The 55,594-nt window shown below is 39.8% G+C and overlaps 1 protein-coding gene across 1 annotated transcript; it reads right to left on the reverse strand.

The window, feature by feature from the left end:
• Positions 1-9,829: 9,829 nt before the first annotated feature.
• Positions 9,830-22,426, reverse strand: LOC149594067 (uncharacterized). Its single transcript, XM_089861609.1, has 4 exons — positions 22,109-22,426; positions 21,667-21,960; positions 16,976-21,568; positions 9,830-10,288 (listed from the first exon to the last, which is right to left on the reverse strand). Exons 1-4 carry the CDS (start codon positions 22,424-22,426, stop codon positions 9,830-9,832), a joined length of 5,664 nt encoding a protein of 1,887 aa, XP_089717735.1.
• Positions 22,427-55,594: the final 33,168 nt, after the last annotated feature.

Genomic DNA, 55,594 nt, shown 5'->3' on the forward strand with positions numbered 1-55,594 from the left:
TATGGTTTTTGGAAAAAATAGACGGTGGGACCAGTTTATTAATTCGGGGTTCCTTATTAGAATTCTTCTAGTTCAACACATTTTCTACCAATTCTACTCATAGGTAGTTAGTACTCCTTGGCTACAACTTCCCTACAAAAGTTTTGTAGTCTATTGACTATTGATCTTGTCTAGCGTCTATACTCTAGAATGAGTCTCTTGTAGTCGACAGTCTAGACCATGGGCCAGTACTAGTTGTCAGTAGTCGTATTAGGTAGTAGTGTACGGTCACATTACTGGATTTTGTTTCTGGCTTACTGATAGCGAGAGAAAATATTGCCACCTAATTTATGTAAAATGCAATATGGAATAAGGATAATTCAGAAAAGGATTAAGAACTTCTAATATCATTAGACATGTTGATTGATGTTTAGTGGCAACTAGTTGAAAAATTGTGATAAGAAATAAAAGTTAACTGTTATGGATTGGTATATGCTACTTTTTCCTACAGTAAAATATTCAAAATCAATTAGAATTTTCAGCTTCTTTACTTTTGTGTCTTTACGTGCTTTTAATTCTCACCAGTTTAGAAATTTAATTTATAGTGGGACCGGTAAAATAATAATTAATGCGAGGGTCACTGGTCCCACGGACCAGTTTAATAATTCTAACATGAGGGGTCGCTGGTCTCGAGGACCACTTCCAAAATTCACCTTATTTCCAACCCTCATGGACCAGTTTATTTATTCCAAGCCAGTTTAAAAAATCCTTATTTCCCACCCTGATGAAAACATAGTTTAGGAAAAATCGTCTGCTATATAGTATGCTACCTCTTGTAGCAGTCTGTGGATGTGGATTTGGTAAGTTAATTTTTTTTACTTTTACTTCTGATTTTACTCTAATAATAAAAAACCAAATAGGCTTAGATGATTTATTATTATGTGAATTATTATTAGGTTTAAAATGAATGACAGTTGTAGCTTAGATGTTTCATCTGAAGAATTCAAATCCATTTCTCTCTTCGGAAAGAGAATGGAAATTTTCTCTAGTCTCAATGAGAATGGGGGCATTGATGAAATTGTTAAAATTATGCAAAAGAAATATAAAATTATAAAAGTAGCAGCGAAACCACTAGACTCGGAACCGAAAGCTGGTGGCTATGGTTTTTTTTTCAAAATCAGTGGGAGCAAGACTTGACATTTCTAAGTGCAAAAGCAATGGATTTAAAGTGTGGAGAAACGTTAGATGAAAAAGGAGATAAAAGAATAGTGGAGTTATTGAAACCATTTTCAAAAATAAAGTCTGATGGACTAGTCCACGATTTTGTTATAATAGTTCACTGTATTGGATCAGAAATACTAAGCAATCACAGTAAAAGAGAATTAGAATAAAGAACCCGACGCTGATCAACTGCGGGAACTATCATTAAGACATGAAGAAACTGACGAGATATATGCGGCCTATAGGTAGGGAGGAGGAACGCTTGGTGAAATTAAATGTGCGGAAAAGTGAATAGACGATCCGCTTTTGACTTCATCTCAACGTAAAAATTCTACTCTTGTGCTCAAACTAGCTTTGCTTCTCAGATATCCAACCAAATATAGCTCCTTTATACCTGAGGCATTGCATAAAAGAGATAAACGAGGGATGCACATATTGAACGTAAAAATTGTTGCCATATACACAGAAAGTAAGAAGAAAAGTTTCCAGTTCTTCTAAAAACGTCTGTGAAACAGTGCAACTGATTACCCCGGGAAAAGCTAGAGGCCGGTCGCGAAAAGGGAATCGTTACAAGCCGCGGAAAAACAGAAATAGGCCAATTTGTTCCGAGCGGAAGAATTGTAATATCAATAAAACACATACCTTCTATGCATATCGATGAAGTTTCTTTATTCAGTAAGCAAAATTATTCGACAAAACTCGAGAATAGTTCCAAATGGATGACGCGATATTAAACAACAATTTTACTGGAAACAACGGACCCGAGCCTGGTCCTAACATCCAGTCGGTGCTTACCGATTATTATCTTAACTAAAGAGCGACTAACGAGCGACTGCCTTATCTTTTGTAATTGACGTTACTTTTCGCCTCGGTATAAACAAAAGGAGAGGGGAAAGGAGGGTCGCCATAGACGGGGCTGAATATAAGTCACTTATTGTGTCAACCGTCGTCTGCAACGAGTTCTGCACCGTTGCATCCCCCCCCCAAAGAGAAAATGAAATGGACAGAAGGAGACCAAGCTCGGGAGCGATCAAAAATATATAAGTACATGTTAGAGATTAGAAAGAAAAAATTTTTTTGACGTATGGCGCGACGCTTTCACTGTTCCGAAAAGTCTATGTAGGAGGTCTTAATGCCGCAGTTACGGTCTTTTTGAATAAATTTCATTGGGCAGACCTTTGCGCGATGAAGGCCGACTGCCGTGCAGACCGGACATATGTAGGTGGCTGCGGGGCGAGTGATGTGCGGAAACCAATTCGGGGTCATCGGATATAGGCGGGCACGATCGGACTCAAGCATGCCTTCCAATGCTATTGGAAACATCTCTCTGGTGCGTGGAGGGGTCCGAAGATAGGGCATGTCCGGAACGAACAGGCGGTCGTAATCAGACACCTCGTACAATTTGTCCTGGGAGATGGGTATCGGTCCATAGTCCTGATGGAGACGTTCGAGTTGGGTGTATAGCGGTAAGGTGTCGCGAAAGGGGACCGTGTGATGATGAGGTGATTCTGGTCGTAAGGCGTCCTCTACGTTATCGGCAGCCTCTGCGCCCAGTAGTGGCCGGTCATCGTCGGTCGCATCGGTATTGGTTATCGGCGGCGCGTCGTCGTGTGCTTCCATATTAGATAACTGTGGGGTGTCGTCCACAGGAGCAGGGATCGCGATGGCGGAGTCGGAAGGGTGCGGAAGTCGAATGACAACTGTCGATGTCTGCAGAGACGGAACGGGAGCAGGGAGAAAGGCTCTACGGTAGCAGGAGCGGCTTCGGCGGCAGCAATGTGAACCGTTGGAACCGTCCATTCCGGCGGAGGGTAGAGACGGGCTATTTCCTCCATGCATTCTTGTAAGGTTTGAGCAGGGTAGATGGGAAGGGGTACCTGTTGGTGCGGTGGGATTGGATCCGCCCCTTCCATAGGAATATTACCTCTCCGAGTCAAGAGGTCTACTACTACAAAGTTATTTACCTAGATATGGAATTATTTCTCTTTTTTGAAGTAAACATTTACGAAATATTTAAGCAGTATTCCAAGCATAGCGATTATACAGTAAAGCAGACGACATTTTACTTCCAATAAGGATAAATCTTGGACACATGGAAATCAGTTAATGGCAAAAAGAACAGGAAATGAAGTCTACGCTTCAGCTGTTTACCCTATATTCTGATAGCTACATTCACAACTGGTTAGCAGTGTAAACACTATCGTCTCGTCTCACCTCAACAATATTCTTAGTTTGCCAACACGAGTGTTAACGTTAAATAATACCAAAGCTAAATTGTAGCTAGACGCACTGATAGTCAATGCGCACCATAAAGAGAATAAAAACGCTGTAGCTTAGCCCTACTAATCTAATTGCCACCATGATCTTTTCTTCTATTATAAAATCTTAACCTGATTATTTAAGAGTGTATTTAACTTTCAGCTCACTCTGAACCGTTGATGCCTCTTCATTTCAGACACGAAAATCAAAACCAGAAGTTTACTTCACCTCAGGCCTCAATTATTTACTCTATATTTCACTAAGCTTATTGCAAGTAATAGTAGATATACCCGCCGGAGTCTAGATCTTAGCTTTCTTCATGAAATTACTAAACCAAGGATTATTCTATATACAGATGTAGTATAGCTTAAATAATATATAAACAGCCATTTCAAATAGTAATATTAAAAAATCTTTGGAATATCAAAATGAAACAGAGCTTTAAAGCTACAAAAGCGCTAAATGCATCATAATTACGAAAAATATTTCATCATATTCACTTTATATTAAGGATAAAGGGAATATTATGGTTCTGTAGGATTTCTTTACACATCAAAACAAAACGAACTTCTAACGCAGCGCACTGCGGCACTAGTGTAATAACGGACGGACACACACAGACAATAACATAGACTGCTTTTTAACTCTTTCCGTATTAATTTTGAATTGAGAAACAAGATTATCTTAAATATTAAAATAAATATAATTAATATTTAATATTTTCTTCGTTAGTTATTCGCCTTATTGAACGTTACATCGCTTTAAAAAAAATTTAAACATTCTTGAGAGACTTGACTAATATTGGCGTTTGAAATGAAGCATAGGCCGGTTGCTTCGCCTTACTAAAATAGGTAGTATATAAGGGTTTCGAATCGCAGCTATGGATAAGAACAGCGCAATTGAGTGAACCTTTGGTGGAAGCCCCACCTTAGGGAGGTCGGACGATTCTCGTAACCCTGGCCGATCGCCCCGTCTGTCTTATTAACCTTAAGGATGATGATGGAGTAGAAGCCAGGTGTGCAGACTGGTGTCCATGTGGGATGGACAAAAACAATGACCAGAAGATGGTGATGTGTAGAAACCAGTGTGTACAGACTGGTGTCCATGTGGGATGGACAAAGACTAGAAGATGGTGGGGATTAGAAGCCTGTGTGTACAGACTGGTGTCCAAGTGGGATGGACAAAGACCAGAAAATGGTGGTGTGTAGAAGCCAGTGTGTACAGACTGGTGTCCATGTCGCATGGAAAAAGAGGCAAAATGATGGTGGACTATAGAAGCCAGTGGGTAAAGACTGGTGCCATATGAGATGGACAAATGGCCAGAGGATGGTGGTGTTAGACAGGTAATGGATAATAGCTATGGTAAGTGGAATACAATTTTGCAAATTTCCGGGAACTGTAAATGCGGTCCGGAATTTGGGAAAACGTTTGCTCCGATTTGAAAACTGCGAAGTCAATAACAACAGAAAGACACGTCGAAATTAGAACCTCTCCGTGACATACGTCACTCGGAGAGATAAAAATTGTGGATAAATGTAATAAACAATCAAATATCTGAACTACGCCTCAGAATATTCTAGAACGGGAGGGTCCAAGATGGCGGCTTTATCGCTCAAACCAAAACGAAGCCGAAGCGGGCCCGACCACCCCGTCGAAAAAAAATGGCGACGGCGAAACAAGAAAAGCAATAACCGAGGGTTCGAAAATCATGGGCACGGGCAGCATTTGCAACGGATTACCCCGGGAAAAGCTAGTGGCCGGTCGCGAAAAGGGGAATCGTTACAAGCCGCGGAAAAATAGAAATAGGCCTATTTGTTCCGAGCGGAAGAATTGTAATATCAATAAAACACATACTTTCTATGCATATCGATGAAGTTTCTTTATTCAATAAGCAAAATTATTCGACAAAACTCGAAAATAGTTCCAAATGGATGACGCGATATTAAACAACAATTTTACTCGAAACAACGGACCCGAGCCTGGTCCTAACTTCCAGTCGGTGATTACCGATTACTATCTTAACTAAAGAGCGACTAACGAGCGACTGCCTTATCTTTTGTAATTGACGTTACTTTTCGCCTCGGTATAAACAAAAGGAGAGGGGTAAGGAGGGTCGCCATAGACGGGGCTGAATATAAGTCACTTATTATGTGAACCGTCGTCTGCAACGAGTTCTGCACCGTTGCATCACCGTTGCAACAGATAAACGGAACGTTATAAGTAAGCCTAACATGAAGAGTTGTACATAAGAAAGAATTGGTTCATTAATTTGCAAATTGTAATCTTACCCTGCAGAAAAAAAACAATGGACTTGTTGTCGGAAGATGATGACCTAGAAAAGGAATTTTACTCGAGTCTAGCATTAATGGAAGAAATAGAAAAAGAAGATTTTCGACAAGAAATTTGGGATAAATTTCGTAATATTTACTTAAGAAAAATGAGCCACGCTCTGTTAAATGATTTCATTAATGCTAAGACAGATAAAAGAAGAGAGCTGCTTAGAGACCAAATATACCAATCTGGTACTGAAAAAATAAGCGAATTAGTTCCAAGACCAAGATGGATAAAAGTGTGGCGAAATTAAGTTCATATCGCCGGTCCCTGGTTCTGCCGAAGTTATTTTTGTGTGGGAAACGATGGTAGCGGACTGAAGCATTACCAACGCCAGCTCTTTTTTGAAGTGTATGTTTAGGTTAAATAAAGCACACTTTCGCTCTGCACATAATTACTTTTATTAATCTCGGTTCTTATTTAATTGTTATTTTGCACTAATTCGCTCTCTTAAACTTTTTTAGTTAATGCTTGCATTTTGCATTTTTCTGCTTGCATTTTGCATTTTTCTTCTTTAGCTCGCTCTTTGTATTTTTAGTTTTTACCAGCTCGGACGCTCGATGCTCAATGTCTGAATACTTATTCAATTCCAACGGTTTTTGGTTTTCTTCCAATCAAGCTGGCTTCTATACAGCACCGATTTTCACCCTTCCTTACCCTTAGTGGCAGTAAGCTCAGCCCGTGACACGTTATCACATCTTTTTATCTATTTAGACAAGCCCCGACGCCACAACGTCGGTGGCCGCACCTGGATTTCTGTACAGCTCTAAAAGGATTCTTTTTCTTACAATTTTTACAAGTTTGCATGGCCATGCACAAGAGAATTTAAATACAAAAATAGATCAAAGAGAAATTATACACAACAATCATTAAACCAAAGTTATGCACAGAAATTATATAAATTTAACACACTATTTTAATTAATTAAAGTTTGTAAGCACATTATTTTACACTCCCCACCTCGAACCATTGGTTCAACACAAATGTTTTTTTTAAATCTCTAAATTATATAGTAACTGCACTGGGCGCCTTAATTTGTTTCCATTAGGTAAACGCACGAGGCAGGAACGGACTATACCGTCCCTACCTTTTTTAAGTTCTACTACCAAAGCTAGTTTCCACATTGCTCTGGGATATTTCGCATCTTCTACTAGCACTACATCGTCAACCTTTAGCTCTTTGGTTTTTAAACCTCTCGAAATTCTATGATGGGCAGACCATAACTCTAACAAGTAATCGGTCTTCCACCTAGTCCAAAACTTGTCCAGTAGCGTTTGACGTTATTTTAATCTTTTTATCAAATCTCGCTTTTCTATGGGGGGCAGATCACTAGTGGAGTATATTTGCGACGGCAGCGCGGCTAGCCGTTTTCCTGCGAGAAAATGAGCCGGGGTTAGGGGACATGGTTCCCCAGGATTCTCGAATATAAATGTTAGAGGACGAGAATTAATTGTGGCCTCAATTTCTATTATATAAAAACGTCTTGGTTTGGACCAAGGCCGAAAAAACAAACGATATGTGTGAGGTTTATCAATTGACTGAAGTTCAGATATTAAAATTTTTTCTAGTTATTTTTATACACTCAATCCTTAATCAATATTTAATTCAATCAACTGATTTTACTGTTAATCGACCTAGTCCCTCTAAATTAATTTAAAAAATTACATATCTACGCTTTTTCAAGAACAATTACATTTTCTGAAAACATGTTATCATGAAATTAATTTATCATCTTGAGGATACAGTATTGAATATTTGAAATGTTCTACTGGATGTCTAAAAAAAGCAAGCGAACTTTGGCATAACTCGAATGGAAAATGTAAATATTTGATCGTGAATGCCAAACAAGGGTGTTGCGCGAATTCATACATTTAATTTCGTATATCGAAATGCTACATTTCTATTGTCGCCTCTTTGATGGTAAAGTTGCACTAGAACTTCCTTTTCCGTACTTAAGAATTTCTTGGTCATAACTCAGTCTATGGTAATATTGGCTGAGCGTGTTGCGACAGCTCAGATGACCCATACACTGAAACCACTGGTGATTATAAAATGCCATATATTGGGAAAATAGAGGAAGGGAGGGGGTGTCGGAGTTAAATGTGACCTTCTTCGCATAACTAGTAATGAATGATGTGTTTAACCATATTATTTCCGCGGGAAATGAATATAACAAGTCTGAGAAGTATTTCTGTTCATGTGATCTTTACCCTTTACCACACAGGATAAACTTTGTTGCTTTGTCTTAAGTAGACGACATTCACTCTAAACGACAGTCTTATCAACAACTTAAAACAGATTTAAACTTCTTTTGGTGCAAACTTGAAAATTTGTCAAGCCAGCAACAATTAAAACTATGTCGGTCAAGATGCTCACAAGTTAGTGAGAATCGACACGAAATCCCTTCAAAATAATTAATTTCATGATAAAATGTTTTCGGAAAATGTAATTGTTCTTGAAAAAGCGTGGATATGTAATTTTTTCAATTAATTTAGAGGGACTAGGTCGATTAACAGTAAAATCAGTTGATTGAATTAAATATTGATTAAGGATTGAGTGTATAAAAATAACTAGAAAAAATTTTAATATCTGAACTTCAGTCAATTGATAAACCTCACACATATCGTTTGTTTTTTCGGCCTTGGTCCAAACCAAGACGTTTTTATATAATATCTGTCGCTTCAGTCTTAATGTAATTAAATTTTGAGTAATTATGTTTTCTTTACCGCTTATTAGTATGTCCAATTACGATGGTCAAAAAATGTATCTAGGCGGACGAGATAACCACTACACTACACATACCAGGTAATACTGAGATTCCGAAGAGATCTAGCTTATTATTATGTCGAATCACGATGGTCAAAACATGTATCTACCAGGGCTCGAACCCGGGACCTTCCGCGTGTAAAGCGGACGTGATAACCACTACACAATGAATACTTGGTTATTCTGAGTTTTCGAAGAGATCTAGCATTATTATTATGTCCAATCACGATGGTCGAAACAAGTACTTCTGTAATTAACTAAAATTAACATACTTAGACTTAATTTTTCTGATTAAACTAGCCGATCGCACACCCTGAATACTTAATTGTTAAATTAAGAGTATTCCGAAAAGTAACTTCGCTGTAGTTTTTCAGTTAGAGGTGGTTAAATATCACGAAAAACCCCATGTTAATCTCCATAGGAAAATTGGAAAAACCATGTGAATTTTGCTTTAACGTTAAAGAAGAGTATCAAGTCATATCTACAAGGGCCTACCGGCCCTGTAGAATTAAAAGAGTTTCAATTTTTTCGTAGTTTAGTTGGGCTTGGCCAAGTAATTTTCTTAAAGCTCCTTTTACCGATCGCTCTAATCTTTCCCAAAAGCCTCCCCACCATGGGGCTCGTTCCGCAATATACTTCCAGGTAATTTTCAGTGTACCAAAATAACTTAGCACTTCGGGGTTTCTCATTTTTTTCATCAAGATTTGGAGGTCCGCGTCCGCTCTTTTAAATGTAGCTGCATTGTCGCTCATAATTACGCGCACGATGCCACGCCGCGCAATGAAACGTCTAAATGACATAAGAAAGCTCACTGTACTTAGACTGGAGACCAGTTCTAAGTGCACAGCTCGGGTTACTGCACACGTGTATAAGGCCACGTAACATTTTTATTTTCGCGTATGTATAACGGTCCAGCATGACCAATCCCACAAATTTCAAAAGGTTTTATTCTAATATCTCGCAGCGGGGCCATTTCGGCTGTTGTTGCTTTGGCGCTGTATACTTTGCATCTTGGGCAAGACGCCACTATTTTTTTTAATTATTTGCCGTCCTTTTGGCACCCAAAATCGTTCTCTTAGCTCGACTAGCACGTCGTTGACTCCAGCGTGCTTCAACCTGAGATGAATTGATACTCCCATTAGTAGTTCAATCAGTGCTTTGCGGGCAAAATGCACGGGTGTCTTTCTTGATAAGACATTTTTGCCGCATCTATCCGACCACCCACTCTTATTATCTCATTGTCATCCAAGCGTCAGAATTTTTGAGCTTCTTTTTAGATTTTCCCTGCCAGTAAATGCTCTTTTTCTTCCAAATTACTTTCTTCTTGCGCTTTTTTTATCCAAAATTGCTCGGCTTCTTCTAACTCTGACGAACCACGTGTGTTTTTGCTCTTTTTCTTCGCGTTATTCATGAAACGTCTAATCCAAGCGGTTACACGAAGTACTGGTAGGTCGTTGTAATTCTCCAATTCGAACAACTGCTCACGATGCTCAACTAAATTCAAATTTGCCGCTATGTTTATAGGGGTTGCTCGTAGCTCGTTTTCAATTTCAAGCACGGTTTCTTGGCATGGGGTGAAATTTTGTTCGATTGGTTTGGATTGTCTTAAAAATTGGGGTCCGTGCCACCAAAGTTCATTGTGTTCTAATTTAGCTAGAGTTATACCGCGAGAAGCTATATCAGCTGGGTTCTTTATGCCCGGACAGTGGTTCCAGCATTCTTTATCTGTTAACTTTTGTATTTATAGCACTCGATTTTTTACAAAAGGTTTCCACCTATCTGCGCGCCCAAATATCCAATTTAAGGTGATAGTTGAATCACCCCACATTTCCATTTTTTCGGGTTTAACTGTTGAAGTATCTTGAAGTGTTTTTCGTAGCCTAGCACCTAGTAATGCACTCATAAGTTCTAAACGGGGTAATGTTAGCGTTTATAGACCAATAAGGGCCACGCGCGGTTTTGATGCGACCAGCACTGTTTCAATTAAATTATTTTCATACACATTTTTTTAAATAGAAGACACAGGAATATGCACGGAGACTCACATCTACAAATCCATGTGGTTCCATGGATTTCAATTTTTTATTGGACTCATTTTTAAAAACATGCCTAGGTACCTCAATTTTATTCAAATTAGGTAATTGGTCCCATCAATCCTCAAATCTACATGATATTAATTAAAAATGTCTTGATTAGAATCAAGACCTAAAAAGTATCGATAGACTGAGGTTATCACTTGTCTGAAGGATCAGATATTAATTTTTTATTTTATTTGAAACTTAAATGCATGCTTAAGAAAAAACAACGTTCCATTACCGTTTTCCGTTGAAATAAATTATTTTACTGGTAATCAATTTCAAAAATTTACTTATCTCGGCTTTTCGACCACAATTCCATTCCCCGAAAACATTTTATCATTACATTAATTACTTTTTGGAGAGTACGTGTATGGTTTCGCGTTTAAAAAGGTTCCTAAAGACGTTGCATCCCCATTCGTGACCGGCACGCTTCGCAGTGGAACTGGAACATTTAAATTATTCTAAAACCAATGGCGCCAAATTCAATAGGGACAGTAAGATTTTTACTCGCGGTTTCGCAAAATGATGTAATATCAAGTGTACTTTAGTCAACCGTCGTATTGTTCTTTCTCATAATTCAGGGTATGATCAGTGTTACTGCCCAATTTCTCTCTCTAGTTTCTAACAATGGTTAGAGACTATTTGATATGTCACGGCACAACGTTATATACATTTGTAAATTCTAAGTAGCACAAAAGGAAAAAGAATCCATTTTTATATATTTTGGTTTGAAATAAATAAACTCATGATAGTAGTTATAACGAACAGAAAGTCAAGGGAATGGCACCGGTAATGAGCAGCAAAAAGAGAGGAAAGTTTGCTTCAAGTTAGCAGAGGGACATGGTAGTGAAAATAGTAATCTAGAATTTTGTTCCTTCAAATCTTAATATATCATGAAAAATTCAAGTGAGGAGACGCCACTACCTAGAAGGATTGATTTTGGCAGATAACAGCGAAAAAATTATGTTCTACACACACTGGAACTATGGGAGAGTTTCAGGGCCGCAGGTCGCACATGATGAAATTTCAACTCCAGTTTACATCAATTCTCCCTGGTCGTACTAGTAGCAGGTTAAGCTATAGTTTGCTCAGGTCCTGTTTGTCTCGAAAGGGTAATATAGTCCTTGTAACTTTTAAAAGGTTGTTGTCATGGCTAAACAGACCTCTATTACAGTTTTTTTATTGTTTTATAGGTTGTTTTGACGCGTTATCTCCCAAAAGTAATTAATGTAATGATAAAATGTTTTCGGGGAATGGAATTGTGGTCGAAAAGCCGAGATAAGTAAATTTTTGAAATTGATTACCAGTAAAATAATTTATTTCAACGGAAAACGGTAATGGAACGTTGTTTTTTCTTAAGCATGCATTTAAGTTTCAAATAAAATGAAAAATTAATATCTGATCCTTCAGACAAGTGATAACCTCAGTCTTATCGATACTTTTTAGGTCATGATTCTAATCAAGACATTTTTGATTCATATATGTTCCTCCCGTCTTCATTTTAATTAATATCTGTTCCTCCAGTCTTCATTTTTATTAAGAATGTTAAGAAACTTTTACATTTTCAAAATCTGCACTAAGCAGAAACAAATATAAAGGGGACCATAACTTCAGCTCAATCAGACATTTATTTATAATGATACTTAAAAAAACGTAAATCAATAAAAGTTTGTATTCTTATTGTTATTAAAATAATACAATTTTTTACAATAATTTATTGAAACGCGAGGTGCCCCCCTAAAAATTCCAGAAATAGGACCAAATTGACAATTTTACAAAATTTTTAAAAAGGCTGATTTATGTCCGTTTACCATTTAGCTCAAAATTGTCATAAGCCCAATATGAAATTCGGATATCCTTAAAACTTTATAAAGACGATCCGAGATTGTCAATTTCAAACTTTTTTGTAGCATAAACTAACGTCTGTTTTATATTAAGCTTAAAACCTTAAACAAAATATAGTCAGGGCTACCCTAAAAGTTCACAAAGATGATTCCAGATTGTTAATACGCCTAAAAAGTACCATCTTCAAAATATGTAGCCGGGGAAAAGAGAGCGTGATCGAGTGGGCTATGCTAGTTGTTGGAAGTCTCGGGGGTTGGGATAGGGATAAGGGAGATGAGATGGATTGGAAATGATGATGGGCGACCTGTGGCACCGTATCTCTCCCAATGTACCTCGCGCACGCCCCTACCCTTCGGTAGGCGATTGCTAAGTGCTGCCGCGTAGCGACATTTTAATTGTATGAGAACTAGCTTCTATTTTGAAGATAGAGGGAGCGCCCTTTACAATTTCGTCCAGTACGACCCTACCTAACCCCTGAGGATGCTGAAAGGACTATGTTGCCGTAGGTGGGGGTACACAGGCAACGCTATAGGTATGGGGGTTCCACTCCATTCCTCTCTCCTTCAAGGTTGGGACTCCAGGCATAGCCAACTCCATCACGCACTCGACAACGCAAAGCAACTCGCGCCAACGTGGGAAATAAGGCGGTGACACAGGGCAAATGGCCAGTTTTAAAATTGCCTGGTCCAGTTCAAAAATTAAATCGGAGGGGGGGGGGTCAGTGGTCCACGAGACTACTAAGAAAGTTCAAGAGTAACCAGACTCCACACATTAAAACTCTAATATTTTAATTATCCACTTCTTTAGTTTAGCAGACGACGTGCTCTGGTCAATGGTCACGGAACAGTTTATTTATTACAAGTCAGGAAAGTCGCTGGCCTAATGTCCAGTTTAAAAAATGCTTATTTGGTCACGGACCAGAAAATTCATGTAAACCCGACGCTAATGACGAAAACTACGTATTTTCCGACTGAGGAGAAGCGAAATAGCCCGGCCTCCTTTTAAGTCCCCCCCTTGTATTTTGAAAGTGGGACTTGGACTATGGCGCGCGAAATGCATCTTATACCTTCTCCCTAGTAAACTAGATATCGCTTCTTGGTAAAACTTTATATAACTAAAACCTTGAGTTTATAACATATGTTCCATACCAAGGTTCATACAACTTTTGGAAAACAACTTTCCCTTTTCCAGGCTTTTCCCCATATACTTCCCTGAGTTTTCATGGTTTTTTTCGTATATGGAGTATCCTATGGAGTAAATGTTAACGAAGGAGGGAAGGGGCAAATAGGACTATTACATAATCAAAGGATATCCCCGTATCACTAATATAACCAGAGTTACGAGCTTCCAAAATTTAGTGTAATGTTAATCCTATGGAGAGAAGGCAAAGTACCTACAAGCACCCACAAGCATCTACAAGTACCCGGGGCAAGTACCTACAAGCACCAGGAGCAAGTACCTACAAGCACCCGGGGCAAGTACCTACAAGCACCCGGTGCAAGTACCTACAAGCACCCGGAGCAAATACCTACAAGCAACCGGGGCAAGTACCTACAAGCACCCACAAGTACCCGGGGCAAGTACCCACAAGTACCTACAAGCACCCACAAGTACCCGGGGCAAGTACCCACAAGTACCTACAAACACCCACAAGTACCCGGGGAAGCACCCGGAAAAGTACCCAAAAGTACCTTCAAGCACCACAAGCACCCACAAGTACCCACAAGTACCTACAAGCACCTTCAAGCACCCACAAACACCCACAAGTACCCGAAGCAAGCACCCGGAAAAGTACCCAAAAGTACCTTCAAACACCACAAGAACCCACAATTACCCACAAGCACCCACAAGTATCCACAAGTATCCACAAGTACCTACAAGTACCTACAAGCACCCACAAGTACCTACAAGCATCCACAAGTATCTACAAGCACACACAAGTACCCAAAAGTACCTAAAAGCACCCACAAGTACCTTCAAGCATCCACAAGTACCTTCAAGCATCCACAAGTACTTACAAGCACCCACAAGTACCCACTAGTACCCACAAGCACCTACAAGCACCCACAAGTACCCACAAGCACCTACAAGTACCCACAAGCACATACAAGCCCCTACAAGTACCCACAAGTACCCACAAGCACCTACAAGTACCTACAAGTACCCACAAGCACCCACAAGCACCCACAAGTACCCTCAAGCACCCACAAGTACCCTCAAGCACCCACAAGTACCGTCAAGCACCCACAAGTACCCTCAAGCACCCACAAGTACCCTCAAGCACCCACAAGTACCCTCAAGCACCCACAAGTACCCTCAAGCACCCACAAGTACCCACAAGCACCCACAAGCACCCTCAAGCACCCACAAGTACCCTCAAGCACCCACAAGTACCCACAAGCACCCACAAGCACCCGGGCAAAGCACCTACAAGAGCTCAAACGCCATGTTTTTCTTGCTTAATATCCCTCTAACGGCGTGAATCACGACAAAAATGCTGTAAGTCCAATATAAAAAATTAGAGCTAAAATGCGTGTCTCTAATAATGGTAAAACGCTGTAATTCCAATACCCAAAACAATGCAGGTCAAAGTATGTGTTAATAGTGATAAAAATCAATACTTAAACTTAATTGTTCTTAATGAAACTAAAAAAAGGCGTTACATTGAACTGTTCTCTTTCATTTAAGATGGTTCCCAAACGTATCGAATGAATAGTGTTGCTTATATGCCTGCTGACATAATCCTCTTTTTTATAAAATTCCCATGTTATGTCTATGGAAAAATATTGTATCTTTCACCAAATGTCGGATTCATTTTATGGATTCTAAAACCACACTTAACAACTTTTTTCATTATAGAATTAACTATTAGTTGGATCTCTTTGAAATTTTAACCACATAATTAGAGCCCAAATTTTAGTTCACTGGCAAAATGTCAAAGCAGCAAACACAATACGAAAAAAGTTACGGCCAGTCAAAGAACCCTCCTTTAGCATTAAAGGCGGTATCAAGTCTTATCTAAGAGAGCGACCGCTCTCCTAGAATATTTTCAGGCAACTGCTCGTCCCAGTCAATTTTATTATTTTTCTCCCTGTTATTGGTTTGTTGCCAAATGTCTTGAAAAACAATTTTTGCTACTACTGCAAATGCACATAGAAGTCCCAAAGGATCAAATACACGGGCGACAGCCTTTAATACCCATCTGTTTGTATTCTTTTTGCTCAAGAGAAAGTCAAGAAGGGTTTGAACATCGAAAAAACGGCACGTCCCTCTCTTCGTCCCACATTAACCCTAGAACCTGTAGGGCTCCTGAACTGGGTAAGCTCTGCTCGCTTGTGGTCAGACCACCCCACTTGTCTCTAAGGTATTGGGAGTTGCTTCTCCATTTTCGAAGATTCATCCCCCCTCCGCCATGATTTTTGTAATTTCTTGAATCAATGCCTCTGCTCTTTGCACGCTATCTTCGCCCGTTATCAGATCATCTACATATAAATCTTCTAATAGAATTTTGCTCGTATTGAGAAATTCTTCTCTAAAATTTTGCACATGATTTTTTATAGTGGCTGTTAAAAGAAACGGATTTGCCGTCACTACAAAAAGGACTCTAGAAAAACGTAGTATGACTAAATTTTCATTTTTGGGACTGTTTATACCTTTCACCCTGAAGAATAGCGCTGGGTTGGGAGAGCTTTTAATTGCTTGGTAATCTACCGACCGGACTGAAACAGTTGGTAGATATTTGGTTGGACTTGGTGGACTTGAATTTAATAGTGCAAAGGAGGTGGAAACTTGAGTTGTATTTCAAAAAAAGTTATTTTATTACACTAAAAAATTATTTAAAGTTTTACTAGGGAGTTGGTAGTTTCTAAAAATTATAAGGGTACTATAAGGTGGAGACCCTTTGGTCAGAGAGCTACGAATGGAATGAATAAACTTTCCCTTTCACGCCAAGCCTTTATAGAAGGCATCATTGACGTCATCGTCTTACGGGGGCTTTCACCTTTGCTTCGCAAGCGAGGTGCGGGTGCAGTTTTTGGAAAGTTTTTGGGGTACCGCTTTTTGGCCCATGACGTCAATGATGTTTATCAGGGGTTTTGGGGAAAATTTGGAGTTTTACGTTGGGTGGTTTTGAAGGGGTCTTGGCGTTTTAGGAAAGTTTGAACTGGTTTTGGGGTTGGCTTCTAAGGGATTGGGAATTTTGTTTTTCTCTTATTTTTTAAGGTTTGAATACATGTTTACAGAATAATTTTAGGATGATTTTAACAAAGGATTTTGACATTGAATTTTACATAGTTTACAAATTAATTATTTCGCGTGAATTAAATACACAAATTCTTAACACTCCCCCCGGTAATACGAAGTATTACCAAGGGCACAATTTACGCGGAATCGCTGATTTCAAGGTTGCACAAGTGTTGTACGGCACGTTTAATGTTATTGTTGTTTTTGGTTCTTACTACACAAGACCGCACTTTTTTATCACGACCGAGTATTACTTCTTGGATGAGGCCGACATTCCAAATATGACGTGGAATCTTTTCGTCGTGTATGAGCACAACGTCTCCGACTTTAAACGCGGCTTCGTTTTTAGCGAGTTTTGAATGGTGAGCGGAACGAAGTTCCATAACGTACTCGCGTCTCCAGCGATTCCATATTTTTTCTATTGTAGCTTCGCGATATTTGAGTCTTTTGGTCATTTCTTGACGTGACATTGGAATTACTTGGTTTTTGGTAAATGTCAATGGCGGCAGTGACGTAATTCTGCGCCCAATAAGAAATTCAGCAGGCGCGAGGGGCATTGGTTCTCTTAAATCATTATAGATATATGTAATAGGTCTACTGTTAATTATTGCTTCTGTCTCAATTAAGATGGTTTCTAATTCGGTATAATTTAACGAGGCTCTACCTAGACATTTTTTAAGGATATTTTTTGTAGAGCGTACTAGTCTTTCCCATATTCCTCCTTGCCACGCGGCTCTTTCTACTATAAATTTCCATTTTATCCCTTTATTACCGAAGAATTCTTTTAATTGGTCAAGCTTTAGGTTTTGCCAAATTGTTCTGATATCTGAATTGGCCTTTTTGAATGTTTTGGCATTGTCTGTGTAGACTATTTCTGGCACGCCCCTCCTAGCTATTATCCTTCTAAAGGCTAATAGGAAGTCATTGGTACTTAGCGAGGGAACGAGTTCCAAGTGGATAGCTCGAGTAATGGCACAAGTTGCTAAACAAATGTAGCACTTTTGGTCTTGGGACTTGTTTTTTACTATTAAAGGGCCTGCGAAATCAATACCCATAATTGAAAATGGAGGGGATTCTGACAGTCTATCTTTTGGTAGTGTAGCGGTAGACATATCACCTGGTTTCGCATTCAACCTTTTACATATGACGCAATCTTTAACTACAGAGCGTGCTAATTGTCTCGCCGAGGGTATCCAATATTTCTCTCTTAACTGCGTGACTGTATCACTAATACCTGCGTGATGGATTTGGGTATGGCTTCTAATTATAAGCAGTTTAGCTAATCTATGTCCCCTTGATATTAGTATGGGATGTTTTTCAGAGTAGGAAAAACTGGATTCTTCCAACCGTCCGCCGACGCACAAAATACCAGTTTCGTTTAGGATTGGTTTTAGAGGGGCTATCTTAGAGTTGGGGTGGATTGGTTCTCCATTCTTTAATTGTCTAATTTCAGGTCCAAATTCTAAGGTCTGTACTGATTTTATCCAAGCTATTTCTGCCCTTTGTAATTCTTCCGCACTAACTGGGCCTGTAATTTTGTTTGGATTTCTGAAGTTGTGGGCGGCTCGGAATAAATAGGCTGTTATTCTTAATACCTTATTAAGGTGGTAGTGTTTTGATAAATCAATTAAGGTGTGGATGCCTAGGGGTTTGGTTATATTTATAGCTAGGGTTAGTTTCCTTCTTTCGCTTGCTACGGGTTCTAAATCCTTTTCAGAGGGTTTACGCGAATTTGGCCAAATTTGTTTAGGTTCTTTTAACCACGAGGGTCCTTCCCACCATTTACTATTGTTTTTCATGTCATCGGCCTTCATGCCTCGGGTAGGAAAATCAGCAGGGTTATCTTTTCCGGGGACGTGGAACCACATTTCCCCTTTGGTTAGTTTTTGGATTTCGGAAACCCGGTTTGATATAAAGGGCTTCCATTGGGTGGAATCGCCGGTGACCCATGCTAAGGCTATTGTAGAGTCGGTCCAATAAAATATTCCCACTAGGTTTTTGGTGAAAACTTGTCTAATGTTGTTTGTAAGCCTTGCTCCTAATAGGCAACCCATTAGTTCTAGCTTGGGAAGTTTTAAATCTAAACTAGGGTCTTGGTTTTTTAGACGGGTTACTCTCGACTTAGCGGTGACTAGATATGTTCCTATTTGGTTCGCTATGGTTTTATACCTAACATAAACACAGGTGGCGTAGGCTTTTAAACTCGCATCGGAGAAACAATGGAGCTCAATTTCTGCTATTTCGTCTCTGGCTTTGAAATAGTAGTTTCTTTGGATTTTGAGGTGGTGTAGGAGAGGTAATTCATTTACCCATGTTTCGAAAATACCCTTGGTCTCTCGGGGAAGCTCTGTATCCCAATTTTCCTTGGTTTCCCATAACAATTGTAATAACATTTTTGCCCTAATTGTGAATGGGCAGAGTAGGCCTAAGGGATCGAAAATTTGCGCGATGAAACTAAGCACCTGGCGTTTGGTAAATTTCATAACCTGACTGGTTTTGATTAGGTTGGAGAGGTTAAATGTTAACATGTCCGAATTAGGGTCCCAATTTACACCCAATACTTTATTTTCTATGGTCTCAGTATTTTGTTCGAATAATTTTGGGCCCCCTTGGTTATCATGCTTTGTCCATCTATCTCTTAGATCCTGAGAATTAGTGCCCCATTTTCTAAATCTCATCCCGGCTTCCTTCATCAATTTCGCGGCACTAATGGATACTTCATAACCTTGATCTACATTTTCTACTGAAGTGGTGAGGTCGTCGACAAAAAGGTCATTGTTTAGTATATGTCTGGTTAGATCTGGTAGGTCTGTGGCTTGTTGGATGTGGTATTTAATGGTACAGCCTAACAGAAAGGGACTTGAGGTTACCCCAAAGGGTACTCTCGTCATTCTTAGGGTTATGTAATGGCCTATTTTAATACTATCATTTTCCTCCTGGAACCAGATAAACCTTACGGAGTCTTTATCTTCCTCATCCAAAGCTATTTGCAGAAATGCTTTTTCAATATCTGCCACTATTGCTATTTGGTTATTTCGAAATCGGGCAAGAATTAATAGGAGGTTAGGAGTTAAATTGGGACCTGGTAGTAGGCAGTCATTTAGGGAGGGTTTCCCATAGGCATGTGATGAGCCGTCTAAAACGACACGTGTTTTGGTTGTTTGGACATTTTCCCTTTCTACACCCTGGTGTGGCATGTAATACATGCCTGGTTTTGAGATAGCTAATTGGTCTTGGGGTACTACTTCTGCTATGCCTAGTTCTAATTGTTCTTTAATTACCGCCTTATAGCGTCCATAGTAGCTGGGGTCTCTTTGGAATTTCTTTTCTAAACTTTGGGCTCTTTTCATGGCTACAGCTTGGTTGTCTGGTAATGTTTCTTTGCTAAGGTTCCATGGAAATTTTACCACGTAACGACCTTGGGTATCGTCAAACGTAATATCCTCAAAAAAGGTGGTTAAGGCTAGGTCATTGGGATTTTCCTTAATTTCTGAGCTATCAATACCGAGGGTTTCTAAATCAAAAAATGTTTTTAAGGTTTGATTTACTCGTTTTTCCCCTAAGCTAATTAACATGGAGGTTACAGACTGGTTGGATTTAGCTAAGGTTGAGCTCTTTTCTGGTCCACTTAGGCACCAACCTAATTTGGTCTCTAGCGCTACTGTGCGGGGTCCTATTCTTTCTGTTCTCCCGCTGACGATTTCCCAATAAAAATCAGCTCCTATTAGGATATCAATATCAGGTTGTTCTGATTCAATTTCTAAGGCGGGTTCACAAGCTAAACTTATCCCCTTGGTTTTCAGGATTTCTTGAATTTCTGAATCATTGGATTTAGAAAAGTCGTATGTTAAGAACCTTTGGACAATACAAATGATTTCTACTGTTTCATTTGGGTTTTGTTTATTCTCTAAGGTGACCCTTACTCTCTTATGTTTTTCTTGGTGGGGATCTTTGTTCTCGAAACTAAAAACATCTAATTCTTGGTCCCCCACTATTGGTAGGTTTAATTTCGTGGCAAGTTCTTCCTTTATAAAACTACCTTGGCTCCCCCCGTCTAGGAAACACTTAGCTATTCTAGAGTTTTTTGGTTGGGAGGGATGTTTGGCTAGGGCTATAGCTCTTTGGAGCAGTACATTTTGGCTGCAGGTTTTAATTGGCGCCAAGGCCATAGTTAGGTTTTCTACTGGATTTTGGTCTTGGTATTTTACGTGCGTTTGGGCGTGGTTGTTTTCCTGACTTTGGTTTTGCACGGGAACTAAATATTGGACTTGGTTCTGGCCCTGATTTTGGATTTGGTAGGCGTTTTGGTTTTGGACTTGCGCCACTAATTGGGTTTGGGCTTGATTGGTTGACCTTTTGTGAGAGGGGTTTTGTTCACATACGGCGAAATGATGCATTCTACCGCATGTTTTGCAATTTCTAAATCTAGATGTACACCTTTGAGCGTCGTGGTTATTGCGAAGGCAGATGTAACATCTTCCGCTATCCCTAATTATTATTCTTTTTTGTTCCATAGTATAATTGGCGCAATTTAGGGTTTTATGGGTATCGTTTTTGCAGAATATACAGTAAGTAAATTCCTGGTTTTTAGGAGCTTTATTTACTCCGGTGGCTAACTGGGCAGCTGACGGTCTTCTAGGATTGTTATAATTATGTTCGTACCTTGATCTATTTCTAAACCTATCTGGAATCTTTTCTGAATTTATGGAGCTGACTAAGGGCATTGTTCTCTGACCGTCAACTAGTAATTCGGCCATTTCTCTACTCTCCACTTGTCCCCTTAGAAATTCTACTAATTCGTCGGGGTCCCAATTGTGGATGGTTTTCTCTGAGCACAGTAGGCGGTCCTTATATCGTTAGGTAAACAGGCTAGAATATTTGGACAAAACCCTTCGGCTTTTACGGTTGGATCTATTCCTAAACTCTTAAGGCTTCTAATGCTAACCTCGCAATTATCTAAAAGGGTAAGGAGGGCCTTTACATTGTTTGAATTTGCAACCGGCTGAATTTCTTTTAATTTCTTATAATGGAGATGGACTGCCATGTCATTTTTATCGTAACGTTTTTTAAGAATTTTAACCGCTTCATCGTAAGAACTGTCTACTTCGTCAAATCCGTCGATGGCCTGAAGGGCCTCGCCTTCTAAAAATCCCGTTAAATAAATGAGCTTTTCTACCTTGTTGTTTTTCGATGACCGCGTTAAACCTTGACCAGAAACAGTTCCATTTCGCGTGGTCTCCTGAAAATGTTGGAATTTTTATCTCCGGCAGCTTGGAGTTGTTTCTGGGTACACTGGTGGGTGGCTGGTTTGGTGTGGCGTTGACTCCGTTGATCTGCGTCGATCCACTATAGTTGGAGGTTGAAGAAGTTCCGTTGGTTTAGTGGGCCTTTCGGGCAGCTCTTTCGGCCTTTAGTTTTAATTCCGAAATTTCCTCACGGAAGGCGATGGTGGCATCTGATTCGGTTTCCATCTCATCATCGTCCGTAATCAGGCTTAGTACTTTGGCGTCCGCGACTATGACGTCATCTTCCCTTTGGATAAGCATGGCAATAGCGTCTTCCACTTCTTCCGCGTCGATGCATGCTCCCTTTAGGAGGCTTTTAAGCGCGTTTATTTTTCTGGTGGCGGCGTTTCTCGCGCTTTTTTGGGAGGCGCGGGCAAGTTTCGTCTCTCTGACTGGATCCGTTGGTTTAGTGTTAGCCATGTTAGTGGCAGAATTCGCGGCGTTTTTGGAGGTTTGTGTAGTCCGCCTGGTCTGCTCGCTTCCAGAGGAGTTGGTGGTGGTTGTTTGGTGTGATCCAGAGGTATTGCATTCGTTTTCGGGATCTGGCATTTACGCGAGGAAGTCCGGTTTAATTACCGAGGAAGTCCGGTTTAATTACCGAGGAAGTCCTGTTTAATTACCGAGGAAGTCCGGTTTAATTACCGAGGAAGTCCGGTTTAATTACCGAGGAAGTCCGGTTTAATTACCGAGGAAGTCCGGTTTAATTACCGAGAAGTTCAATTAAGATCGGGTTTAAATACCGAGGAAGTCCGTATTAATTTACGAGTTCATTTAAGATCCGGTTTAAATTCCGAGGAGTTCAAATTAATTTCCGGTTTGAATACCGAGGTGGATCGCATTAAATTACGAGGAGTAAAAGTTCGAATTTCCGGTTTGAATACCGAGGTGGATCGCATTAAATTACGAGGAGTAAAAGTTCGATTTACATACCGAGGAGTTCGTTTAAAGGTTCCGGTTTTAATCCCGGGTCTTACGGCACCATGAAGAATAGCGCTGGGTTGGGAGAGCTTTTAATTGCTTGGTAATCTACCGACCGGACTGAAACAGTTGGTAGATATTTGGTTGGACTTGGTGGACTTGAATTTAATAGTGCAAAGGAGGTGGAAACTTGAGTTCTATTTCAAAAAAAGTTATTTTATTACACTAAAAAATTATTTAAAGTTTTACTAGGGAGTTGGTAGTTTCTAAAAATTATAAGGGTACTATAAGGTGGAGACCCTTTGGTCAGAGAGCTACGAATGGAATGAATAAACTTTCCCTTTCACGCCAAGCCTTTATAGAAGGCATCATTGACGTCATCGTCTTACGGGGGCTTTCACCTTTGCTTCGCAAGCGAGGTGCGGGTGCAGTTTTTGGGGTACCGCTTTTTGGCCCATGACGTCAATGATGTTTATCAGGGGTTTTGGGGAAAATTTGGAGTTTTACGTTGGGTGGTTTTGAAGGGGTCTTGGCGTTTTAGGAAAGTTTGAACTGGTTTTGGGGTTGGCTTCTAAGGGATTGGGAATTTTGTTTTTCTCTTATTTTTTAAGGTTTGAATACATGTTTACAGAATAATTTTAGGATGATTTTAACAAAGGATTTTGACATTGAATTTTACATAGTTTACAAATTAATTATTTCGCGTGAATTAAATACACAAATTCTTAACACACCCAAATAAACCTCAAGTCATCCCTTTCGCTTTCTGACACACCAATTTGATGAAAGGCATACCGCGATTTTGATTTCTCTAAAGCGAATCAAGATCCCAAACAGCTCTGGCAAGAGATTGAGTCCGGATTCAACGCATTCATTTAGGGATGGCTAGCTTTTGATGTGGGAGGACGCATCACATACCACTCTAATCATAGTTGTTAATCTATCTTTTTTAACTATGCCACGGTGGGGGAGATAGTATATAGGACCAGTTAAATTTTCCGTTTGCGTAAAAGGTACCTGCTCTAAAATTCCGGTGTTGAGCTGATCCTCTATTATGGCATTGTAGGCCTTAAACTCGCTCGGCTTAGCTCTTAATTTGCTTAATAAGTTCAAAGTCCTTCTTTTTGCTTCCCCAAAATTGTTTCCAAGTTCATTCGTGTTATCTTTTCTAGGAAGTGCAACTGAATAACGTCCGTCCCTAAATTCTATTATTTCTTGGAAGGTTTTTGAAACGTCATTTTCCCCAAGTGTTTCTATTTCGCTCTTAGCCGTTATCCCCACGTGCTCTAAATCCCAGAATGAGGAAACTTATTCAGTTAAATGCTCGTCCGCATTGAGTTGGGAAACTGATACCTTCATTACGGCTTTATTATTTGCACTTATTGCGGTTGCGCTCATATTAGTTGGACCTTGTAATGTTCAACCTAATTTTGTGTCAATTGCTACCAAACCCTTGCCAAGACTCAGAATAGTGGTGGCTTTAGCCACCTTCCGCTAACAGTCTGCCTCAATCACAATATCTATTGTTTTGACCCTTTTAGCTCCGCCCTTATCTTGAACATCGGCTAATTGTAGCCCTCTACTTTTTCATTTCTTGGGCAATTTCTCTACCTGTACGGTTAATGCTGCTCCTGATATTTTAGGTGTTTCTAGTGCCTGTATTTCTACTGGATCATTGCTCTGAATATTCTTCAATACTATTTTTACCTTGCGCCTAACAGACACTATGGGTTCATCCCTCCCAAAAGGATGAATACTGAGAGTTTCTTCCCCAATTTGCTCTAAATTTAACTCTCGGGACAATTTTTCTTTCACAAAGCATCGATGGCTACCTCCATAAATAAACCACGCGCTCTACCTATTTCGTCGTTTGAACCCATTATTGCTGTCTGCACGGTTTGAAGTAATATCTCGGGCACTCCTTTCCCCCTTGGTGAGGCCAAGTGTAAACTAGCTACTTCTTGGTTATCAGGCAAGCTCTCTTGCTGAAACGCTCTCTTTGGCTCGGTATTGTTATCTAGATTTTCTACGCACAGAATTTGGTGATGGTTATGGCCGCATTTCCTACATCTTTGAATTTTACCCCTACAATATTGCGCGGAGTGTCCCGTGTTTAAATACAAAAGCACAATTTTTTCTTTAGTGCAATCCACTTTTTCTCGGTGACATCAAGCCTGTCGCAACTATAGTAAGGATGGGGCCTTCGCAAAAAGGACATGCTCGGTTGTAAGATTTTACACCTGTAATTATAACAGCGGCTGAAGGCATTGATTTTGGTCTACTCCAAGAATTGAATTTATGCTTATCTTTGTTAGGGTCACGTTGCTGGGCGCTAGTGTTTGATTTTATTGGGAGCGTTTTTCTTATAACGGACAAGGTATAAAAATCTTAAAGTCGTGGTTTAATTTAATAGAGTTTGCTTTATTAGCGCGTCAAACAAATGTTACATTCGAGGTTGTTACTAGAGTGAGACAAATTATTGCATTTACAGTTTCTTTATATATCGTTAAAGGGAAGCATAAAAAACTAATGTCGATATCTTATACAAAAAAATCATATTCATTTTTTTGCCAACTAAAATTATAACTCAACAAAAAATTATTTTACACAAGGCTCTTTCTTCTATTTCGATTTCAACCCGCAAAAAATCAAGCATCTCCTCCAAATTCCAAATTGAGACTTCTATTTCGTCTATTTTCTCTTTTTTCTCAAACTCCCTACAACAAACCTCCTAACATTTGGGCGAACAGTTCTCCGGAGTCCGTAGTCAAAAGCCCTAAAGACTGCGCACTCCTAACCTCTATTTGCACAGAGTCATGCAAATGCCTGAGTCCACTTACATCATCAGATTTTTGCACAGACATTAACTCCAAAAAATTGTTTAACCTTTCGCTCAAAACCATTCCCTTACGTCCAAAACGATTCTTTAAAGTATTTATTGCAAACTCGTAATTTTCGTTAGAAACTGTAATGCCCTTAAGAGACCTTTCCGCGAAACCCTCTAAGTATGATTTTAGGTAATTAAACTGTCTGAATTAGATAAAGCACAATTATTGTGGATGGCTCCTTCGCAATGTCCCCAAAATTCGAACCACATATCGTGGTTGCCGTCGAATTTTTTAATTTGTAGTTGAGGTAGCTTGACCGTTGTTGTTGCTCTGCTCGTTGTTTGTAATCTCGTAAAGATATTCCAGTACCAACCGTCGCTCCGTTTCCGTTCTTTCCTTCGTACCGGTCTCTTTCGTTCCTTTCAACTATCCGCTTCGCTCGGCCTTCCATAAGGTTATTTCTTCCGTCCACGTATCGACTTCTTCATTTTCCTTATCTATTTTATCATAAGTCTATTATGTAAGGTCCTCATAAGTCAGAAACAAAGTCAATTTATGCCATTAGCAAGTGCCCCTAATGAAGGTAAGGAAATTTCATCGACCCCTGTCGGACTCTGGAGGTACCACAAAGCGGAGCTGACGTAATCGAATTTCGTATTGCGCATGTCTTAAAGAATGAATCGTAGGCAAGTTTAAAAATGGCGGCGGCCTGGAATGGAGCTGGGAGGTATTAGCCTAAACTAAAGTATTATTAAATGAAGAAGTGCATTTAATTAACACATAAATAGGTAGAATGTATTCAAGGTTAGTAGAAAACAATTTTCACGAAAGGTATCTAGTGTTGCTATTAGATTATCTTCTTCACACCGTTAAAGATGTTCAATCTGAGGTTAAGAGTTGTGATTTTAAAGTCTTATCAAGAAAAACTGCCAGATACATTACTTCAGTCAGTTAACTGAGAGTGTAGCTTGTTTTCATCTTGTAACTCAATTTAATCTTCCACATAAAGATGACAACGACCGCTTTTACTTGTCTCCGCCGTTATATTTAAAGTATGTGACATGATTTTACCAAATAAACAGCAATGTAAACGGTATCCGCTGCCATTCCCCAATTGGCAAAGTTGAAAGTCCTATCCTAACTTCCGGTATAAGCAAACAGCCTAGGAATTATAGATGGCGCTTTAATCGTACTCGCCAAATTTACAAAATGTTAATGCGAGTACAATGCCGGTAGTATATGACCTAATTGGGGACTCATACTTATGGGGACCTTTCATAATAGACTTATGATTTTATCCATATCCGCTATTAGGTCTATTATTGTCCCATTTAGACTCGTTAGCTTCTTTTCGCTTTCGACAATTCGAGCGACTTGATCCAATAAAATGTCTTCGTCAGGCATCTCAGCCATTAGCTCAGATTGAATTAAGTCTATCGCTTGTTTTAAACTTTTGCGTAGCACGTTACGCCTGCTCTCAAGTTTAGTTAATTCGGCCATGTTCGTGTTATTAAAGTTCACCCGCACTACATACACATCCCGGGTTTCGGGACCAAAATTAGAGTGGCGAAATTAAGTTCATATCGCCGGTCCCTGGTTCTGCCGAAGTTATTTTTGTGTGGGAAACGATGGTAGCGGACTGAAGCATTACCAACGCCAGCTCTTTTTTGAAGTGTATGTTTAGGTTAAATAAAGCACACTTTTGCTCTGCACATAATTACTTTTATTAATCTCGGTTCTTATTTAATTGTTATTTTGCACTAATTCGCTCTCTTAAACCTTTTTAGTTAATGCTTGCATTTTGCATTTATTTTCTTTAGCTCGCTCTTTATATTTTTAGTTTTTACCAGCTCGGACGCTCGATGCTCAATGTCTGAATACTTATTCTATTCCAACGGTTCTCCCTTTTATTTTTTGGTTTTCTACGAATCATGCTGGCTTCTATACAGCACCGATTTTCACCCTTCCTTACCCTTAGTGGCAGTAAGCTCAGCCCGTGACACGTTATCACATCTTTTTATCTATTTAGAAAAGCCCCGACACAACAACGTCGGTGGCCGCACCTGGATTTCTATACAGTTCTAAAAGGTTTCTTTTTCTTACAATATTTACAAGTTTGCATGGCCATGCACAAGATAATTTATATACAAAAATAGATCAAAGAGAAATTATACACAACAATCATGGATAAAGAATGCGCGTGCGGAAATTGGTTTTCACGCTATAGGATCGGCAACTCCCTATCTCGGGCGACAGAATATTCTGTATACACTCTGTTACAACGTCGGTTGTCAGCACGCGCAAACCTAGGTCTCTATGTAATCAGTGGCGCCGCTAGAAACGTTTGCGGGGTAAGCGGTATAATAAAAAGGCGTTGCTACCACGAATTTAATCGTTATTATTTATTTAAAGTATTATTTGTGATTATATCGGTCTAATACATAAATGATAATCTTCTATTTTGAGATTTTGCAAATTCATCAACAACAGTTGTGGGATTGTCCCTTAAAACGTTACAGATTTCGCTGTTGATTGATAGCAGAGCTAGATTTGATAGCCTACTTTCCTTCATTGCAGTTCGCGAGTAGACTTTTATTCGTTTTAGTGCACTGAAACTTCTTTCACAAGAGGCTTTCAATTCTATATCTAGAAAAATACAATCCTTTTTTCTTGCTAGACCATCGATTTTGACAGCTTTGTACAAGTTGATGCCCTCATCGTGTTATGATCCGAAGTTATTTGGCTTTTAATTGAACTTGAAAGCTCTCCCCTCAAAATGATTTCGTTGCTGGAGCAAGCGGCTGCGGCAGCCTCAGGCTCCGCTATTTCTACTTCCGATGCCGCGGCAACATTTTTCTCCTCAGTTGATGAACTTATGTCTTGCAAAGCAGCGGCTGAATGGCACAAGAAACGATTCCTCGACTGTTTCTGGTTCTCAATAAGTTTTTTTATTTTTCTTAATTTTTTCCCGTTTTTTGGCACACGATTCATGTTTTTCCTTTAAAACCACGTTAATTTTTCAATAAGATAAATTTTAGATGTATGAAGTTAGAAAATAACTATGTAACAAATTTATCAGCAAAAGATTCAGAAGACCTACAGTCCCATTTGAAAAACACTTGCGAACTAGAGATTTAATTCTACTGACCCACTCAATGGACATTGCCTCATTGGTATTTACATTTTTATTTACTATTTCGAAATAAGAAGTAACAGTAGAGAGTTTAAGTTCCAATACGTGAAAGCTTCTACAGTGCATTGGACAAATGCACTGTAGAAGCCTACAAGAATTGCAGCATAAACTCTCTAATAATTAATAAAAACTGTCATTGTAGACAAAGACTGGAAAGTGTAAAAGATAAGGTTTGAAAATGAACTGCCTGAAGTAACAGATATTAAAATTTTCACTTTTGAAGACATCATTATAAAACATCAATTATTTTAAAAAATTCTTATCTTACTTTTTTTCACCAAAATTTCATTTTCCCAAAATATTTTTCAGCAATATTTACCAAGTATTTTGTCCTCAATAGTAGTTGTCACCTAGAAGGGTTTAAGGGATACTAGCTTGGTACTGGTTTTACTTTCAACTAACATTTGATTCTAGGAGATTCAAATGGTTGGATATCTGAAAAGATTTCTCTTGAAGAGTTTAAATTTTTATATTTTAAAATTGAAAATATTGCGAAGCGGAAAATAATATAGGCCTTTTCTTTGTGATTTAGTTATTAGTGTCGAAAAGATCTGTAGATTAATCGTGATCTTTGAGAGCAACACAGCACGTTAATATTTAATACTTTGAAAGCTTTACAATTTAAGAATACGTTTTGTAAAGTTTTAATACGGTTTATATTTTGTAAGCTCTCAACGATTTTCTCACGTTATAGGGTCAATTTTCTACCTAATTTTAAATTTTTGATAAAAAATAAAATGTAAAGCCGTAGTATTTTTAAAATAACGCGCATGTTCCTTTTTAAAATACTTTCCCGAAGTAATTTTGGTGAAAAAAAGTAAGATAAGAATTTTTTAAAATAATTGATGTTTTATAATGATGTCTTCAAAAGTGAAAATTTTAATATCTGTTACTTCAGGCAGTTCATTTTCAAACCTTATCTTTTACACTTTCCAGTCTTTGTCTACAATGACAGTTTTTATTAATATCTGTCACTTCAGTCTTCATATTAATTAAAATTGTTTAGAAAATATGGGAGAAAAAGTCTTAGGGCGTTGCGCGTCCATCGGTAATTACCGGTCGTCGGTAATCTAGCTTAATTTCCGGTCGTCGTTAATCTAGCTTAATTTCCGGTCGTCGTTAATCTAGCTTAATTACCGGTCGTCGGTAATCTAGCTTAATTACCGGTCGTCGGTAATCTAGCTTAATTACCGGTCGTCGGTAATCTAGCTTAATTTCCGGTCGTCGTTAATCTAGCTTAATTACCGGTCGTCGGTAATCTAGCTTAATTACCGGTCGTCGGTAATCTAGCTTAATTTCCGGTCGTCGTTAATCTAGCTTAATTTCCGGTCGTCGTTAATCTAGCTTAATTTCCGGTCGTCGTTAATCTAGCTTAATTTCCGGTCGTCGGTAATCTAGCTTAATTACCGGTCGTCGGTAATCTAGCTTAATTACCGGTCGTCGGTAATCTAGCTTAATTTCCGGTCGTCGTTAATCTAGCTTAATTTCCGGTCGTCGTTAATCTAGCTTAATTACCGGTCGTCGGTAATCTAGCTTAATTACCGGTCGTCGGTAATCTAGGTTAATTACCGGTCGTCGGTAATCTAGGTTAATTACCGGTCGTCGGTAATCTAGGTTAATTACCGGTCGTCGGTAATCTAGCTTAATTACCGGTCGTCGGTAATCTAGCTTAATTACCGGTCGTCGGTAATCTAGCTTAATTACCGGTCGTCGCTAATCTAGCTTAATTACCGGTCGTCGGTAATCTAGCTTAATTACCGGTCGTCGGTAATTTAGCTTAATTACCGGTCGTCGGTAATCTAGCTTAATTACCGGTCGTCGGTAATTTAGCTTAATTACCGGTCGTCGGTAATCTAGCTTAATTACCGGTCGTCGGTAATCTAGCTTAATTACCGGTCGTCGGTAATCTAGCTTAATTACCGGTCGTCGGTAATCTAGCTTAATTTCCGGTCGTCGTTAATCTAGCTTAATTACCGGTCGTCGGTAATCTAGCTTAATTACCGGTCGTCGGTAATCTAGCTTAATTACCGGTCGTCGGTAATCTAGCTTAATTACCGGTCGTCGGTAATCTAGCTTAATTACCGGTCGTCGGTAATCTAGCTTAATTACCGGTCGTCGGTAATCTAGCTTAATTACCGGTCGTCGGTAATCTAGCTTAATTACCGGTCGTCGGTAATCTAGCTTAATTACCGGTCGTCGGTAATCTGGCTTAATTACCGGTCGTCGGTAATCTAGCTTAATTACCGGTCGTCGGTAATCTAGCTTAATTACCGGTCGTCGGTAATCTAGCTTAATTACCGGTCGTCGGTAATCTAGCTTAATTACCGGTCATCGTTAATCTAGCTTAATTACCGGTCGTCGGTAATCTAGCTTAATTACCGGTCGTCGGTAATCTAGCTTAATTACCGGTCGTCGGTAATCTAGCTTAATTACCGGTCGTCGGTAATCTAGCTTAATTACCGGTCGTCGGTAATCTAGCTTAATTACCGGTCGTCGCTAATCTAGCTTAATTACCGGTCGTCGGTAATCTAGCTTAATTACCGGTCGTCGGTAATTTAGCTTAATTACCGGTCGTCGGTAATCTAGCTTAATTACCGGTCGTCGGTAATTTAGCTTAATTACCGGTCGTCGGTAATCTAGCTTAATTACCGGTCGTCGGTAATCTAGCTTAATTACCGGTCGTCGGTAATCTAGCTTAATTACCGGTCGTCGGTAATCTAGCTTAATTACCGGTCGTCGGTAATCTAGCTTAATTACCAGTCGTCGGTAATCTGGTTTAATTACCGGTCGTCGGTAATCTAGTTTAATTACCCTTAATTGGTAATCTAGATTAATTACCCTTAATTGGTAATCTAGATTAATTGCCCTTAATTGGTTATCTAGATTAGTTGCCCTTAATTGGTAATCTAGATTAGTTACCCTTAATTGGTAATCTAGATTAGTTACCCTTAATTGGTAATCTAGATTAATTTCCCTTAATTGATAATCTAGATTAATTATCCTTAATTGATAATCTACATTAATTACCCTTAATTGATAATCTAGATTAATTACCCTTAATTGATAATCTAGATTAATTACCCTTAATTGGTAATTTAATTAGTAACCCTTAATTGGTAATTTAATTAGTAACCCTTAATTGGTAATTTAATTAGTAACCCTTAATTGGTAATCTAGTTTAATAACCTCTAATTGGTAGTCTAGTTTAATTAACTCTAATTGATAATTTATTTTAAGAACGTTTAATTGGTAAATTACTTTAATTATTTAAATTCGTAATCTAGTTTATTTATCTTTAATTGGGAGTCTAGTTTAATTATCTTTTATTGGTAATCCAGAATAATTAGCAGGGAAAAGTTAAAATGTCCATTAAGCTAGTTTGAATTTGACTATATCCGCGACAATTTAGACCCGTGTGTTTTGATGGCGTCGCTGTAGCGGCCGCGTCAACGTCACTGCAACAATATTAAAGCCGTCTTATCTCACTATCGATAGGCCATTCCAACCAGAAGGCATTAAGAAGAAACAATCGGATTATTATGAGGCAACTATACGTTAAAAAAGGCCAACATTGGTCTCGCTGATATTTCCTAATAAAACAGTGTATAAATGCTAAAATATCGCAGATTGGGGTAGTTTTTAAAATTTAAAATTAAACATACTTAAAATTAATTTTTCTCAAAAGCCTTAAAAATGGTCCTAGAAAAAGGTTTAAATTTTGATATAAAACCATTCCCAAACGTAACAAACGAATATTTCATTTCAAAAGGGTGGCGACAAAATGGCTAAATTTGAAAAAAACTCCATGTTATTTCTATGGGAAAATTTAACTTTTTCACCAAAAGGGCTGATTAATTTTATGGAAATGAAAACCACCCTTAGCAACTTTATTTTTTATACAATAAACTAATGGGTGGATCTTCTTGAAATTTTAACCACATATGGAGGGCCCGAATTGTAGTTCTGTGGAAGTTTTTCAAAGCAGTTAATACGATACAAAAAAAGTTATAACCAATCAAAAAACCATCCTTATACATTGAAGTCGGTATGAGGTCTTATCTAAGAGAGCTATCGCTCTCATAGAATAATCCTCGAGTCAGCGCCGTCCCGTTGACGATCCTTATCAGTACACAAAAAAGTAACACAATAGAGCTGGTCGAAGTGACAAGTGCTCGGTTTAGTAATTCCTACCAGAGGGAGGTTTCGATCAAATGAAAGTATTTTCGCCTCTCACTTCTAGGCCCGGTAGGACTAAAGGTCCCATCCCCAAAGCGCATTCTTTACTAACCTAAACCCATCCCATTATGATAGCGACGGTCTACAAAGGTCGGCCAAACCTGTAATAGCAACCGCGGTATTGCACCTGGGACTCCAGGACTAAATTTTGAATATCTGCAGTACAATCGTATTTTTGTAAATTAGGCCTCCTACAAAATTTGAAGTAAGCAGTCGCTTACCGCGATTACCTCTGGCGGCGCCACTGTATGTAATCTAGCCTTGCGCGTGCTGATAAGAGACAAAAAACTTCAGGATCTTCAGGATTTAAAATCAGTTTAAAATATCCTGAAGTTTTTTATCTCTTGTCAGCACGCGCAAGGCTAGATTACATAGAGACCTAGCTTTACGCGTGCTGACAACCGACGTTGTAACAGAGTGTATACAGAATATTCTGTCGCCCGAGATAGGGAGTTGCCTATCCTGTAGAGTGAAAACAAATTTCCTCACGCGCATTCTTCATCCATGCAACAATCATTAAACCAAAGTTATGCAAAAAATTATATAAATTTAACACACTATTTTAATTAATTAAAGTTTGTAAGCACATTATTTTACAAAAAGTTGTCTAAAGAAATTTAAGAATAAACATGCCACAACAACCAAGAATGTCTCTAGAAAGGAAAAAACAACCAAGAAATTAACTCGAATTAAAAATGAAAGTGAGAAAATAACCGAAAACAAAGCTACACCAAAAGATGTTCCTCAAAATAAAACTGAAACCAAAGTTCCTATAAACAAAACGAAAACCATCCAAGTTCCTATTTATAATGAAACCGAAGAAGTCTCAACAAAGAAACCTGCAAGCCAGGTAATACATGAAATGAAACCTGCAACCCAAGTCGTTCCTTAAGAGAAAACGGCAGCCCAAGTCGTTCCTAAAAAGAAACCTAAAGCCTAAGAATCTCCTAAAAAGAAAACTTCAACCAAGGTAGTATATGGAACATCTAAAAAACCAGTGGAATATCAAGATGAAACCTCGATTATCTCATCATGGGATAGAATATTATTATTATTAATGATTAGGGGGGCTCGCGCCCTAGCGGTATCGTTCCTTTCAACAGAATTCCCAATGGACCGAAATCCCATTCGACCGAATATCCCGCAATGATTTTAGATTTCCAGCCCAATGGCTATATTCCCGATGGACCGAAATCCCAATCGTCCGAATATGCCCGTAAAAAATACATGAATATAACTTGAAACACTGTAGCCGTCAGCGATTCGGTGGTGTAGTGGATACGATGTTGGACTGCGAAGCGATAGGTTGTTGGTTCGAATCTCCGAAAGGTATGTTAATAATATTTAAAGTAAATGTTTCGTGATACTAATTAAAACGCTCACTTTCATTCCTTTCAAGGCAAGAGGTATATAGAATTAATAAACAAATTGTGCTTAAAATGAAGAACAGTCTTAGTGGTAGTTCCATCAATGTCTTTAACTTTTAAATTAAAATTTTAATATTTTGGTTTCGGGTGGGTTAGGTTAGGTTTGGTTTGGTTTGGTTAGGTTTGGTTTGGTTTGGTTTGGTTAGGTTTGGTTTGGTTTGGTTTGGTTCCAATAATTCGTTGACACCTTTTCCAAAATATGCTCCTTTTAATTAGCTACCACCTTTTCCAAAATATTCTCCCTTTAAATAGCTACCACCTTTTCCAAAACATTCTCCTATTAATTAGATACCACCTTTTCCAAAATATTCTCCTAATAATTAGCTGCAACCTTTTCGAAAACATTCCCCTACTAATTAGCTTCCAATTTTTCCAAAATATTCTCCTTTAAATTAGGTAGCACCTTTTCCAAAACATTCTCCTATTAATTAGCTGCCACCTTTTCCAAAAGATTTTCCTATTAATTAGCTGCCACCTTTTCCAAAATATTCTCCTATTAATTAGCTGCAACCTTTTCCAAAACATTCTCCTACTAATTAGCTGCCACTTTTTCCAAAATATTCTCCTATTAATTAGCTGCAACCTTTTCCAAAACATTCTCCTACTAATTAGCTGCCACTTTTTCCAAAATATTCTCCTTTTAATTAGCTACCACCTTTTCCAAAACATTCTCCTATTAATTAGCTGCCACCTTTTCCGAAATATTCTCCTATTAATTAGCTGCAACCTTTTCCAAAACATTCTCCTACTAATTAGCTGCCACTTTTTCCAAAATATTCTCCTTTTAATTAGCTACCACCTTTTCCAAAACATTCTCCTATTAATTAGCTGCCACCTTTTCCGAAATATTCTCCTATTAATTAGCTGCAACCTTTTCCAAAACATTCTCCTACTAATTAGCTGCCACATTTTCCAAAATGTTCTCCTTTTAATTAGCTACCACCTTTTCTAAAATATTCTCCTATTAATTAAAAATATATTTAATGCAAAACCACACAGTATGTCTTCTTCCAGTTCAATAGAATTTCGATCCAATGGGACTATAATGAAATCGCACCTTTTGGCTACGTTCGGTCGAATGCGACACCACAAAAAAGCCGTTCTGTCGAATTTGGAATTCGGTCCAATGGGACCAAAGCCCCTAGCACCGATGCCATAGGCATATTGTGCACCCTCGTATTCAGGCCTTGAATAGACCCGTGGCCACAGCGTAGCGAAGAATTCGCTCCACCGTAAAGGCTCGTTTACACAAGCGAGAGAATATGAAGCTTTAAGATCAGAGATGAAGCTGACCCGTGTTTCTGTTCCTCGCGTGACCGTTAACATGCCCGCGAGAATATCACTTGAACGAGCTTTTGCCTAGAGATGAAGTTGATTTTTCGAATAAGCTCGCGATCTGCCGAGGTAGATTTTCTCGCACGAGTTCAGCTTATTCGGAATGTCATGTGACTTTTGCTTTCCAATAACAAGGATTTGTTTAGTTAGCGCATGGTCGGTGGTTAATTTGTCTTCGTCCGCTAGTCATTCACGCTTGATTTTGAGAGTAAAATTTGACAGAATAGAAAGAACGATGTCTTTGAAAAAAAAAGAACATGAAAACTTTTAAAAGTCAACAATAGAAAAAAGGACCCGGAAAGAAAGGAACATTTAATAAATATATTTAGCGATTGCTCGGAGATTAGGGACAAGTCCAACACTAATTATCGAGACAGGGACTTGAAGAACTTAAAATGGGAAGCCATTGCCAGGGAAATTAATATGGCAGTTAAATAATATTATATTAAATGATAACGTCGTTACTAGTCCCGCCGCCATTTCGTTTGTTTACCTTTTCGCAAGGTACCGAAAAGCGCGCTAACTTGAAGCGCCCATGTAAACGATAGTCCTCGCGCAGAGAGCAAGATTACGCCGAAACCTATTTTTTGCGCGAGATACGACTTCATACTTCGGAACCTACTTTCCGCTTCAGCTAGAGAACCTCGCGCTTGTGTAAACGAGCCTTAATAGAGGAGACCCGCGAGGGTTCCACAGTGTGTGAATCAAAATATTCTAGTCTAAGCGAGAAGAAGCAGTCGCACTCGCAAAGTACGTGAGCGGATGTTTCTTCCTTCTCCCGACACGACCTTCAGAGAGGGTCGTCGGCAAGGCCCATCAGATGGAGGTGCCTTTTAAGCCGGCAGTGTCCGGTCAGAAAACCGGTGGCCAGCCTAATATCTCATCTGCTGAGTGAAATTAGGTCTCTAGCGCGAGACCTGCAGGGGCCATTGACTAACTGCATTATCTGTCTCTGACCCTCCATGTCATGCCAGAGCTGGTTTTGTATGACAGTCAGCCTGTCATGTAGACTCTGTTTGACATACCCGTAGGGTATGGGGACGGCCGGTGCCTGCCCCAAGAGCTTGGCCTCCACGCCCCTTTTCGCAAATCTATCGGCTTGCTCATTGCCATAATCTCCGCTATGCCCTGGCACCCAGTACAACAGAACCCTGTTGCAGGACGCCTGTCGCGCTAGCAGATCAAGGCAGGTACGCACCAGTTGAGAGGTAATCTGATACTTCATTGCATTGAAGGCGGCCTCACTGTCAGAGTAAATTCTCACAGTCCGTCCGGTATACCCTTTGTTAATACAGTAATCTGCGCAATAACAGATCGCGGCAATTTCCGCCTGGAGCACACTAGCAAAGGTGACCAGGGAAACAGAAAAAAAAGACCCTTGTGATTTGGCAGTAATAGCCGGCACCAGCGCCGGAATCAGTCTTGGAACCATCGGTCAACCAAATAGTTTCACCCCCAGTGCCAAGACGCAGCAGATTAGTCCACTCGGCCCGACTGGGAAAGTAAATGCTGAATGGCTTAGTGAAATCAAAACTAGTAACGGTTTTGTCAGAGCACATCGTTAACGACGGCTCGAGTGCGACGTACTCCCGGAAGAGCTTCATATGGCTGTAATCCCAAAGTCTAGGAACCCAACAGCCATGAATGTGGAGCCTGTAGGCCCCCATGACAGCCTCCTCGTCAATGAAAAGATGAAGAGGAAGGATGTCAAGGAGGCACTCCAGGGAAGCAGTTGAAGTCGATCTCATGGCCCCCGTAACACCGATGCAGGCAAGCCTTTGAAGTTTGCGCAGGGCAGCCTGCACCGTCTTGAGCCGGACCCTTGTCCACCAGAAAAGTGCCCCGTAGGATAATACGGGTCTGATGATCGCAGTATAGAGCCAGTGTACAGCCTTGGGGTTGAGGCCCCAAGTCTGGCCGACAGAGCTCCTGGTCCTACAGAAAAGCATTTTGGCCTTCTTGGTGCACCGATCGGTGGACTTTGTCAGTATAGAGCCAGTGAACAGCCTTGGGGTTGAGGCCCTAAGTCTGGCCGACAGAGCTCCTGGTCCTACAGAAAAGCATTTTGGCCTTCTTGATGCACCGATCAGGATGCGGCTTCCATGTGAGTCTGTAATCAAAAGTCACCCCCAGGTATTTCACCTCGGTGGACTTTGTCAGGACATGGCCAAAGAAAGAGATATCATTGAACAGATCCTTAGTATTCATCCTCGTAAAAGGAACAAAAACAGTTTTATCAGGATTAACAGTGAGGTTCACCGCCTGACACCATTGCTCCACGTTAGAGAGGGCAGATCTCATAAGTGCGGTGACATTAGCGGGGAACTTCCCGGTAAAGACTATCGCTACGTCGTCCGCATACCCGAAGCAGCGACAGCCCCCAGCACTCCGAGCCTCCCCAAGAGTTCGTCCACCACCAGGCACCACAACAGGGGGGAGAGCACTCCACCCTGAGGGCAGCCCCTGCTGGTATTCACCCCTAGAGAGTCCCCAAGGAGGGACGCCGACACCTCGCGGTCGGTGAGCATGGACTTGATCCATCGGCCAAGAGTGTCGCTGATGCCAAATCTCTTAACAGCTTCAGTAATAACCGAGCAAGAGACCTTATAAAAGGCCCCCCTCGATATCGAGGAAGATGGCCAGTGAAATTTCCTGAAACTCGAATGCCCTATCCAGGCAATTCGTAAGGCCGTGAAGGACCGTCTCAGTGGATTTACCTTTTTGGTAAGCAAATTGTGAAGAAAAGAGAGGAGTTACCGAAAGTACCTCGTCTCTAAAGTACCTGTCCACCAGCTTCTCCAGAATTTTGAGGAAGAAGGAGGTCAGGCATATGGGCCTAAATGCCTTCGCCTCGATACAGGAAACCTTCCCGGGCTTGGGAATAAAGATGACCCTAGAGCGCTTCCAGTCACGAGGTATGTGACCGAGAGCAATGCAAAGTCTATAGATCTTGCATAACGGAGAGGCGATGTGGTCTAAGCCCTCCTGCAAAAGCAGAGGGAAGACCCCAACGGGTCACGGAGACTTGTAGGGCTCAAAACAATTGACAGCCCACCGAAAGTTGGGAATCGTAACAACCTGTCTGGCTACAAGCCAGTCCTCGATCTTCGCCCGGTGCAGAACAGGGTACAGAGAGTCAGGGTTTGCTGGATTGATTAAAGTAGAGTCAGGAAAATGGACCTCCAGCATATGCTTGAGAGTCTCAGCCCCAGACTTAGTGTACACTCCCTCCTGCAACTTAATAGTATTAAGTCGATATGTGTTATCGTGCGCTAAGATTTTATGACCCTAGCCGTGGCAGGGACATTGGAGACTTGCTCACAGAAGGTTCGCCAGGAGTCCTTCTTAGCAGCTCTAATGGCCCTGTTGTAGGTATTAAGGGACTGCCTGTATCCAGCCCAGTCACCCGTGCGCTTGGCATTGTTAAAGAGCCTGCGCGTGTATTTCTGAAGCCGGCTGAGATCCGCGTTCCACCAAGGGACAAGCCTTGACCAGTTAACGGTCTTAAGTGGGCAGTTCCGGTGAAACGACTCAATAATGGAGCGCTGTAAGTCACCAGCAGCTCTATCAAGATCATTAGATGAAGTAAGTTTAGGGGTGTGACCATCTCCGTAGCGTAGGATTAGGTCTTCCCTATAGCCGGTCCAATTGGTCCGTTTTGGATTGCGTATCTTCGTCCCCACCGGGACAGAGGTAGTCGTGACACTGAAGCAGATATGACCATGATCCGACAGAGATGGCTCATTAGACACATGCCAGTTAGACACGGAAGACGCGAGGTTTTATGTGGCTAGCGTGAGGTCAATTACCTCCCTTCTATTAGAAGTAACAAAAGACGATTGAGAATATGGAGTTTCCAACCAACTAAATATTCTACAAGACCATCACCTCTCCTGATGCAGTCAGAACTGCCCCACGTGATGTGATGAGCATTGGCGTCGCAGCCAATGATTAGTTTGTCCCCTCTCTTCTCGCGTTGATTGACCAAAATGATCACCTCAATTGTCGGGAGAGAGTCCGCATCGTAGGCAAAGTATGCAGAGGCAGCCGTGAGAGTCAACTTGGCACGCCCAGTGGCCAGGACTAGCTTCACGGCCGCTGTGTCCTGGGACGTGTACAGCGATAGAGTGATACAGCAAAGATTCCTCCGAACCAGAATTCACGCCCTAGGTCTAGCAGCAGTTTGGTCACAAAATAGTGACTCCGCCGCGTCAAGACCGAGGATTTTCCCATGGCAAATCCACGGTTCTTGTATGAGGGCCAAATCAAGACCCTCTATAGCAAACCTCCTGCAGAGTACCGCAGAGGCCGCCTTACTATGGTGAAAATTGATTTGAATTGCACGTAGCGTCCCCTTGATCCTTAAGAGAGGGGTTCACCTCATCAGTCCCGAGAGGGCCAGTGGCACCTCCCCCCGACAGGCAAGCTCCAAGTCCCAAGATCCTCCCCTTCATCAGGACCCCTAGAATATAGATTTATATTTGTTTACTAACGTTTCTAAGCTTTGTTTTTGTTCGTTATCCAGTGCATCCACGGCATCCAGTGCAGTTCTTAAGCCGTCGTAATATGTGTATTGTTTTGAATAGGCTAATGAATTACTAAATCCCGTACTGAACCTTCGGTGGCTAATAGACTACCGTCGGTTTGTTTTAGTTCTATTATGTTTTAATTATTATTAGTTTTATATCCTATTTTTTGTAGTAGGGTTTTAATTGACTATTTTTTATTGTATGTGTTGAACCTGAGTCCACTATTGCGACACACGGAATTTTATCTAAGTAGATGTGAAGAAAATCTTGGGCACCCTTTAAAAGAATAGTTAATGTTTTATCCGTGTTCGCGGGGCTTTTAAGTTTCAGTGCTGAGATACGGGCGGCATCCCGACCCTTTGCGAGTTGCCCACTCCTCCGTTTCCCGACGTTCTTTGTTCATCTTTTTCGGGACAAGAGTCCGAACTATGCCCGATTTGATTACAATTACCACACGTTATACGGGGATTGTATGGTTCTGCATTAGCAAATTTTGCCAGTTTCTCGGAGGCTCGCTATTTCTAAACCAGCAATCATTCCAAACATAACCTTGTCGTCTGCAGTGCGAACACGACAGTCGAGGAGCGTTACTTGGTCGATCTTTTTGTCTACCTAGCGCGTTAGTGACAGTTTTATTGACGTTTGATTTTTAAGGGGCTGGGTTGACCGCAACAGGGGGTTCAATACTCTCTTGCTTTTGCTTAGCCCCTTCAATTCTTTCAGTGGTTTCGACATGGTCTGTAAAATCTCGTTGCGAAGTATAACTGTGCCTTTCTAAGTGTATTCACAAGCAGAATAATCTTAAACCAAGTTCCTATGTAAGATTTTTGCCGTAGCCTCTGGTTCTGAAAGTTCTGACGTTAAGCTCTTTAAAGTTCCCAACGGAGCTCGCGTGAATGGAGAGATACAATTTCTAAAATATCGGCCACGACCGAGAAAGAGCTTTTAAAGCAGCGCTCCACAGCGGTGGAGAGTGAAGTAAAACAGGCGGGGTTAATTTTTATCCGAGTAAGTTCAAGCATGGAGGGTTCATCCAAGTGCACGGTGTATCGTGTGGAGTGCAAACGTTTTTAAACAAAGCCGACGGAACTATATTTTTCTGGCGCGGAAATACTCTGAGTTTGTTTTGAGAGCCTTTTATCCATTTCTAAATTAATACATTTACACCCGATTCGTTATTCGTAACTTGCTCCGCAAGAACGTAAACTCCGATCGTTTTATAAGATATCCGTCTCTCTATTGGCTGCGTAGCTCACCTCAAGCGGACCCTATCTCCAATCCAAAATTGAAGTTTCGTACATTTTTTAAGGGGGGTGTAATTTTTTTAGTGAGACCCAGCTTTCCGCGGCAGATGTTAGTTGGCACCGAGAAAAAATGTTAGTGTAGAAAAACTTTGGGTGCTCAACTACCATTTACTCTACAGTAAATACATTCGGCCTTTTCTTGGGATCTCAAGTTTTAGGAACACTCGAGATGAGACGTTCGTTAGAGAGAACCTGACACACAATACCCTCATTCCTAGGCTGGAAAGCTATGTCCTTTTAGATCATCTCCTTTTGGTGTATTCTAATCTCAGGCCTCATTTTCCGTCTTATTTTGCGAATTTCTTCGCTAAGAGTTCGTGGAGTATTTAATTGGCCAAATAATTTTTGCATTACGTCTAAAAATTCGCAAACAGTTTCTCGTGGTTTTTGCATTCTTTCCGCGATTTTGTCCTGTATGAAATCGTCATTAGACGGTCTGTCAAAGGCTTCGCTAATCTTTAACTCAAAATGATCCCAGTCCCTGAAGGGTTGTTCTAAATAAAACCAATCTTGAGCTGGCCCTTGGAGCATAGAAGGTATCCAACTATGAATAAATTCCCGCTCTTGTACATTATTAGTCATGAGCATTTGTTTTGCTCTACGCAGAAATTGTTTTGGGCCAGGGTCTGATGGTTTCCCTAGATAAGTTGGTGTTGGTAAGGGAGTTTGCCACTAGAATGAGGGACCATTCACAAAGGTTAGATTTGATGCAGGTAAATTACTCACACTAGATCCAGAGGTCATGGGAGGTATTTGATTAGTTTGAATTTGCCCTATCGAAGGAGGTTGGGCTGCAGCAGCTATTGTCGTATTCCAAGAATTCTGAGGATTGTAACCCGATTGGGGTACATAATTTACTTGATTTTGAACACCACTATTTTGATTTACGTTTGAATTAAAATTTGGAGCTATAGCGTCACTATTAACTATCGGGGCCGCATTCATTTGAGGTGGAGGTGCATTAGCACTGTTCGGATTTACGTTCGAAGCTTGATTAGCTAATAAGGTTTGAATTAGTAACTGTTGTTGTTGCTGTGTTTTCGCCATGTCATCTAAGCGTTTCATGAGATTAGTTAAAACATCAGTGGGAATTTGAGTCATGTTAACAGCTGTGTTAGTCGCGGGTATTGGGTTTTAACCCCGCGTGTAAGATACGGAAAGAAACATATATTCGTAACGAAAGTTTAATGAGCTAATTATAAAAACAGGTAGTACAATACTTTATATAACATTGGTTATCAATAAAACAAACTAAACAAATCCACTCCGAGATAACAGAAAATAGATAAAAAACATCCGTTATTCATTTTTAGTATGCTGGCGCTCTACCCCAACACCCCTTCTCGACAGCAACGTAAAAAAGAAAAGGCCCATATTTGACATATGAAAGTTCAATTTCTCCTTGAGCAATGGCTTCGTCAAGATGTCAGCCATCATTTCGTCCGTTTGGCACTAGCAGATGTCTATTATCCCTTTCTCTTGCATGTCTCGCAGAAAGTGATATTTGACGTCAATATGCTTAGTTCTGGCGCTTGACCTTTAGTTTAGACTCAATTTAATGCAACCCTGATTGTCCTCGTACAAGGTCGTTGGGCGTGATTGTTCGTAGCCAATATCCTGAAGTTATTGTCGTATCCATATAACTTCCTGCGCTGCATGAGCAGCAGCAACGTACTCGGCTTCAGTTGATGACAGGGCAACGGTGTTTTGCTTCCGGCTTGACCAAGATATTGTTGCTTGTCCAAGCTTGAATAGAAAATCGCTAGTTGACTTGCGATCTGAATGATCGCCGGCATAATCCGCGTCTACATAGCCTTCGAGTGTTATTTCATCAGTTGATGGTAAACTTAGAGCAGCGTTGATGGTGCCTTTGAGGTATCTCATAATTATTTTAATGGGAACCCAATCGCAGTTTCTTGGCTTCGCTACTCTCCTGCACAAGATAAACACTCGCTGCGATATCAGGTCTGGATACCGTTGTTATATGCAGTAACATTCCGATAGCCGTGCGATATTGTGTATTGTTGCAAAGTGCATCCTCGTCGTCAAGTAGTTTCAAATAAGCCATATCCATAGGAGAACTTGATGGTTTTGCTTCTTCCATGCCGAAATCTTCCAACATGTGTTTAATTTTTGTAGCTTGGTGGATCGCGAAAGTGACGAAACTTCCATCTTCAGTACGCTCTATTTGTATTCCCAAATAGTAGGTAACGTCTCCAAGGTCTTTGGTTTCGAAGTGCAGATTAAGGTTGACTAGAATACTATCTATTACACTGACGTTCCAATTGGTAACTAGTAAGTCATCTACGTAGAGTAGAACGTAGGTCCAATGTCCGTCTTCTTCTCTTCGACTGTACAAACCAGGATCTGCTTTACTTCTGTCGAAATTCTCCTTTAGCAACACTTCGTTGACCTTCCTGTTCCAGGACCTGGCCGACTGTTTTAAGACGTAAATACTTTTCTTGAGCTTGTATACCTTTTGCTCTTGTCCACTCTTGACAAAACCCGGTGGTTGTTCCATATAAAGGTCTTCGATGATATCGCCGTGTAGAAAAGCTGTTTTAACGTCGAAGAGTTTGACTCTCATTCCCTTGGATGATGCGACGCTGAGCAGGATGCGAATGGTCTCATACTTTGCAACCGGCGCGTACGTCTCCTCGAATTCCTCTCCATATCTTTGCGAATATCCTTTAGCGACAAGTCGTGCCTTGTATTTGTCGATGTCGCCATCTTGATTATATTTAACTTTAAAAATCCATCTACAGCCAATGGGTTTTCGACCTTTAGGCAAATCAGTTAACTCCCAAGTTTTCCTTTCTTCGAGTGACTCTATTTCTTCTTTCGCCGATTCTTTCCACTTGATGCTCTCTCCATCAGGTAAGTTGGTTATCCCTCCCATGTGGTGGGTTCTCTAACGTGATCTACAGTGGCTTTATATCCGTATTTCTTCGGTGGTACACCTTGGTTAGTTCTTGTTGGGTATCTTGGAACGCCGGGCATTTCATCTATTTGTTGACAGATGGCTCCTTGGGTAGATTTTTCTTGTTGTTGCGGATTCGTGGTTAATTCTTCTCCTTTAGGCTCTACGATAGTGTCTTCCAACTCTGTGAGATCTTCAACATCTTGGTATTCAGAGGCGGTTGAATCTGAGTAGTCAGTCAAATCGAAATCTGGTTCTTCCTTGATATCTGATATCGCTTCCCTTCTGGCGTAGTTGAGACCACTGGGACCCTGATATTGTACTGGCAGTAATGAGAACCAATCCCCTCATCAAATTTAACACTTCCGCTGAAATGCACCTTGTTGGTTTTAGGGTTAAGTATCCTGTAGCCTTTGGTTGCAGTACCGAATCTGACCAGAATGCCCGCAACTGCTTTATCGTCCGACTTTGTTCGTTTCTCTTTCGGTATGTAGGAAAAGGCTTGACTTCCAAAAATCGTATGTGACCAATCCTAGGCTTCGATCCATTCCACAACTCATACGGCGTCTTCTCTAACGCTGCTTCTCCCCACTAGCAATTAGGTAGGTTGGCGTCGAGCAGTATAGTTTTGGCCATTTCAATTAGAGATCGATTCTTGCGCTCGGCAACGCCGTTCTGTTGAGGAGTGTAAGGAACTGTTAGTTCGTGCTTTATACCTTCCCTTTCCAAGTAGAATTCCAGCTCCTTTGACACGTATTCGCCGCCATTGTCTGTCCTTAGCGTAAGAGGTTTGCGTTGGAATTTGTTACTGTAGACTGCCAGTCTGCCACATATTCTTCGAATACTCTTTGTACTTCTGCCTTTGTCTTGATTAAGTAAATCTCGGTGAATCTTGAAAAATCGTCAATGAAGGTTACCAGGAAACTATTTCCGCCCATGGTTGCTTGCTTCCTTCATTGGACCGCAAACGTCGCTATGTACAATAGCCCATGGATCTTTACTTCGGGAGATTGACGTTGGAAATTGAGCTTGTGACATCTTGCCCTTGAGGCAAAAATAGCACGCTGACACAATCTGATTGCTATTAAGTTTTATTCCATCCGCAAGGCCTTTCGTATAGTGTCCTGACTGCTAAGGGATCGCGATGTCCCATCCGCCTATGCCATAGGTGTAAACATTCTTCGTGCGTGGCACTCTTCACCAGAGTAGGACTGTGCATCTGAAGTCGATACAGCGATCCATCCATTCTGGCTATAGCTATGACTTCCTGTCCTCCGTTAATGCTGCAGCTATTCGCCTCGAAAGTGACCTTGTGACCCGTCCTGGCAAGCTGATGAACGGATAACAAACTTCCGCCAAGTTTAGGCACGTACAAGACATCATTGCCTGGAATATCATGGATTTCTCCTTCGGGTCTGAAGCATTTTAGAACTCCACTTCCAATTCCTTCTGCATGGATAGCAGACTCATCGGCCAGGTGAACACTCTCATTCCATGGTTCTATACTCTGAAAAAAACTTCTGTCGCTTGTCATATGGCAGGTCGCTCCAGAATCTACATACCAAGCGGTTACTGTACTTGGGACGTTCGTAACCACACTCTTAAAAAAATGTGTACAAACTTGAACATTTTAGTGTGCACAGCCTCAACACACCAGCAACACACTTATTTGTGCAATTTTACAAACTTAATGCTTTGTTCAAAATTGCACACCGATTTTCCGTCCTAAGTTGATCGCATGTTCGTTCTAGTTTGCACGTTTGTTCGCGCGTTTATTCGTTCCACTTTGCCCGCTTATTCGTTCCACTGTTCGCGCGTTTATTCGTTCCACTTTGCCCGCTTATTCGTTCCACTTTGCCCGTTTATTCGTTCCACTTTGCCCGCTTATTCGTTCCACTTTGCCCGCTTATTCGTTCCACTTTGCCCGCTTATTCGTTCCACTTTGCCCGCTTATTCGTTCCACTTTTCCCGTTTATTCGTTCCACTTTTCCCGCTTATTCGTTCCACTTTTCCCGCTTATTCGTTCCAATTTGCCCGCTTATTCGTTCCACTTTGCCCGCTTATTCGTTCCACTTTGCCCGCTTATTCGTTCCACTTTGCCCGCTTATTCGGTCCACTTTGCCCGCTTATTCGGTCCACTTTGCCCGCTTTTTCGTTCCACTTTGCCCGCTTATTCGTTCCACTTTGCCCGCTTATTCGTTCCACTTTGCCCGCTTATTCGTTCCACTTTGCCCGCTTATTCGTTCCACTTTGCCCGCTTATTCGTTCCACTTTGCCCGCTTATTCGTTCCACTTTGCCCGCTTATTCGTTCCACTTTGCCCGCTTGTTCGTTCCACCTTGCCCACTTATTCGGTCCACTTTGCCCACTTATTCGGTCCACTTTGCCCACTTATTCGGTCCACTTTGCCCACTTATTCGTTCCATTTCGCTCACTTTTTCGTTCCACTTTGCCCACTTTTTCGTTTCACTTTGCCCGTTTATTCGTTTTACTTTGCCCGTTTATTCGTTCTTATTTGAAAAAATATCTGCTCATCCTTGCTCACATATTTGCTCGAACTTACGCGAAAATTAGCATAATGCTGCTATCTACCTTCTCGGCTACTCACTAATTCACATTCGACTTTAAATGGATATTGGTTCGACTTCTCCCTGTCATTGTTTCTCTTGCGAAATTAAACCAGTATGCACTCGACATGGAAAACAATAGCTTTGTTTTCAGCATCTGTACATTAATTGCCAACCCCTCGAAATATTCTAAAGTTTTTTTAACTGTGCAGGGTAAGCTATTTGAAATGCATAAAAACCAGCAAAGAGGGATCCAATAGCATTCTCTATGGTTTTCACTTCAAAGCTGACATTTTCTATTAGAACTTCGAATGAAGAAGTTTGTAGATCGTCATTCCCAAACTTCACTATTGGTGTCCCTACTTTTGGTTCCTGAAATTAAAATTTTAACTAAATAAGTTTTACGATCAAGTATAATTATTATGTAATAATACACACTTCACTAGTGAACCAATTTTCCAAATTCTCATTAAAAAGGTTAGGCGAAATAAAAAGACACGTTCTTAGCTCTTTTTCTTAATAAGGAAAAAAATTAAAAATCATTCAATTGTAGAAAGCCAATATTCATATTTGTGATAAATTATTTCAATCAGTGTTAACCTTATAGGCTTCCTCTGATAGAGACAAGAATGACAACTTGTCGCTATATACAAAATTTGATGGTGGAGTCAAAATATAAGCAGTCGAAGTTTCTCAATAAAGTATGCGAGGATGGTACCAGAGGCTAATTCTATGATCCGACGTTCTTAGTACATAAATCTGTTTTTGATACTAGGTACTATTTTAGACTAACATTTGCTATTTGGGGGTTCAAATACTCGGATATCTTAAAAATTGAGCTTGATAAGTTAAAATGTTTACGTTTTAAAATCGGAAATATTGCGAAGCGGAAAATTACATAGTTTTTACTGCTCGAAAAGATCTGTAGGTTAATCGTGATCTTTTGTAAGCTATCAACGAAATTCTGTCCATTCGGCCCGAGATTCGTTCACAACTGGTCTGTATAGAGCGACATATCGCTCGCTAAATCTGTAAAGACGCTTAGGTGAAAAAGAACAAACGTTTAAGCAGCTCCGAAAATGATGCGTATTATATTTCCAGAGCAATCTGTGAACGATTGCTGTCGGATTAAATTATTCAATAGAGTAAATCGCGACCAGTAAACGATACACGCCATAAGTTGCGTACTATTTTCTAAAATAGTGGATATGATCGCTTCCGTTTTTTGAGGCAACTTGAAATGAAAGTTCCGCTACCAATACGAGAAACGCCAAAGCATTTCCGTAAACCAGAATCTTGAATACAGCCTCCAAGATTTTCAGGCTAAATCCTTTCACTTCGTCTGGTGGCATTTTCCAGAAAAACTGTCGCAGTTTGTAATTGAATTCGAAATCCATAGAGCCAGAAGGGGATAATAGAGGAAGGATGACACTCTGTATTCTCTTAATACTTTAGTTATGTAACGTCATTCTTTCCAGGCTCACCGTTTTTGTTTGCTTTCCTGCTCATCAAACTATAGATGGGCATCGCACCGTGAGGTCAATTCTATAACTGTTTGGTACTAAATCCTCAGCAATCAACCCACACACCTCATCTTGAGATGGGACAGAAATTCACAAGCCTGCCTTGGCAAATAATTAAGTGTAATATAGTAATGATGAGGGAACTATTTATGGCGTATGTGATTCGGTTTAGTAACCTTGCTCCAAATGCTCTGATGTTGGGAAGAATGACGTTACACTTACCCCGCTTTGTGGTACACTTCTCTCGAAGAGAAGTATTATATACTTCTGATAGAGCCAAGTGGGACAGTTTCAAAGTTATGAGCGCTCCTAATAAAACGTTAAACATTTATTTAAACTATAATAACTGGTGTTTTCACAATTTGGAACACTTGCAACTCCATGGAGGAGATTTTGTTTTATGAATTTTCACAAGGTAATAATACAACTCCAAGGGACGAGGTAACCTTTTTGTCATAAACTCTAGTTCAAAAAGCTGCAACGTAAAGATTGCGAAGATCCGCAACAGATTGTAAATAGAAAAGTTCCAAGCCAGAACCCAGCTTTATCAAAAATCTTGGTGAAGAATAAATGTAATTAACTCAGGCCAGGAGAGTAGCAAATAGAGACACATACTAATCGGGTCATTTCTAATATGCATTACTACAAAAATTTCTTCGTGTAACCGAAACATAAAATAAATAAAAAGTAAGAAATAGGGGTGAAATTGTATATGGTAGCCCAGAGTTAGAGGTTTGAGATGTTCAAATCTGTTTACTCTACAGAGAATAAATTCGGCTTAGCCTTAGGCTCTTAATGTTTTTATTATCATTTAAGATGAAGCATTCGACCAGAGAGAATTTATGATAGGGAGTAGAAGCTCTTGCCCATAACAATGCTAAATACTATGTTGCTCAAACAAGTAGGATACGACGCTAAAACTGGCCTGGTAAATTTCCGGTCACGTGACGCTCCTTTAATTTTTAAGTTTCTCCTTAATCACTGTTGGTTGTACAATTACCCAATAAGGGTATGCGATTTCGAGTGCGACTTGCGCCATTTGAAGTTATTTTAAATCAGATGTTTCCCTTTCCCTAAAAAGGTAGTGTCCATATCCCCTAGAGACCCTCCCGCATCATTCTAGAACTGCCCTAGAGGAAGGGGTTGCAAACAATTATACTGGAAATAGGCCTGGCCAGATTTTTTGATTACGTGATTTTTGAGCTCCCCTTGTTTTAACTCCGTATTATAAATTCTCTCTGATCTGGCCCAATGCCTTCAGCCTAACACATCAAGTTGTAGGTTTGAAGTTGTGTTATTATCATGTGGTATGTATTATTCCTAAATTATATTGATAAAATAAACAAATCTTAAATTTAAAACAATATTATACCGGGTTATTATTTTATTGCGTTCAACAACTCACAACGGACGCAGCACTCTGCGTAACGGTGTAAGTATTTTTTATAAAAAATAATTTATATTTCCGATTTTGACGTCACTGTGCTAATCGGACGTCAACGCCATAAACGGTTTTGTGATTACATTATTTTGTTTCGCATCTGTTTCATGACGTCATTTGCAATGGAGACTAATATTTTGTGGCGGATAATTCATGAACTATTTCCAAAATTTACCATATTTTGAGAGAGCATTTATTAAAAAAATCAATCTAATTGGCTTTCAAAAATGTTTAGCCAAATTCTTTCGAAAGCGAAATTAATTTTAAAGAAATTCGTTAATCGTTGGTTCTTCACAAGCTGTTTGAATATGATGCAGCAGACGCCATTGGAATCGAAACTCAAGAACGCACCAAAAATGTATTGCATAACTTCTTGACGTAGTGTTGCCAAAATGAACGAAACTGATTTTTACCGTTGAGGGTTGTTGAACGTAGCCCTTTATCTTGAAATACCGAATCACGTCTCTAGAGCTAACGATATTATCAAAATCTAAGAATTTTGACTTATGAGTTACGTTTTCAGACTTTTGATATTGAAAATCAATAATGAAGTGGGAAAACAGGTTTTTATTAGTTTCCAGTATGTCACAAAAATATTCCAACTCACATAATGTTAAACGTTTCACGAAGTTTGTAGTCGTGATCGTCAGCGAAGGGATAGGTCATAACGAACACATACGAATTTGTGTTTAAAGCGGTTTCACTCATGTAGATCTTCCCAAAATTCTTGTGATCTATCTCTCCATCTTTATAAATAATTTTACTCCATGTTAATTTAAACTCAGTAAGTTAACGTCGGTAATGAGGATCGAAGAGCTTTTTCGTTATTGGACACACGAATAAGACTACTTAACTAAAAGAAAGTGCTAAAGTACCTTTTTAAAATTTATATGTAAAAGATAAAAGATTTATTTATATTTCAAATTTGAAGTCAAATTATCATCTGTAATATTTACGAATATACGAACAATTAAATTCTCTTATAATTCCCTACGTGTTAGACCTGTGTCCAAAAAATTACAGGAGAGGACTATAAACATCTAAACAGTTAGGTGGTACCAGAAGTAGAATAAGGAACTAGAAGTATCGAGGTAAACAAATTCTTCACTAGGCGAAAGTGAATATTCTTGATAACACACCACAGGTTGGCCCTCTGGTAGCAGTGTCTGAATTTTCCCTCCAAAACGTGAGACGCTCGCGGCGGTAGACGGCCAAACTCGATTCAAGCACCGGCGTCCGTGTTCCGCGGCTTTAGGTTCAGGGGAATGGGGTAGGAAATATTTTTGCAACTCGACCAATTTTCTTCTCTCTAGTGTAGGCGCAATGTAAGTGGCATAAAATCCTCAAATTTGTTTCCTAGTGCCAGGATCTATTACCAATTGAGTAATGGCAGTACTTCGTATGCAAACGTCATACCCTTCTATCTCTTTGCTCAGTGTCACCCCCCCCCCTACTGGACGCGTGCAGTATCTCCTCTTATAGCGCGCCCAGATGAAAGGATGGATACACAGTCTACGCCCCTCTCAACCGCTACTAGTTTAGTCTATGCTAGAGCACTTTACTCTTAGTCCCTTATCTTACTTCCGGTGGTACTAGTAGTTTATGATCATCTGTCGTTGTCATCGTAGAATAATTTCTATTATCCTTTTTAAATTTTTAAACATACATATGGTTCTTATTTAAAATATTCATTATTCAATATTTCTTTCAAAAAAATAAATTAGACTGAAATTCCTCTAACTTTCGAATTTCTCCAAACCTTACCCTTGACCATGTATCCCAATGAAAGCATGATTAACTGGTAGATTGAAGCCAAGACTCCTTTTTCTTCAAGTATGGTGTTCAAGTAAAGGTCTTGTCCGAGAAAATCAGGGACACCAATAAAGCCTCCATTTTTTTCACTTCGATCAATCAGACCCGTTATACGGGAATCAAATGGTTCCTATTAATCAATAGCCGCGTTTACACTAGACACTTTGGAACCGTTTTCAACCGTTTTGGAAAGGTCTAACACTTTTTAAAAAATAATATTTGCATTTTCTCGTGAAAGATCTCTGGTTTTATCAGCTTAATATTATTTTTGTACATTCCAAAACGGTTTCAAAGTGTCTCGTGTAAACGCGGCTAATATGAATTATAGTTTTAAAATAATTAAAAAAATATTCAGAACTATTTTCTTAATTCACGTCAGAAACGTGCTTAATGGCAATTCATTTGTCTGAAAATATTAACTCCAAAACAATATATAATAGTATATTTGATCTTTTGCTTTTTCGTTCGGTCATAAGTGACATAAAAATAATAAGTATTTCCGCAGCGCAAATTTCGTAAACAAGGGTAGTGGCGTGAAAAAGGCATGTACAATTGGTTACAGGATGTTACTGCTTTATGTTTACACCTATTGGCTTTGGCTTGACCTCTCTTAACGAGTTTCATTTTTATTTTTATTTATTTTACTTATGGTTAGGATTTGGGTAAAATCTTGGTAGCTTATATTTCTTGCGCTTCTTTGGTTAGGATCTACGATCGAAATTTCAAAACTTGAGTTTGTTAAGAAATGAAAGATTTGGTATTTTGGAGATGTATTATTACCTGGGTTTTCAAATAGCGAATCTCCTGTGAGTTCTCAACGAAAAGCCCATGAAGATCCTTTTGTTCGATCAAGTCGTCTAAAGTATCCACTTTAATGTATTCGATTGACGAAAATTCAGATTTCATGGTACTTCCCAGCACAATAACGAAGAAAAGTATGAAGGTAGACCAGAAACCAAGAATTATTCGCCTCGATGTCAAAATCGGATTTCCAAGCATAGCTGAAAATATTGAACGAGGGGCGATAAACATTCTGGTAAACTTGTAAATTAATTAACACCATTTCAAATTTGCTTCTTTTATAAAGTACTTTTGTTGGAGTTACAACGAAAAACGAGCATTAAAATAAAGTTAACTGTTTCTATTTTTCACGTAACCTCTCACTGAAAATTTAAAACAGCTTTTTGTTAAGAAAACGCATTTCGTTTATTGTTTCGTTAACAATTTGAAATTTACGAATTATTTTAATGTATTATCCCAATATTCCCTAGCTCGTGCTGTTGACTTTACATCGACAAGGAGTCCAATTTTCCTAGAGAGTTTGTAGGATCCGTGGGCGTGTTACAAAACAAGAACTTTTACGCCAAAAATAGCATATAGGATATTATCTCAGAAACAGTTTTAATTATCGGAAAAAAAATATAAACTCCAAAATGTTTTGTTTAGGGATTATGGCTCTCATGAAACTAATACTAACGTTCGGAGAAAAAGAAGCACAAAAATCTCCAACTAGTGTCGCAAATCGAGTATGAGAAGGATTTGAATGTCTTCCTTTTATTGGTATGAGTCGTCTTCGGTTCATAGATGTTGCTCGGTATCATCCAGATTAACGATGTTACAATCAAAACAAATGGAATCATTATTGAAAATTTAAGAAGTTCAGAGAAAGTTGCGCTATTTAATCCATTACCTTATCGACATGCGGTAATTATTGACTTTAGAAATGTAGTTTGCCAAAGAGAAATTGAAATAGAGAAAGTGGGGAACTAAGGGGAATGAAGGCTTCCCTGGTGGGCAGCATGATACTTAAGATGGCGAATAATCATATGAGCAAACCCCATAATAGTGGTTCTCATTACCGCGGTTCCCTAAAACGGGATTTAACAAGATGGCCCAAACGCTGGGCCTTAATAGTAGCCACATCGTTATCTATTTAATTAGCACATAAATAAAAAGAAAATAAATATTAAGACAAAAAGAAACAAATTCAGAAGTATCCGACCCCACTAATAAATACGGCCCTCCCTCATTCCCGACCCTTTAGAGATAAATTAAAGGAAGAAAACTCGCCGCTTCTATCAAGTCGTAGTGGTAAATTGTCTTACTACTGCGTTAGCGACAGTCCCGGCTGCGACCAAAAATAATATTCGTAGGCAAAGCTTAGATTATTTTTATTATTATTAAGGTGTTCCTGCTATTGATCCACTACAAATTATCCCTGCATTACATGGAAAGCGTTAGGATAAGTATGGAGAGTCTTCTCGCCGGGTAAATTTTCCACATACAAACAATTGCTGATTTTGATCTTTATGTCTTGAATAAATCAGTTATAGAATATTATCTCTTGCAATAAAAGAAAAATTTGAATTTCAGAAAGGGTGTACCATGTAACAAGAGTTCCCGAAATAACAACCGAGATTCAAAAAAAGAGCGGTGTTATGCAAAAACGCTAATAGGAAATAGCGGCTGATGTTTTGGGAAACTGTAGTTGAAATATTATTAGTCTTACCGTTTACCTTCTTTATTTTGTATAAAAAATAACCATAACAGTAGGTGTATAATAGGCCTAGTGAGGACCCTCCAGCCTGGAGGATCTGGTTTTGACCATATTGTTTTTAGTACTGCTCAAAGGGGCAGGATAGATAGGAAATTTTCGAAATTTTTCGGGGTTTGGAATATGTCTTCTTCATCTTGTTTGATTCCGAAGCTCCTTTAAAGCCGGGGAAAGACGATAAGATAAGACAAATCCTATACGCAGTTTGCACGAATTCGAATCGCGCGGTGGAATTTAATATGGTCTTGTGCGTCTTGTTTATCGAACTGATAAACGCGTAGATATTATTATTTTAGTCCGAGCGAATTTTGACTCTTGTCATTCGTAGATAAGATAAGGGAGAAAGTTTAGATTATGAGAAAATTCTAGAAGTTCCAAACTACGCGACTAATTTTAAACCATATGCTAGAAAACCTCTTTAGAAATATTTAATTTATTTTGGAAGTTTTAATTACCACGGAATATCGCGTCAGCCGCGGAATAAGTGACATTCAACGGTTTGCGGGATCTATTTTCAAGAGTTCATGACAGAGGGTAGAGGTCGAGTGTTTTGTTTTCGAAATGGATGGGGAAATTCCATGAGGTAATTATAACGCGAACCAAAACCAGAAGTAACGCATGTGACTGTGACGTGTCGGGAAATCCGCGTTACGATGATGTGGGGTAGATAAGAATCAGTATAAAACCCGCTAACCGCGGGTCGGAAGATCATTCGTCTCCCGGAAAAGGATCGAGAAAGATTGTTTCACCATGTAAGTCCCTTATTTTTACTTTATAAGTTTGGGAGAGATTTTTTTAAATCTTGACGTTTTTAGGGTTGAAGGTGGGGTATTCCAACTCTCTCGTAAAAAGATCGCGACAATCACTCCGGACCGTCGGGTTCGATTAGGATTTATCGACGGGACTTCCGGTATTACTTTGTCGCAAACGGAATTCGAAGAACTTTGGAATAATAGAAATGCAATCACGTCGTTTTTGAAGAACGAAGAGACCTCCCCTATT

The sequence above is a fragment of the Phalangium opilio genome, unplaced genomic scaffold, assembly GCF_054372755.1.
Source record: "Phalangium opilio isolate 3A_F unplaced genomic scaffold, DU_Popi_V2 ptg000391l_1, whole genome shotgun sequence".
Taxonomy (NCBI): Eukaryota; Metazoa; Arthropoda; class Arachnida; order Opiliones; family Phalangiidae; genus Phalangium; species Phalangium opilio.

What these genes read in the sequence shown, in the direction of transcription:
- LOC149594067 (XM_089861609.1), bottom strand. Translation starts at nt 22,426, where the DNA reads ATGGCTAACACTAAACCAACGGATCCAGTCAGAGAGACGAAACTTGCC. An exon ending in CCGAAAGAGCTGCCCGAAAG is followed by an intron (nt 21,961 to 22,108) that starts GCCCACTAAACC and finishes CAACATTTTCAG; the next exon opens with GAGACCACGCGAAATGGAAC. An exon ending in ATGTCGGCCTCATCCAAGAA is followed by an intron (nt 10,289 to 16,975) that starts GTAATACTCGGT and finishes TAAATACAAAAG; the next exon opens with TTAACAGATAAAGAATGCTG.